The 68,653-nt window shown below is 34.2% G+C and overlaps 3 protein-coding genes across 3 annotated transcripts; 2 read left to right on the top strand and 1 right to left on the bottom strand.

The window, feature by feature from the left end:
- Positions 1 to 11,468: 11,468 nt before the first annotated feature.
- On the top strand, positions 11,469 to 19,465 carry LOC125493554 (protein FAR1-RELATED SEQUENCE 5-like). Its single transcript, XM_048637015.1, has 5 exons — positions 11,469 to 11,661; positions 11,732 to 11,833; positions 16,836 to 17,833; positions 17,918 to 18,593; positions 19,176 to 19,465. Exons 1-5 carry the CDS (start codon positions 11,469 to 11,471, stop codon positions 19,463 to 19,465), a joined length of 2,259 nt encoding a protein of 752 aa, XP_048492972.1.
- Positions 19,466 to 41,296: 21,831 nt separating this feature from the next.
- On the top strand, positions 41,297 to 42,085 carry LOC104903474 (glutaredoxin-C9). Its single transcript, XM_010691512.3, has one exon. It carries the CDS (start codon positions 41,439 to 41,441, stop codon positions 41,883 to 41,885), a length of 447 nt encoding a protein of 148 aa, XP_010689814.2. The 5' UTR covers positions 41,297 to 41,438; the 3' UTR covers positions 41,886 to 42,085.
- Positions 42,086 to 42,332: 247 nt separating this feature from the next.
- On the bottom strand, positions 42,333 to 58,721 carry LOC104903441 (protein ECERIFERUM 16). Its single transcript, XM_010691476.4, has 4 exons — positions 58,187 to 58,721; positions 56,960 to 57,069; positions 54,927 to 55,031; positions 42,333 to 43,485 (listed from the first exon to the last, which is right to left on the bottom strand). The coding sequence occupies exons 1-4, from the start codon at positions 58,590 to 58,592 to the stop codon at positions 42,685 to 42,687; spliced, it is 1,422 nt and encodes a 473-aa protein (XP_010689778.2). The 5' UTR covers positions 58,593 to 58,721; the 3' UTR covers positions 42,333 to 42,684.
- Positions 58,722 to 68,653: the final 9,932 nt, after the last annotated feature.

Here is a 68,653-nt window from a genome sequence, read left to right as displayed (position 1 = left end):
GTGAATGTTGAACAGGATTTTTAGAGATGTTTATGGCACTTGTATTACACATATAATGGGCACATTATCAATCAAACACCAAAATCTCTAAGTTGTTGTCTTACCCATAATACCTGTGCACAACAAGATGCGGCTGCAACATATTCAGCTTCTGCAGTGGAAAGAGCCACGAATTTTGCTTTTTGGAAGCCCATGAGATTAAGCAAGGGCCTAAGAAAGTGGCTGTTCCAGAGGTACTTTTTCTATCTACTAAAAATTCTGCATAATCTGCGTCAGAAAAACCAATCAAGTCAAAGTTTCCTCCTTTAGGATACCATAGATATAAGTTATTAGTGCCTCTTAAGTATCTAAGGATTCGTTTGACAGCTTTGAAGTGAGACTCCTTTGGACATGATTGAAATCTGGCGCAAGACATACACTGTGAAGAATATCTGGTCGACTGGAAGTTAAATAAAGAAGAGAACCTATCATACCTCGGTAGATTGTTTCATCTACTTTCTTACCATTTTCGTCCAGATCTAATTAAGTGCAGTAGGTACAGGTGTAGGATAAGTCTTTGAATCTTCCATACCATACTTCTTCAATAGTTCCTTCACATATTTCTGTTGTGTATCATGATGCCATTATCCAGTTGCTTGATTTGTAAACCTAGGAAGAAACTTAATTCTCCCATCATAGACATTTCAAATTCACTTTTCATTAGTTCAGCAAAATAATGACATAATAATTCTGTAGTTGCTCCAAAAATAATATCATCAACATAAATTTGAACAACTAGCAATTCTTCCCCCACTTTTCAGAAACAATGTCCTATCTACTGAACCTCGTTTAAACCATTTTCCATTAAAAAGATAGATAGCGTTCATACCAAGCTCTAGGAGCTTGCTTTAAACCATAAAGTGCCTTATCTAGTTTAAACATGTTTAGGAAAATTTTGATCAATAAAGCCAGGAGGTTGTTCGACATACACTGTTTCCTTTAAGTACCCGTTTAAGAATGCAGTTTTGACATCCATTTGAAAAAGTTTAATATTTTTGAAAGCTGCAAAGGATATCAAAATGCGAATAGCTTCTACGCGGGCTACAGGGGCAAAGGTCTCATTGTAATCAATTCCCTCTTGTTGGTTAAAGCCTTGGCACACTAGTCTGGCTTTATTTCGAACAATCATCCCACTATCATCCAGTTTGTTTCTAAAAACCCATTTTGTTCCAATTACTGATTGATGAGTGGGACGAGGTTCTAAATGCCAAACTTCTGTTTCTTTTGAATTGATTCAACTCATCCTGCATAGCCAAAATCCAATCAGGGCAGTCAATGCAATTTTATAATTAGAGGTTCAATTTCAGATATAAAAGCATTGAAAGCACAAAAGTTATGAAGAGATGAACGAGTTTGACTCCCTTTGATATGTCTGTGAGTATTAGGTCAGTAGGATGTGATCCTTGGTGTTTCCACTTCTTCGGAGTGAAAATTTCGTTCTGTGGCTCAGTGCCATGCTCTGAGCGTTCATGTTGTTTTCGCTTTCTTCAGCTTCTGTTGGTTCTGCACACTTCTTCTTCGACAGTTTCAGTTACTCTTCTGCATCTTTTTCATTCTCGTCGCAGTTGTTGTTTTTTTTCAGACTGTGCCATGCTCTGAGCCTCAGAACTTGTTTCAGGTTGATTCTCATCATGCTGTTTGTCTCGTGACTCTCTAATCAGTCCAATAGAGAAGTCTTCGTCATCATCTACCTGCACATCTTGTAAGCTTTTATCAGATTCATCAAATATGACATGGACACTCTCCTCCATACGCATTGTTCTTTTGTTGTATACTTTATATGCTTTGCTATGAGGAGAGTAACCAATGAACACTGCTTCATCACTTCTTGGATCAAACTTACCCAAATTATCCTTGCCATTGTTGTGAACATAACAAGTACATCCAAAACATCTTAAGTGAGAGATATTTGGTTTCCTACCTTTGATAGTTCATATGGAGTTTTTTCAAGATGGATCGTACTTTAGTTCTGTTATATATATGCATGCAGTACTTACTGCCTCGGCCCAAAAACTTCTAGGTAAGCCACTTTGTAGAAGCATGGTTCGAGACATGTCTTCTAAAGTACGATTCATCCTTTCTACAACTCCATTCTGTTGTGGTGTTCTTGGTGCAGAGAAATTATGATCAATTCCATTGTCATTGCAAATTTTTCGAAATCTGTATTTTCAAACTCAGTGCCATGATCAGTACGGACAGACAGCAATTTACAATTTGTTTGATTTTGAACTTTTCGAATATGAACAAGAAAAACATCAAATGTTTCATCTTTCCCACCAATGAATAATGTCCAAACAAATCTAGAGAAATCATCAACAAGTACAACACATATTTGCTACCACCTCTACTCCTTACACGCATTGGGCCACAAAGATCCATGTGAATTAGTTCCAAGGGTTTAGAGGTGCTAACAAATGTCTTTGACTTAAAAGATGATCGAACATGTTTGCATCTAGCACATGCATTACAAATTGTTTCCCAATCAAAGTTTATGGATGGTAAACCATCTACTAAATCCATTTTTCTCAATTTGTTAAGCAGTCTAGAGCTAACATGTCCAAGTCTTTTATGCCAAAGTAGTGGATTATCTTGTAGGGCACTCATGCATGAAATTTTCTCATTAGGTAAGGTATCTAGACAGATTATATAGACATTGTTTAATCTTTTACCTTCCAAATTACTTCCCTAGTTTTCTATTCAAGATTTGGCACAAATTTGCCTGAAATTCAACAACATTACCTTTATCACACAGTTGTGATATACTTAACAAGTTGTGTTTCAGTCCATTTACCAACATAACATTCTCGATGGAGTGTGTTAGAGATTGCCGACATTGCCTATTCCAATGATCTCTCCCTTTTTGTTGTCGCCAAATGTAACACACCCTCCATTGTGGGCTACTAGTGAGAGGAATTGTGTTTTGTCACCAGTCATATGTCTTGAGCAACCACTGTCGAGATACCATAGGTTGCTTCCTCTCACGTTTACCTGCACAAGAATCACTTGTTAGTTTTAGGAACCCATACTTGTTTGGGTCCCTTTTTCTTACGTTGAGCATCTAGAATGTCTTTTCTAACCCAGATTTGAGTAACATGTTATAATCTTTGCAATTCGATTTTTCTTTTTGTTACAGTCCTCAATTAGGTGTCCATTATTTCCACAAAAATTGCAAATAGATATTCAGGAAGGCCCATATTTTCTTTTGAAAGTCTCTTTCGAAGGGTCTGGCACTGAGCCTGGCACTGAGTGCTGGTCAGAATATCCTAATCCTTTTTGTTCATGTTGTTTGTGGTCAAGTTATAATTTAGAGCATTCTTCCCATTGGTCCATTTTTCGTGCATCTTTCGAGCAATAGAAAGTTGTGATTCCAAATATTCAACTGAGGTTTCAAATCACTACTTCTTTTTCGGGAAATCTCTAAGTCCTTTTTAACCTTATCCAGTTCTCTCTTTATTTTTATCACTAGGTAGCTGAAGTGGGACAATTTCGATTGTTGTCTTGATTTTAAGTTCATTCAACTCGTGATTTAAATTTTCAATTTTCCTCAAGACTAGACTTTTCAGCTTGAACTCAGTGACTGGCACTGAGTTTTACGAGATTATCAACTAGAGTCTTTTCTTGTTTTAGTGTGTTTATCTCTAAGTCTTTCTCGTCAATCCTTTTATAGAGTTTTTTTTCTTTCAGAATTCCTTATATTCTGTTTCTAATCCAATTTTTAGCCTGGTCAAATTTTTTATTTCCTTTTTCATGTTATCAAAATTATCATTCATGTTTTGACAATCATCAATTACGTTTTCAAGCAATTGACAAGCTTACTTTTGGAAAGAAGATGAATTGAAGGTTTTAAAGAAGTTAGACTTACCTCACTGTCTTCTTCCTCTTCAAGAGGGTTCGAACTTTTAGCCATCAAGCATAGATGTGAGTCGTCAGGGCAGTGCCGTCTTCAGAGTGTCTGTACAGCATTCAGACATAATTTTGCTTCGTGGCCTGTGCCTGCACTGATCTCGTCAGAATCCGAGTCTCCCCAGACTGCTGCGATCATGGCTTTCTTGTTCTTTCTTAGACTGCTCCCGTTTTTCTCTAGGCTTTTCTTCATCCCACAGAGGGCATTCTTTAATCCTGTGATCATACTCACCACACTTGAAACAACCAGAGTTAGTAGCACTTTTCTTAGGGTTGAAAGTAGTGCCTTTACCTTTGGAGTTTCCACCTCTCCTGAAGTTGTTACTCCTATTCTTTTTCAAAAATTTTGAAATTTTCTAGTTAGAAAGCTAGTTCTTCATCACTATCACTATCATCGTTTCTACTTCAGTTTTTAAGGCCAACCCTTTATTCTTTGGTTCACTTGATTTAGAGTCTAAAACAAGTTCGTGAGTCATTAAGGAACCAATGAGTTGTTCTAGTGAGAGTTTTGTAAATCCTTAGCCTCTTGAATAGCAGTTATTTTGGGAAGCCATTTATTAGTCAAACTTCTTAACACTTTTTAACTAAATCTTCAGAAGAATAGATTTTTCCTAAAGATCTTAGTTCATTAGTTATTAGTGTGAATCTAGTAAACATATCTTTAATAGATTCGTCCTTATTCATTGTGAACAGTTCATATTGTTGGACTAGTAAATCTATCCTAGACTGTTTTACCTCGTTTGTACCTTCATGGCAATTCCAGTGTGTCCCAATTTCCTTAGCAGTGTACTCCGAGATCCTTGAATATTCATCAGGTCCAATTCCAGATTGGAGAATACTCATAGCTTTGTAATTCTTTTCGGCTTTTCCATAGTCAACAGAATTGTACTGATTTTCCTCCTTGTCGATCCGCTTTCCTTCAGCATCTTTGACTTGAATAGGTAGATGTCCAGTCTTTATGATTCTCCAGCATTCAAAATCAGAACCTTGAATGTAGATCCTCATCCTTAGTCTTCCACCATCCATAATCCTTCCCGTTAAAACAGGACACTTGGAATACCTGTCACGATAGTCATCTTGCGTGTTCATGATTTCTATTCTCTAGATGTGAGTCTTACGAGAATAGCCTGCTCTGATACCACTTGTTGGAACCAAGGGAACACTCAAGAAGGGGGGGGGGTTGAATTGAGTGGTGAAATCTAATCGTATTTTCGCAAAAATCCTTTTGTGGCTCAGTGCCTGGCATCGTGCAAACACTCGAAATGCTGATTTGAGTTTTGCGAATAATAAACTAAAAGATATTAGATTTGACACGTAAACACAGGATATAACGTGGTTCAATTCCACCTCTGAGATCTACGTCCACAAGAAACAAAACTCTTTATTTCTTTGAATCCTAAAATATCAAACTCTTGATACAATAAGATTCCCCTCACTACTAACCCCTAGTTAATGACTCCCAACACTTAACTCTAAGTGTTGACACTCTCTATAATGATAAAGTTACAAAGAAAGAAACGATCCTCAATGATTTGCTTCTTAGTCAAGCAATTAGAGGACAATTACAATTGTGAAATAGTAACTTAAGTCTGACTCGCTCGGTGCTATGCTCAGTGCCGGAAGAAATAGTTTTCAGCTTTTAATAGACTCGATTTTTCTCTCTGAAAACGTGAGATTTAAAAGTAAATTATGATTCCCTTTTATAGGACTTGGTTTGGACGAAAATCACTTAAAAATATCTTTATCTTTTAATCCTTGATTTAAGGGATAAAACTTTATCTTTTTCTATCTTTATCTTTTAAACTTAAAAAAGATAAGTTTTCTATATTAGATTTTCTTTTTCACCTCAAAGTCTGTTTATATCTAAAAAGTATTTTTCCAAATCCTTTTAGAAAATCTGAAAACATGTTTTAGTAAAACTCTGTTTTATAAAAATCTTTTATTTGAAAACACGTTTTTATCAAAACCCGATTTTTATTAAAATCTTTTCAAAAACTCGTTTTTATCAAATTCTTTTAGAAACTCGGTTTTATAAAATCTTTTTCTAAAAACTCGTTTTCCTTAATCCTTTTTATTTCTGATTTCGAAAACCTATTTCCCTTTTATATAGATATATAATTTCAATATAATTATTTTAACTCCAAGAAAATAATAATTATACTAACTTTATATTTCTATATTTAGCACATAGCATATCACTAAGTTAGAGCATATTACATTTTAATCCAAAGTAACTATTCTAAGAAATTATAAACTAGAACTTCATTCTTGATTCTTCTTTTCTTCAAAGTCTTCGTTTATCAATTTCTTTTCTTCATGCATCTGTTGCAACTGTTACATACTTTCATGCTACAACATATTATATTAATTTCATCATCAAAACATAACATGTGCATAAACCCTAACATGTACATGCACAACAAGTAGGTTTGGTAATCCCAAGGCATGTTTTGTAATTATCTAAAAGCATATGATCAAGTTTTTAATTTGGGTTTTTTGGTACTAAGAGGGACAATGGGGGCCCAAATCTCAAGTCAATAGGCTTTGGTGAGGTATTGGCCCTAATGGACTCAATGGTATGATTGTCCAATCCTTATAGGATTGCTTTAATGAGTAACGGGAATGGATTGTGAATTGGAGAATATCCTCCACTTAGTATGTTGATAATACCCAAAACATGTTTGATAATTACCTAAAAGCTTATAATTTAGGTTTAATTAAATCTTTTAGTACAAGGAGGCACAATGGGGGACTCAAGTTAATGAGGTTTGGTGAGGTATTGGCCTAATAGACCTAGTGGCATGATTGTCAAATCTCCATAGGCCCTAATGGACTCAGTGGTATGAGATACAAATATTATTGCTTCCTTAAATTTAGTAACCACTTACGCAGTAAGCCACAAATGTGATTCAATTCAAAAGTATTTTATTTAATAAAAACGAAATAAAATCCTTTTACCAAAATATTATCTTTAAAAAATAATTTTCTAAAAACTGAAAAGGATTTTTATTATCTTATTAAAATAATATATTTTCCTTAAAAAGATATTCCTTAAAATCAGATATTTACTTAAATAAAACGATTTCCTAGAATCTAGGCATAAATCACTTTAACCGTTGTATTGCTTCATCCTATGTCTAAATTCCTTTTAATAGTTAGCACCTTTAACTTACTATAACAGTGTTAGTTCGTCTGTTCCTTACAAAGGAATATATGCTCATTCTCATTCTAAATTGTCATAGTTCCTTACCAATTCTTACTCGTTCCATTACATTAGAACTAGAAACATAAGGCCTTGCTTTGGTCTTCTTGTTCCAACGCTTCTCCAGTACCAATTCCCTGATCATCTTCACTTAGTCTTCAAAATTCAAACATAATTTCTTCTTTGATTTAGTATTCTCTTTGCTCCTTTCATTGATACCTTGTAAAATCCATCCACTCAACAACTTGTTAGTTCAATACTTAGTTTGTATCTTTATTCCTTTGTCATCATTAAAACTAGGGTTCAACACTTTGGGTTTTCAGTTTCTAAATATAACCGATAAAGAAAAGAAATGGAAAACTGATTTTGGTCTTCCACTTGGCCAAACGCCGCTCAACTAATTGCACGCAAAACCCATAATAATTTTAATAATAATACTAATAAAAATTAAATAAATATATTACAAACCTCCAAACTCAAATAAAATAAGAATTTTCGGATCATAATTACCTTAATAAATATAATGCTTATTTGAATTAATTCTCTTAAAAATAGGACATCTATAAAGTATATATGGTCATATGTTCATTATGTGTTTGGTACAAATTAGTTGTACTAATAACATGAACTCTGACATATGTTCATTGTCCTATTAGCATTTGTTCGTTAAAAATATGTTGGTCAGATATTCATTGCATTTCAGTCATATGTTTGTTGTGTGTTTGTTATATATTCAGTGAAATGATATGAATTTATGATGGATTAATCATATATTTGTCTACAAACGTGTGGTATTTGTTCAAATGTTCTTTTTATGATTATATGATGTTTATTGTATTATTTACAAAATGCACATTTTTGGGTCCATGTTCATTGTATGAGTAACAAGTGCTCACTAAAATCATTTTAGGTAGAAGCTCGTATATTTAGTCATAATTTTATTGTATGTTTGTGACATGTTCATTGTATTATTAAAAGGTGTTCAATGTGTATTTGAAAGATTATGTTCATTGTATTATAAATTTGAACAATTTTGTACTAACCATTTTTTTTATCAATTTAGTTGGACAAGATCAGACAACTAAGGATATGATATGGTATCCACATCTCACATATCCCATCAATTGAAAAAGGGAGGGAGTTCGGAAGCAAGAATATCTTCTAAACGAACTTGATAGTTTTTATTTAAAAATATATTTTCTTTTGTAAGGCTCTGATGTTCATATGTCATATATTGTATTATTTCGATTACATGTCTGCCTTTGGGTACATAATGCATTTTGAATTTACCATCTTTTATAATTATTGTTATTTAGATATTTATACTCCCTCCGTACAAAAAAGTCTCAAGACTGATCTCCTTTTATGTTTGTCCCAAATTAGTGTGAACACTTTCATTTTTAATTGACATGGTCTTACTATTAATATATTATTTCTTTTTACACTAATTTGGCCCACACTTTACCTTTTATCAATATAAAGTTATCCAACTTTCTCTTTTCTATGATAAAAAATACCCCACCAACTCCTATCACATCTACTTTTTACATAAAATAACATTTGATAATTACACTACAACTTATCACCTTAAAATACGTGTCCCAATAAGTGTTCACATCTTTTTGGGATGGAGGGAGTAAAACTATTCAATAAAAATGTTCATTATAAATAGTATGATTGCACTGCAGCATCATATTGGTTCATTGTAAAGAATAATAACGACAACATATATATATTCATCACAACAAGCGTATAAGTAATTTGAAACAACATTTTTCAATAATTTGAATCAACAAACTAACAATTTGAATCAGCATTTAGCTTAATGTGGAACACTCCATCCATTTACACAATTAGGAATAAGGAAATACAAGCAATATTAAGATCGAAAGTGGACGATGGTGCAAATATCACTGAGACAGAAAGTGTCATTCTAAAGTTCAACCAAATATTTTTTTTTTTAAAATTAACATTAATTCATTGATTCAAAGTCATACGACATCTACAATAGAAGTAGAAACTAAACAAATACATATCAAAATGAAATAAATACAATTCTAATATGACAAAACCACGATCGTTGAGTAGATCTAACAATTCTGAAAATCCTCATCTTTCACATCGCTGTCTGATGCAGCCTTCTGCAAGGGGGTCTGTCGATCTTTTGTAGTTTTAAAGTAGAACTGGATTTAATTCAAGTGATTGTAGATGAAGTCTTGACATCTGTTGCAATTCCGCACAAATTTCGTTCAACAAATCAACATCTTAAATTACACAAAAATCCAAAAACAAAGTCTTCAAACTCTCACATAGAGAGAGATAAAACCCAAAATATGGGTAGATATAACCCAATATATGGGTAGGAAAACTCTCCATTAGAGAAAGACTGAAATTTATTATAAACATAAACTTAAAAAAAACTAGTAACAAAAGAAGAAGAAGGGGCTTACCACCGCCCAAAAGGGTGGTGGTATCCCCTAGATTGAAAATTAGGGTTTTGTGGGAGAGGAGAGAGAAGAGAGAAAAAGAAAGGAGAGAGGAGGCGATGCATACGCTAAGTTCAACCAAACATAATCATAAAGAAAATGCCAAAAATATCATACTAAAATATCCTAAAACAAGTTTATACATCCATAAAAAACAACTAGAAATCCCAAAACAAAAACATATCATCAAATATCTCATGTCGCAAAATAACAACTGAAACACTACTATTTTACACCTATAAGGCTAAAAGACTTTCTGTAAACCTCACATATACCGTCTACTAAAACAAATATAAAAAATATAGGAAATCTCCCGAAACGCACTTCTCGTGCCCATACTGTTACAAGTCTAGTCGGAGCCATCTATAATTCTAAAGAAAAAATAAATAATCCACACTCACTGAGGGAAGTAACTAGCAGCTATCCAATAACAACTATAACAAAATAGCATTAGAAATAAGAGTTAACAATCAAGAAAATTGTCACAACATACTCCACTAAACAAATAATCACGCAGAAATTTATACTACTAACTCACATGAAAACAAAGACTTCAAGCATGAGTTTTATAACTAACGAAGAATAGCACCAACATGTTCTAAAAACCACATATCACCATAACACACAATAGAGTGAAGCATAAGAAAGTTTATGAGAAAAAGAGCATAACGTTGTGGATCGCAACCCACTTAATAATGTTTTATCAGATTGCAATCTTCAGATAGTCTATGGACTTAGGTTCCTTGTTGCCTATGTCTAAAAATGACCAAACTTCCTATGCAGGATAGTACCCAACTCTGTACTTCCTTACCAATCGGACGATAACAATTAACTCAAGTTTAACTCGTAGATCGCAACCCGGATGGTTGGCATGTTGTCCACCGGGGACAACATCTATCCCTCCAGATATCTAATATCTAAAAAATAGTACATTCCCGTCCAAAATTCTTCCATCATCAAATCCATAGGGATATCAATGGCCTTAAACCCAAATCAGTAGAAAAACTAAGATCCTAATCCCAGTAATTCAAATATTAAAATCTACATTTGCATAATTCCCATCAAAAACGTAACAATAACCAACATTCTCATGCAACAACCATATTCATAACATAATACAAAAAATGATTAAGATTTTTCACAATAATACTAAAAAAATCATAATACACACAAATAAACCACTAATATCAGAAAAATTCATTGCAAATTTGACAATTTTCAAGCATAAAGAACTTCCAAACTTGACCACAACTCACTAACATAAATTAAGCATCTGAAACATAATAAAATTAGACAAAATGCAAGCACTAACGGATCAGACCTACTAGTCTGCGAAGGTCATGAATGCTCTATGCACAAGAGAGAAAATTAGACAAAATGCAAGCACTAACGGATCAGACCTACTAGTCTGCGAAGGTCATGAATGCTCTATGCACAAGAGAGTGTGTGTGGCACAACGATCGTGCGTTTAACACACAAACATTGCGTCTGACGCATCTCAGCTGTGTCAGACGCGTCTTGGCGAAAAATCCGGTTTCATAAAACGAATACAATCCGACTTGTGTGGACCCGGTTCACACTAAAAATAGTGTGGACCAGGCCCACGCACGTGACCCGTTAAACATTACTAACTTTTAATTACCAAAAATGCGCGATTTTCTTTCTCTTAAATACTTCCAAAATCCGCCACTTTCTCTCTCTTCAATATTTCCAAAAACCATAGATTCTATCGCTATTAAATTTCTGCAAATTATTGTTTCTCTCCATTGAAATTATTCCTACAAACTAAATTGATTCTTCAACAATTTCCTATCGAATTAAACAATTGCGAAAAATTCATGGAAAATTCAGGTTTAATTGATCAAATAGATCTCAATCAGAGTATTGAACCATATAGTATAGACAACCTATATCACTCGACGACGACGAACAACATTGAAGCAATCGACGACGAAAATCATCACAATTCAATCCAAAATGTGCATCAAGATTCACTGATAATAGATCTCAATAATACACCAACTGTTGAAGGTAACAGCATCCAAATCAATAATTTCATTTCTTTCATTAACCAAAAGAGTAACACTATAACTTTATGTAGGTAATGTGGTTCTGTTTCATGATGAGATAGAAAATCAATTTGGCGAGCAATATCCTACTTCATTTGTTTCAAGTAATGAATCTAATTCAGCTGTCATTCCAGGTAACTAGTTACACTATATCAAAAATAGATACACTATATGATACAGAGATACACTATATCATACAGAGTTACACTATATTCTATAGGAACACAATAGGAAATATATAAATTATTTACTTAGATGCATTACAGAAACATACACTATATCAAACATAGATACACTATTGTTGAACCCTAGTTTTGATAATGACAAAGAAACAAAGGAACAAACTAAGTAGTGAACTAATGAGTTATTTAAGTGTATGGTGTTTAAGGTATCAATGAAAGGAACTGGGAGAATACGTAGTCAAGGAAGAAGTCAAGAGAGGATTTCAAAGGCTAAGTAAAGAAGTTTCTATGTTGATACTGGAGCAAGCATTGGATCAAGAAGAATAGAAGCTAGGCGTTTTATTTTCTAGTTCCAATGTAAAGGAACAAAGAAAGAATGGTAAGGAACTGTGGCAGTCTATTTGAGAATGGAGTTTGTTCCTTTGTAAGGAAAAACTAAGTGGCACTAAACGAATATGTTAAAGGAACTTAGTTAATAAAAGGAACTAGACTTAGGCGTGCAACATTATAACGGTTAAAAAGATATTTGAGTAAGTCATGCCTAAATTATAGGAAATTAGTTATATCTAATTTCAAATGATAAAATCAGTTTTAAAAAGAAAATCTGTTTAAGAAAAAGATTTTATTTTTCGAAAAATTAAGAAAATAAATATCCGGTTGTTAGAAAGATTTTGTTTAAAAGATATTATTTTCTTAAAGATTAAAAATTCAGTTTTAAAGATAAAAAGAGTTTTTATAAAAACTGATTTTCGGATAAAGCTCAAGGAACTCCTATTACTTAGGAGTAATGGCTGAAAAATATCCACGTTCATTTATAGTTCATGGGATCATGGGACATGATGTGAAAACGTGTTCCTTAGGGGAAGGAACATCATGGGTTAATGGACTAAACATGTACTCTAGTTTTAATCCCACGTTCTTCATGATTAACACTATAAATATAGAAGTCTAGATAAGTTCCAAATTGTGTCTGACTAAGTAATTAAGTGAGTTTAACTAATTAAGTGTCAGTGCCTTCATTCTCTCATAATAGCCATTTGTTCTTTGCCTTCTTACTCTAATTCCACTAAGCTTATTTCGATCAATTGTATTTTGGTTTTTGGGGTAAGGGAACTTTGAGTGAAGTTCTGTAAGAGAGAGGCTTTGAGTGAAGCTTGTATGTGTGAGAAAACTTCGAGTGAAGTTGAGAGGAACTGCTGTTAAGGGAACAGTGGCTCAGGAACTTGAGTTTAGGAACTCAAGGTGTGGCTCGAGTTAGAATTAGGTTGTAACAAAGTTGTTTGGCCTAATTAGTGAAAGTATTGAGTTTAAAATCCCTAGTGGTCGAGGTTGTTTCTTCTTGTTGGGCCCAAGAAGTTTTTCCTCGTAAAAATCCCTTGTGTTCCTCTAGCTTGTTTATTCGTTTAACTTTTAATTTTCTCAAAAAGTTACGTTTATTTCTACACCTACAATTCACCCCCCCCCCCTCTTGTAGTGTTCCTATGGAAATAACAACTATATCATAACTACGTACACTATATCATAAACTACGTACACTATGCCATATAGGAACATAATAGGAGATATAGAAAATATTTACTTGAACGCATTACAAAAACATACACTATATCATTTTAACATACACTATATCATTTTAACATACACTATATCATTCTAACATACACTATATCATTGTAACATACACTATATCATTTTGTTATACACTATATCATTTTATTATACACTATATCATTGTAACATACACTATATCATTTTAACATATACTATATCAATAAATACACTATATAATCTATACATACACTATATCATTTTAACATACACTATATCATATCAATATACACTATGTCATTTTAACATACACTATATCATCACAAAATACACTATATAACTTAAAATACACTATATCATTTTATTATACACTATATCACTTTCACATACACTATATCATTGTAACATACACTATATCATTTTAACATACAATATATTAGAACAGAAGCACATACACTATATGATTTTATTATACACTATATCATTATAACATACACTATATCATTATAACATACACTATATCATTATAACATACACTATATCACTGAAACATACACTATATCATTATAACATATACTATATCACTGAAACATACACTATATCATTATAACATACACTATATCATTATAACATACACTATATCACTGAAACATACACTATATCACTATAACATAAACTATATCACTATAACATACACTATATCACTGAAACATACACTATATCACTGAAACATACACTATATCACTATAACATACACTATATCACTGAAACATACACTATATCACTATAACATACACTATATCACTATAACATACACTATATCATTATAACATACATTATATCACTATAACATACACTATATCAGAGATAACATACACTATATCAGAGATAACATACACTATATCAGAGATAACATACACTATATCACTGAAACATACACTATATCACTTTCACATACACTATATCATTGTAACATACACTATGTCATTTTAACATACGCTATATCATCACAAAATACAATGTATTTGAACAAAAGCACATACACTATATCATTCAAAACTACACTATATCAAAAATACCAACACTATATCAATCTAAAAAATAATATATGAAATAGAACACAATAATTCATATATACATAACAGAAAAAAACATTAACCAACTTCATATATATATTTAGCATTCATCAATTAATTACAAAAGATTTGTCACTAATATGACATAACAATGTCATTATTTAGTGACAAATAATAATAGTTTAAAGATTCTTCATCATCCAAAAAAGGAGTTGTTTACATTGATAGGGCTCTTTACTTACAGTGCTAGCCAAAAAAAACACAATAAAACCCCTAGCCCTAATCCCCTAACTAACTCTAATTAATGTTTTATTCTTCACTAAATAAAATTGGGAACCCATCACAGTAAGCCCACCATTCACCACTAATGTGAGCCCAAAAATCAACAGCATCATCAAAAATTATGGACTTGAGAGCCCAGGCCTTCATGGAGGTGTCCTCCCTCTCGGGCGTCCAATGAACTGACTCCCTTACTTTCCACATCTTCCTCCATGTTTTACAAACATTCATCACATCTTCAGAATACCAACATGATACTTTAGAGAACACATGAAACGACATAATCTGTTCCATACACAACAGTTCGTGGGCATCTTCTAAACCATACCTTGCAATGGTCCTCGACTCTCTGCACACACTTTCCACACACTCTCTGTCCTTTGGGTCAGAAAGTCGAGGAAAAATATGGAAACGTAGAATCTCATGCATTGAGAGGACTGGGTGAAGTTGATCAAGTGAAGCCATTTAACCTTCGAAAAAATACAAAAAATCAGCATAAAACAAATTTTAATCCACCACTACACTAACCCCTGTTTTACCCTCTGTTTTACACCTTCTTTTAATTTTAACTTGTTGAGTTTAACTTCATCATTTCACAGCAAATGTAAACTATACTTGTTTACTAACAATTAATAACAATTCGCTAAAAAAATTGAAATAATTATCACAAAAACCTAAACTGTATGATAACCCAAAAAAAATTCACATAAAATTTAACATAAACAAAAAAAAAAAGAGAATTATGAATGTACCTTGCTAAAGTAAGAAAATGATGAGTTCAAAAATCTCTTTCAAATCGCTTAAAAATCGCTTTCAAATGCCTTCAAATCGCCTTGCTTAGTATGGTGGGTTTCTTAGTGGAAATAGCTGAGAAGAAATGAAAGGGTGCCATTCTTTTTAAATGAAGTGACTGCAGCTCAGGAAATCATCAGAAGATTATGCGCGGTACCCAACACAAGTAATTATTATTTTTTGTTAATAAACCATAGCTTAACTACAGTTGGCTTAATTTTATTTAACTATGGCCATACTAATAAAACGTTACGTACATAAAGTTCTAAAATACCAAATGTTAAGTCACTATATTATAAATAAAACCTTACGTACACTATATCATACATAAATAAACTATATAAAATATAAATACACTATATCAGATACACTATAACGTTAATACACTATATTAATACATAGTTCCATTATATTTAATACACTATATTATATATACATACACTATATAATATCCATATACACTATATCATTTTAATATACCATGAAGCTCCTGTTAAAAATCATACACTATATGAAAATTCACATTATTGTAATATACACTATATCACATTTACATACACTATATCATTTTAATATACACTATATCATTTTAACATACACTATATGTTTTTTTTTTTTTTGAAGGGGATACACTATGATTTTAATATACACTATATGATTTTTTAACACACACTATATGATTTTAACATATACTATATGATTTTAACATACACTATATGATTTTAACAATACACTATATCACTTTAACATACACTATATCACTTAAACATACACTATATCATTTTAACATACACTATATCACAAATCTTGTCCACCTTGATGATTTTAACATACACTATATCATTATAACATACACTATATCACTTTAACATACACTATATCATTTTAATATACACTATATCATTTTAACAATACACTATATCACTGTAACATACACTATATCATTTTAAGGTACACTATATCACTTTAGCATACACTATAACACTTTAACATACAGTATATCATTTTAACATACACTATATCATTTTAACATACACTATATCATTTTAACATACACTATATCATTTTACCATACACTATATCATTATAACATACACTATATCACTTTAAGATACACTATATCACTTTAACATACACTATATCACTTTAACATACAGTATATCACTTTAACATACACTATATCATAAATTGATACGCTATATCATATATACATACACTATAATAAAAGTGATAAATATATATTCATTCTTTTATAACAGGTTCAATTGGCCAATCACTGAATAAACATGAAATTGGAGGAGTTTTACTTGGTCAAGTAAGATCAACATTGGATGATATACATGAGCTATATTGTCAGCATGCTGCTATAGTAGGATTCGGTGTTAGAAAATCCAAAAACAGAAAAAAAGAATGGACATCAGTTGTGCATCAAAAGTACTATGTCTGCTCTGCTCAAGGGAAAAGAAATACCAAAATCAAAGAAAAACAGGTAGAGAATAATACAGATATAGTAATACAAGACAGTAAATCAAAGAAACAAAGGACACGAAGAGTTATGATCAGAAGAACTGAATGTCCTGCACTGATTAGAGCAAGGATGAACACTGAAGGACATTATGAAATTGTGCAGCATGTTATAAAACACAATCATCCACTTACTAGAGAACCATTAAATTACCTTCATAGATCTGAGCGTCAGATGAGTGATCCAAAGAAACAAACCATACAAGCTATGCAAGAGTGTGGGCTGAGGCCGATAGATTCATTCCGATGTATGAGTACAGAAGCAGGTGGTGAAGATGTATTGGGTCATTCCATGAAGGACCACTTCAACTGCTGTTATAAACTCAAAATAAAACCAATTGAGGGAAAGGATTCACAAAAAGTTGTTGATAACCTTTATGAGCAGATGCAAACAGATAGTAACTTCTTCTTTAGAGTAAGATTGAATGATGAAGGAAAGGTTTGCTGCTTGTTTTGGAGAGACTCTATGATGCTTGAGGACTATACAATCTTTGGAGATGTTATGGTTTTTGATACTACATATAGGACAAACAAGTATAATCTTATTTGTGCACCATTTGTAGGAATTAATAACCATATGAAAAACACAATGTTTGCATGTGCATTTCTTGCAGATGAGACAATACCATCATTTGAATGGCTTTTTGAAACATTCAAGAAGTCAATGAAAGGTAAATGTCCAATAACTATATTCAGCGACCAAGATGCTGCAATTGCAGGAGCAATAAAAAAGGTACTCATGTTTATGTGACATTTGCACAACTTCTGTTATGTACTATTGAAAGAGCCAAGACTAACTAAATAAACTCATTGACAGGCTTTCCCAACATCAAGACACATGCTATGTTTATGGCATTTGAGTCAAAATGCAAATCAACAATTTGGATTGATGAAAGCTGATAAGGAATTCAAGAACATTTTTCACAAGTGTCTCAGTGGTTGCATTACAACAGCAGAATTTGAACAAACTTGGACCACAATGACAACAAAATACAAACTAGAAGATGATCGATGGTTCAAAAGATTGTATAGTTTGAAAGAAAAATGGTGTACAGCATTTAGCAAAGACTTCTTCTCTGCTGGAATACTATCTTCACAGAGAAGTGAAAGCGCAAACCATGCTATTGGGTTTAAGGCAAGCAAAACCACTAGCTTAAGTGACTTCTTTTCAATATTCCAACAGACAGTAATAAGGTGGAGAAGACAGGAAGAAAGGGATGATTTTGACTGTACAAAAGGAATACCAAAATCAGATCTCTGCATGAGTCCACTATTAAAACATGATGCTTTAGTGTACACACATACTCTTTTCAGAGATTTTGAGGATGAATTCAAACATGCAATGGCAAGTGCAATTGAACTAGTTGGTACACAAGGGAACACTCTGACATACAGAGTTTTCCTCAATGGCATTGATGGTTCTTCTCAACAAGTTTCATTCAATTACCCAGAGATGACAATTGAGTGTGGATGCAAAAAATTTCAAGAATCAGGTTGGTTGTGCTTTCATGCCATAAGAGTTCTACACTTACATTCTGTCCAAAAAATTCCAGAGAAATACATATCATCAAGGTGGACAAGATTTGCAAAAAAATAAGTTTGGGAGAAATTTGATAATCAATTGAGAGAAAAAGGAGAAATAATCAGCTTCACACCATGGAGGCTGCACATGATAAGGAGGTATGTAAACACGCTATACAATGTATCATTTTAATATACACTATATCATTTTATTATACACTATATCATTTTAACATACACTATATCATTCTAACATACACTATATCATTTTAACATACATTATATCATTTTAACATACACTATATCATATCAATATACACTATATCATTTTAACATACACTATATCATTTTAACATACACTATATCATTTTAATATACACTATATCATTGTAACATACACTATATGATATCAACATACACTATATCACTATAACATACACTATATCATTTTAACATACACTATATTACATAGAAATACACTATATGTTTCTCTATATACTAACACATTAATTTCATAAGGTACTATAACCTCATATTAAAGAGCCACATAATAGAACCAGCTAGAGCAGTGATAGAGGAAAGTTTCAAGAAAACAAATTCAAGAGTTGAAGAATTAATAAAGATAGAAGAAGCAAAAGCATCAGCAGAAAAAGCTAAAGCTCATGAGAAAGCATTACAAGAAGCAACTGCAGCATTACAAGCTAATGAGAGTCAAGAAAACAACGCACAAGAATCACCACCAATACCAACAGTCTTGGATCCGGATAGAGCAGTCACAAAAGGAAGAGACAACAAGCGAATAAAGGGACACTATGATTTATACACAAGGAGTTTGGAAGTATAACTCCAAAAGAACATCTGTTCTAAAATACTTTACCAAGAGAACTATACAATGTTTTAAATCATTTGATATATTTATGAATTACACTGTAACATACACTATATCATTTTAACATACACTATATGATTATAACACACACTATATCACTTTAACATACACTATATCACTGTAACATACACTATATCACTGTAACATACACTATATCATTTTAATATACACTATATCATTTTAGCATACACTATATGACTTTAACATACACTATATCATTATAAGATACACTATATCATTTTAACACACTGTATCAATTTAACACACACTATATCATTTTAAAATACACTATATCACTCTAACATACACTATATCATATCATTATACACTATATCATTTTAACATACACTATATCATTTTAACATACACTATATCATTTTAACATACACTATATCATTTTAAGATACACTATATCATTTTAAGATACACTATCATTTTAACATACACTAGCACTTCAACATACATTATATCCTTTTAACATACACTATATCATTCTAACATACACTATATCACTTTAACATACACTATCTCATTATACATACACTATATCATTTTAATACACACTGTTCACTTTAACACACACTATATCATTTTAATATACACTATATCACTGTAACATACACTATATCATTTTAACATACATTATATCATTCTAACATACACTATATCATTCTAACATACACTATATTATTCTAACATACACTATATCATTTTAACATACACTATATCATTTTCACACACAGTATCATATAGAATGATATGTATAGAATAACACTGCATATAAAAATATACACTATATCATGTAGAATAACACTATATCATTGAAAACCACACTATATCACTACAAACTACTGTTAGAATACCAACACTATTTCTAAAATCATTCAAGACTACATAATTACATTGTTTGTAAACCTATTATATCAACACCAACCTAGTACTAGATTAGTAACATTGTTTGTAAAATTAGTGAAATACATCAATATAGTTTTACTTTCCTAATTTGACAGTTAACTTTTTCTTTGCTGTTCTTCTTTTTGCATCCTCAAGTTGTTTCTTCTTCTTCTCCTGCTGCATTGCATTTCTCAATCCTGTTCTATCCTCTCACTCTCTTCAGCTTTCTTCCTTCTATTGTTTTCAATTAAAGCAACAGTCTCTGATCTCTTTGATCTGAATGATATCACGTTTTCCACAAGCTGACTTCTATTCTTATTCAAACAGAAAAACATGCAACCACACAAAGAGACTCTTGCTGCTTTCCTAATATTCTCCTGAAAATAAATTAAATAAGTAAGAAACTATATATAAAAAAAGATTAGATAATCACTTAAAAATAATTATATATTAACTTACATCATTCAAATATGGGCATTCAAACTCTTCAGAGCCTTCAAAAAGTAGCATAAGGACAAGTATGTACACACCACAATCCAAATGATATGCACCTTTTTTCCAGCTTCCCTTCACTTCTGTCATTCTCCATAAACCCATATTATCACCTTGGGATTGTGGGATTTCATTACATTGGAAAAGACTTGAAACTCCATCAGCAATGATTGAACTGGGAGTCTCCATCATTTTCTTATATTTCTCATCATCATCCCAAATCTTATTATCAATATAGAAAACAGTCCTTTTCTTTGTGTCTAGCACAAACAGGACAAAATGATTACCTCCTTTCACCAAAACAGGGAAAAAACCTACAAAATTAAAACAAGTATAAACTACACTATATCATATACAAACATACACTATATCTTTTTAATATACACTATATCATATCAATATACACTATATTATTTGAACATACACTATATCATTTAAACATACACTATATCATATCAATATACACTATATCATTTAAACATACACTATATCATATCAATATACACTATATCATTTTAACATACACTATATCATATCAATGACACTATATGATTTTAACATACACTATATCATATCAACATACATATATCATTTTAACATAAACTATATCATAACAATATACACTATATCATTGTAACATACACTATATCATAATTTCAAAAACAGAATTTATCTCACCAATTCAACGGTAGCATCCAATTTTAAAATGTTATTCAATCTTCAATTTGAAACTTCCAGCATGTGATCAAATCATCAATGCGTTTAGCATCATTTTCATCTTCAAACACATTGAATAATGCAGCCTGCAACATAAGAACTCATATTATGATGAATAATGCATGCAAAGATAAAGAAATAAACAACATAAAAATATATTACAATAAAGTTCTTACACTCTGAGAAGAATAAAGTAAAACTTTTTTCGAGGACAAGGGTTCATTAATATTCAACATTCTTGACCAATTATCTAAAACTGATTCAAACATCTCAGTCTCAGTACCAATCGTCCAAATCTCACTCCGAGGTATAGAGAAGAAGAGCTTCATCCAGCTTAAAGATCTCTTCACTGCAACAAGCAACACAAATTGTAAGAATATTTTCAATAAAAACAATACATTAAACAAATTTCAGTCAATAATTTACCTCCCATCTAAAGTGTTGATTTTCAGAACAATAATCAACAGCCTCCCTTAAAAATATTGGAAGATCTTGCATCACATGTTCAAAATCTTTCATCATCTTAGAAAGATGAGTGAATGGACCCCCAACTGCATATTCATCCAGCCTTAGAGTTGACTTGGTTGGACCCCTAGACAAAACATTCTGGAAAGCAGTCCATGTATTTTCCTCAATAATTATATTTTCAGCTGCCTCATTAAAAAGCTATTCACAACATTGTTGATCACATCATTAGTTCTCTGAGTCACCTGAGTGACTACAAAGCTAGGGAATGCAGTATAGAAGGATTAGACACTTCTTCCCAACCAGTTGGCAAATCCTTCACAATTCTGCAATTGATACCATCTCATCAAAGTACTTCTGATAAATTGAACTTGACAAAATTTTGTCAAATCATCTTGGGAAGGATTTTAGAAGGAGGATCGCCAACCACATGAGAGGCCTTCCAACTCTTCAACGAATCTATATGGCAATGAGAGACAGCATCCAAATCCCTCTTCCACAGCAACCACATAGCATGAAGCTCCTGTTAAAATCATAGCCAAAAACACTATATCAAAACGCACATTATTGTAACATACACTATATCATTTTAATATACACTATATCATTTTAATATACACTATATCATTTTAACATACACTATATCACTTTAACATACACTATATCATTTTAACATACACTATATCATTTCAATATACACTATATCATTTCTATATACACTATATCATATCAATATACACTATATCATATCAATATACACTATATCACTTAAACATACACTATATCATTGTAACATACACTATATCATTATAACATACACTATGTCACTTAAAGATACACTATATCAATGTAAAATACACTATATCACTGTAACATACACTATATCATATCAATATACACTATATCATTTTAACATACACTATATCACTTTAACATACACTATATCACTGTAACATACACTATATCACTGTAACATACACTATATAATTGTAGCATACACTATATCATTTGAACATACACTATATCATTGTAACATACACTATATCATTGTAACATACACTATGCCATTTTAACATACAATATATCTTTTTAACATACACTATATCATTTTAACACACACTATATCATTTTAACATATACTATATCATATCAATATACACATATCATTTTAACATACACTATATATATTAACATACACTATATCATACCAATATAACATATCACATATAACCAGGCTATATCAGTCAAAACTCTACTATATCAGAAAATTGAACTTACATCTCTAGCTTGAGCAGTTATTTATTCATCAGTCTGACTTCCTGGCGGAAGCTCAAACTGAATATAAATCTTGCCCTTCACCTTCCTCTTGGGCGCAGCCTTGTTTGTTGCATCACCACCACTACTTCCACCACTTCCTGTATCATCACTCAATACAGGACGTGGTACATACTGAACTTCAATTTTTCCTTTGAACCGGCTTCATCCGGTTGAAATCAATTTGTCCATCTTCAGTGAAGTAAAACTTGGCACTGATTGGATAAGTTTCATCGAGCAAACCACTCCAAACTTATCACAGAGTACTTCACGACGAACTCTCTTTGAAATTGACTCATTATCCCAAAGAGCCAACAGAGGGAGTTGAGTTGGAGGCACCCATCACCAATTTGTAGGTGATGGAAGTAAATCAACTGCAACAATATTATACAACCACTATAATGCGCCCGGCTAGCTTTAGACCACATCGAGTTCTTGAACAGAACATTTGCATACATCAATCTACCCAAAATATATTTACACCAATTGTAATGAGGAATTTTCTGAACCTCGTGTACAGCTAGAACAAGTCGCAAATCAAGCGTGTTATTTAAAAAAGAGGAAAAGGCAAATAAAACATAAAGCTTTTTAAACACCTCCCCACCACCCACTAACTTCTTTAGCTCAGAATATACAACACTCACCAATCTGACCTTTCTCCCGATCAACTTTAAAATACTCCCTCCAACTTGCTTTTAAATCAAAATGCGGATTATCCGCATTAGGTCACCTAGAGACATCCAGCACATCATGTCCTTCAACCATAGGGAACTGAAAGACATCATAAACATCATATTGGTTCACTTTGAACTCTTTCCCATAACCCACCTTAAACATCCCCGAACCACCATCGAACCTATCCACCAACCATGCACTCAAAGCATTGTTAGTCCTCGTAATCTTCAAATGCAACAAAGAACCAAAACCTATTTCAGTAACAGCTTTTTTCTGCTCGAAGATAAAAGCTTCATTCAACTCACAAAGCCTTTTACCACAGCAATTAGTTCTGAAGGGTTTACTGTATTTTCTTGAGCAACACCAGATAATTTCTTCTTCTTCAGAGATAGCAAGGTTTGATTCAGACTTGAATCTCTTACCCTCTTCATGACTTTTGGTACTTCTTTTATTACTACCATTTGACTAACTTTAGTTCCTTCACTAACACCAAGATCACTTTTTCTATCCTGCTGTCCAATGTGCTCTGCAATAAATATTGTAACATACACTATATCATTATAACATACACTATATCATTTTAACATATACTATATCATTATAACATACACTATATCACTTAAACATACACTATATCATTATAACATACACTATATCACTTTAACATACACTATATCACTGAAACATACACTATATCACTGAAACATAAACTATATCACTATAACATACACTATATCATATCAATATACACTATATCATAGAGAGATACACTATATCATATCAATATGCACTATATCACTTAAACATACACTATATCATTGTAACATACACTATATCACTTAAACATACACTATATCACTATAACATACACTATATCACTGAAACATACACTATATCACTATAACATACATTATATCACTGAAACATACACTATATCACTATATCATACACTATATCATTGTAACATACACTATATCAGAGATAACATACACTATGTCATTGTAACATACACTATATCACTATAACATACACTATATCATATCAATATACACTATATATATCAATATACACTATATCACTAAACATACACTAATCATTGTAACATACACTATATTATAACACACTATATCATTATAACTACACTATATCACTTAAACATACACTATATCACTGAAACATACACTATATCACTGAAACATACACTATATCACTATAACATACACTATATCATTGTAACATACACTATATCATTATAACATACACTATATCATTTAACATACACTATATCATTTTGACATACACTATATCATATCAATATACACTATATCATATCAATATACACTTAAACATACACTATGTCACTGAAACATACACTATATCACTGAAACATACACTATATCACTATAACATACACTATATCGTTGTAACATACACTATATCATTATAACATACACTATATCACTTAAACATACACTATATCATTGTAGCATACACTACATCACTTTAACATACACTATATCATTTTGACATTCACTATATCACTTTAACATACACTATATCATATCAAAAACACATAATCTGATGTCAATATACACTGTCAAAGAACTATCACAACAACACTATCATTTCAAAATACACTATACGATGAGAAAATACACTATATCATGAAAATACACTATAATGTCATACTACTATATCATATCATCACAGGTATCACACAACTACAAAATATTAATTTAAAAATAAACCTAAAAAAAAGCAGAACTCCAAAATCGAACAAAAATCAACAGAAATTTATCATCCAAACAATAAAAATCGCACAAAAAATCAATGATGAGTAATTGAACTACAAAACATCAAAACTACAAAAATTATAAGAAATTATAGTAAAAACTAAAATCAACAACATAATTACCATCAGTGTGAGAAGTTCCAGTAACCTCCGGAACTTTTGCACCATCACCAAGACCAAGCGATGAACGCAAACCTCTACGTTTTGCAGCATTTCGGTTACCAATCGTCTTCTTTCCCATCGCTAAATTCAAATTTTACCAGAACTCAAACTGAAAAAATTATGGCAGAGAGAGATTACACAAAACTGAACTTTAAGAGAGAGAAAATGAAGAACTTAGGGCAGAAGTTAGTGGGAGGAGGTTATGACGAGAGAAAAGATGAAACAAGACAGTATCTGAACAAATCTGAGGAGAGAGAAAATATTAGAAGAGATCAAAACCGAACGCGCCAAAAACTGAAAAGGCAATAAACTCACGTGATATGGATCGGGTGCACACTAAGTTAGTGTGCACCGGGTTCATATTATAGGAATAGAAACGAATATTAATCATATTCACGAAAATAATCCAACACTACTAAATACTAATCCTTAAATTTCAATACTCCAACAACTATTTCATCAAATATAATCACAAGAAATCTAAAAGAAAAGGTTCACATGATAAATAATTATAGGAAAAATTATAATAACACAATAATCAACATGCTAAAACATATTTTAATTATTAGAAAATAATAGTATTACTTCTAATAATATGAACAATACATCAACTAATCCAACAACATAAATTCAAAAAATATTCATTTCGCTAAGTATTTTCATCAAATTTCTAACGTTAGCTAAATAACATACAATAGTAAACAAATTTCCTAATAATTAAACCTTTTTCAAAAATTATAACGATTTTGTAAAGTTCTAAGACAACTATTAGTTACCTGGAAGATTAGGTGAAGTGCAGAAGAAACTACTAGGTGTTTTCTCCTTGTGAATGATGCTTGTCCTCCAAATCGTTTCCTAATGCACCACAAAATTCAATCAGTAGGAGAATCAGAGTAATAGAATTAACAAAGATCAAGTGTATAACAAGTTTATGGATTAGGTAAGACAAGAAGTGTCTCACAATTTGGTTCGAAAATGGCGTACAAGTGTATGGCAAAGGTGCTGAATTTTCTTATATAAAAATCAGAGTTTTTAAGAGAAAACAAAGGGTTTTAGAAGAGATTAATGACGGGTTTAAGTGAGGGGTTACAATGATCTTAAAGGGTTGCTTATTGAGCAAGAAACACTTCAACCTCTTTCCACTAATGCTAATTTTCACTCTAGACCCCCATTTGCATCGCACATGGGTCCGACGCTACAGGTTTCTACGTAAATTTGGTAGATATGATCTATGTCGGATAAGGACACAACACATATATTAGTCTATTTGCGTCGGATGGCGTGCTGAGTCTGATGCACATGACCCATGCTCCCAAGCACAAGCAGCGCGCAGCTCCACATGCAAGGCAGTCATCTATGTCGGATGCTCAACAATATTATACGTAGATGATGTGCCCTTTGTATCGCACGTTGATACACATAGCCTCACCAGCACACAAGCATGCATGCGACGCGATAAGTAGCATTTGCATCACTTATTGCCTAATATTCAACACAAATAATGCGCTTTGTTTTTTTTCTACCATTTTTTTTTTTTTTGCATATTAAACGTCAAACATCAAAACTAAACGAACATATATTAATTATTATGAGTAGAAATTTAGGCAGAGTCTCCTTTCTATTTTGGATAACCCAAGAAATCATTGGAAAATTTTTCATAAATAACCAAAACTTGTTCCGGTACATATCAATCAAGCAACCAATATTGAAATCAAGCCACAAAGAAGGTAATCAACAAAATAATTGTTAAACCTACAAATACATATACTAACTAGCTAGTTTCTTCGACGACCCGTACAAAGTGTACTGCACAAAGATCTTTGCATTCGATGATCTCCTCTAAGAAGCATGGCTTGATACTTGGTGGAAAATCCTAGAAATATATTAAATTAGTTAATATACTTAATGTTTCTATGTAAGTATCAAACTTTATTACAAATAACAAAACTACAACATATATATACATCAGGTAAATTATCTAAAGTATAGTAGTAGTAGGCTATGTCAAGCATGTATTTCATCACGAAGTAGCAACATTCGATTCTTTTCGATTGTTGAGTACACTACACCAAATTTAAGATATATATTTGAATCGAAAATAAAATCCTCAATATAATTAGAAAATGTGTATCAAATACAAAACCATGAGAGTTTTACCAGCATAGTTATCCAAGAAAATTTAGTTCCAGTATTGGATCCTTGAAGGCGCTTGAAACTTTTATATGCATTAAGTATAGAGATTTTGTAACCATTAGTAACCATACACTAATGGTTTATTTAAATATCATAAAGCGCATGTAAACTAATTAATATGTCTAATAATTATGAACTCACATATTTACCAGTAACTTGATAACTAATGATCTTTCTTATGTAGAGAAATGACAAGAAGAATTCAACGTTCCCTAAAGGCATAAAACAACATGTGATTTCCATATAACCACATGTTGATAACGCATGTGCCCTTTGCCAGTTGATGCCCAACAGTGTGGGTAAAATGGTGCCATGAGTACCTCCCACATTGTTGGTCGAGCGGATAAGTCCTCTGCTGAGATAGCCATTCTTGATAACGCATCTACTCGTTATTTTATGTACAAAGGATGAGAGTGATGATGAAACTTGACATATTTGATACCTCGTCCTTTATCTTTTTGAGGTAATAGTCATGTTGTCTTCCTTAGCCTCGAACTCCCCCGTCACTTGTCCCATAATGAGCAGCTGGGAGCCTGATTACACTCTGATAATTTTTGTGCCCCGACCATCTTACATGGTTGAATACTGAGTAGCAAGGGCTCGTACTTGGCTCCATTATTCGATGCGGTAAATTCGAATTTCATAGCATATTTTGTTCTACCCTTGTCAGGCCGATGACCAGTAGTCCAGCGCCGAACCCAACCTTTAATGATGATCAATCAACAAATAACTCCAAAGAAACTTCCTCTTTTTACTCAAGTCTCGAGGTATATTCAGCTATTAAGTTTGTTAGGGCTTGTGCTTTGATGGCTCGACGGGGCTCGAATTCAATTTCGTAGTCAGATAGCTAGTTGGCCCAATCTATAACTCGACTCGGTTGATTTTTTTTCCTACTATAACCTTCAGAGGGGTTGACTTGTTAGAAATTTGATTGGATGGGCGTGGAAATAAGGTTTGAGCTTCCGTTGTTTGCCATTACTATGCGAAGATCATCTTTCCGGCACGAGGATATTTGGCCTCTACACCTCGAAAGGCGTGGCTCACAAAATATACTGGGTGTTGATTCTTTTCTCACTCAGCAAGGAGGAAAACACTAAGAGCATTCTCTAAAACGACTAGGTAGCCGAAGAATGTCTCCCCCTCAAGGGAGAAACGATCATTATGAGGTTGGCCAGATGCTCTTTTAGTCGATGGAAGGCGTCCTCTACCCTGTCATCCTGGCTAAAAGTCGATTGCTTTAATTTTTTGAAGAATTGTATACTCTTATCTGCATACCTCGACGGTGTCATACAACCGGTTAGGCATTGCACTTCTTTAATGGTTCGAGGGATTTTCATTTAAATGATATCCCGAATCTTGTCTAGGTTGGCTTCGATTCCCCTCTGTCCACAAGCAAGCCGAGGCATTTACCTCCACGAACCCCAAAGACGCATTTCTTTGTGTCAAGCTTCATGTTATAAGCACATTTGTGGATAGGTTCTCTCGTAGGTCTGAAGCGTGATCATGCTCCTTCTTACTTTTAACTATCATGTCATCGACATAAAATTGACGTTCCTTCCAATTTATTGCTCGAAAATCTTATTTTCAAAGCGTTGATAGGTGGCTTCAGCATTTTTCAAGCCAAATGGCATAACTTTGTAACAGTACACTCCTGAGCTTGTGGTGAAGGCGGTGTGGACTTGGTCCTCCTCGACCATGGGAATCTGATGGTACCCGACATTATTGTTCATGAAGTTAAAGAGTGTGTGCCCAACCGTCGAATCTACCAATCTGTCGATCTTGAGTAGAAGGAAGTCATCCATCGAACTTGCCTTGTTTAAGTCTGTGAAGTCGACACACATATTGCATACCAACACTACATTGGCTAGCCATTCAGTGTATTGGCATTCCTTCATGAACCCTGCTTCGAGCAACTTTTTCACTCCTTTTGTCGCGACTTTTCTTCTTTAGACCCCCTAATGCCGGACTGGGTGATTGCCCTTTCTGATATAGAGCTGGTGGACTATGGTGGGGGTCGATGCCCGACATTTCGTCGATAGTATAGGCAAAGACATCTCGATGATTTGAGATCTGATATCATCGGATACCTGCTTCCCAATGCGTACTGTTTTGGCTTTTTCTTCATTGATGCATACTTATTCATCTGGTTCGGGTTGCTTCCTTTTCTTTGACACTTCCTCTGTCTTATTTTTCAGGTTGTGCACATAACATTCTCAAGTAGACCTTTGGTCTCCGTATAGTTGCGCGACCATCACATCGTCTGCCTCCAATTGAAGGAGTAGGTTGTAAGTAGATATTGCTGCATTTACTTGGTTAAGCGTTGGTCGTCCGACAATCACCCTTTAAGGGAGATCGACGTCAACGATTAGGAAATCAATGAGGGTACGTCTAGCCTTCCCTTATTCCTCATCCGAACCTGCAGTTTTACAGACCCCAGCGGGTGCTGTCCACCGAATTCGACGAGCGACTGACTGATGGGTGTTAGGTCGTTGGCTTGGTATTTCAGCTTTTTGCACAATCCATGGTCATGATATCGGCGGAACTTCCACAATCAATCAGGACTCGCCCGACACGCGGATTGAAAAACTTGAGCTCGACAACTAACAGGTCTTCGTGAGGAGTTTGGATAGGTCGATGGTTGTAATGGATTGTCATTATAGGGCATGTTGTTGTTTCCATCATATTCAATGACTCGTGTTTCAGGGTGTAGTCGTTTCTTCCGAGAGCGACTGGTTAGGCCACTCGAAATGTACCCTCTAGTGATGACGTTAATGAATCCTTTTTATTTCGTTGCTCCTTGACTTTTATCCCTGCGAGGTTCTTTTTTCTTCTCCATTAGATTAAATACCGATTAAAGTTTCCTTCATCGCCCAATTTTTCCAGGCTCTTTTGAGGTCTAGAAAATCGTGGGTGGTGTGACTGCAATCGTGGTGGTATTCACACTAGAGGTAAACATCTCTTCTATTGATGTTAAATCAAGGGTTATACCCATTGCCATCCGTATGGGACCTCTTATCTCCTTCCCTTCGGGGGACATCCCTTGATGTGTCTGCTCGAGTGGGATGGTCATTATTCCTCTTGTTCGGCTCTTCATGAGTTTTACATATGTTTGATGCTTGAATAGAATTTTGAGCAAGACCCATAGCCTTGTAGAAGGTAGACACATCACCTTCATCCAACTTTAGTTTGAATTTGCTCGAGGCATAAAGTGCTCACATTAGGGTGTTGAAAGCCACACTGTCTTTAAGGTCCACAACCTTCAAGGATTCTTCATAAACCCTATTGATGTAGTAAGACAAATCTTCGTTCCTTTGTTGTCTTATAGACATCAGACGATGGATGCTTGTTTTCCAATGCCTCTTTCCTACTATGAAGTTCTTCTTAGATGCTGCTTCGAGGGACGCAAAGTCCAAAATATTTCTCGTGGGAAGTTCAATGAACCAAATGAGGGCAAGTCCCTTCAGTGTTGTAGGGAAAAACTTGCACCATGCGGCTTCACTTTCGGTACACTCATTTGTGCTTTTAAAGTCGTGAGATGAAAGATAGGATTAGTGTTCCCTCCGTAGTGCTCGATTTGCGGAACCTTCACTCTCTGGAGATTTGGGGTTCACATGATTTTCTCACTGAAGGGAGTACCAAAGTCGACCGTTGGAGCGCTGTCTAGACCCCAATGTGCTTGATTCCTCCTCCAATGCCTCCTGCTATCATACTCGTGTTCACGAGCATCATCCCGTCTCTGGGTAGGGTGTGGTATTAGCCCTCCTTCTTTTCTCGAACAGGCCCTTCGCTCGTTTAACAACTTCGAGTATCATGGGTGTCATTACTCATGGCTCGATCGTTTATGATGTGTCGAGCGTCTCCTCTACCTCAGGGAGTTCGAGCGGAGTTCAGCTGTGCTCAAGTTTCTTCTTGGGAGACTTGGGCCTTGATTTGAGGTGCTCGAGTATCAACTTGGGGACTCAGACCACCTTGCCCTATTGCGGGATTGCCATTTGCGCCTCCTAGGGGGATTAGAGGCCGGTTCGAGGTCCCTTCTCCTCCATTCTATACGAGGGCTTGAATACTAAGCTCGAGGGTGTATTGAACTGCTCTGCTAGCTGTTGGAGGTCTTGTTGTGCGAAAGGGTTGGAGTTTGGTTGTTTGTATCGAGGGGCCTCTATCCGAGGAAGGACAACCCATTCTTGAGGCCCTCGTTCATTAACAGCACTTACCGCCTCTCAAGGCACAATTTCCTCAAGAATGTGATCGTTTCTCTCTAACAATATCGGGGGCCCTTGTAATACTCCACATTTTTCATAAGTTATTAATTATAATTTTTAAAAGGGTTCTATTTATTAAAGAGGTTTATTATTAATTATAAATGTTTTAAATAAGCTTTTATGATATATTATGGGGTTTTCAAATAAATTCTAGCTCAAATTATATAGTGGGCCTAAGTTCACAAATTATAATCCATGTAGTTAGTTTAGTAGTTGAAGGTATTTCTTAAAAGAAAATCTAAAAAGAACTACAAAAAAAAAAGAGAAAAAAAATATTTAAAGAAATTTCAAAAAAAAAAAAAAGAAAAAAAAAAAAAAAGATTTCCGCCTCATCATATCTCACGGCATTGTTTGATAATGTTTGGTTACTTTTTGTTTTTTTCTTCTTATCTTTTAGTTATTTTATCTTAGAAAATTATGTATTATAGGATAATTTATATCTTTTCCTAATCTTAGTTGGATAAGCGTAAATATTAGTTATAGCTTAGCTAGATTAGTTTATACTTTTCCCTATACTTATCTTTTAGTTTCCTAGTCCTATTCCTATTCTACTCATCCAACTAGCTAGTATAAATAGGGGTCTCCACCTATCATATTTTTCACACCAAATTTGAGAAATAAATCTCTTTTCTCGAGTTTAAACTCTCTCTCTTTTAGCCTACCTTTCTCTTCTCCCTTAGTAATTATTAATTTTCAAGGTCCGTGTATTTGTAGATCTTTAATATATAATTGTTTTGCAAGTGTAGTACCATATTTTTAGGAAAATATTTTGGATTGAAATACATGTTTTTATGAGTTTTATTATGAACTGCATTTGTTTTATATGAACATTTTTGAATGTTTACAAATTTATTTATGAACATTGAATTATGTCTTTCGTTTAATATATTTATAAAGTTTGATCTTTGAATTTATATTCAAATATTTTAGAACGAGTTTGATCTTTTGATTCATGTTTAAATATTTAAAAGGGAGTGTTTTTCAACTATTATTATTTTTCAAATGTTAACCCTTGAGCAAGTTATTTTATTTATGCCTTTATATGGCTAAGTTTTGAGAATTATTATTCTTTTTAAAGGAGAATTATTTCAGAACGATTGTTATTAGATATATGATCTTTTATGATCACAATTATAAAGAGGCAACGACTTGTTTTTTATTAACAAAAACGGTAACTATTATTATTTACCCAGGAAACGTCTTATTATTTATTAGCAAGAACGGTAGCCATTATATTATTTACCCATGTACTTTTCGTATAAGTCATGTGGACAAGGTAGTAACCCCTCGTAATAGACTCAGTTTGGAATACTAAACTTGGGGGATGTGCACACTTTAGGCAAGGTACCTAGGCTATTAAAGTTATATACTTTATGTTATACAAGTATTTTCAAGTATCCATAAAGGTTTTTAAAAAAAATTAAATATTTAAAAAGTTTACTTAAATAGAGTGTTTAATATTTTGCATATACATGTGCTCAGTATTTTTTACTGCACGCTTTTGTTTTGTTTTATGGCTTTGTCCCTGTGATGACCCTATTTTGGCGAGCAAAATTTACAGGTTGTTATGATGCATACTTCATATGGGGGAGCTAGTGAGGAATCATAATTAGTCAAGGAGTTGTTATTTTATTTTCTTTATTTCTATTGTTATATATTTGTGCAATAAAGTTATTTCAATAAAGAGAAGTTAGTTCAGTTATTTCGCTGCATTAGTTTAAGTTCAGTTAGTAGTTAGTATTAAAGCCTTTAACGTTATCACGTGGCGGTAATACTCTCAGGTTTCTCAAGGAGTTTTATATTAAAATGAGTTTTCCAAAAAAGAGAAATTTGGGGGTGTTACAAAGTGGTATCAGTTTTCTAGGCTCTTTTTGAAAATAAAAAAAAAAAACAGTCAATGATAGTATGGGTAGATTTAGGAAGGGCATATAAGATATAGTTTCGCATTGTATTTGCATATTTTTGACATTTTATATTATGTGAAAAAAATATACTTCTTTCTTTTTAGCAAATACTTATATTTTCAAGTATAGATATTTTCTAATTTATATTTTGAAGAACGGAATAAGTATGTGGATTTATTTTTCTGAGGAAAGTTTTCGCTAAGGAAAGACTTGGTACTTAAGTTGGTAGTTTGTGCCGCACCTCTCTTTCCTGGGAACTCACTCGACTAATTATTCATACACTAAGCCTAGTACTCAAATAAATAACTCTTTTGGTCATAGAAATATATATGTATTTTTCAAGAATATCAAACTTTTTTTATAGGAATTTCAAATATATTTTTTATTCATTTCGAATTATAGTTCAAATGATATTTTTATTTTGACTATTATTTTAACATGCAATCCATATTTATCTTATAAATCTATATATATTTATTCGAATTATAAAGCTGGAACTTTTTTATAAAGTATTGAATTTTTTTTTAAGAATTATTTAGTGTTCATTGTTTTATTTGTAATATGATTATTTTGAATATATTCTAAGGAAGTTTGACTTATTGTCAAGTTAATATGAAAAATCTTCGTATTTTTCATAAGCAAAAGAAAGATTTTACTGTTTATTATAAGAATTGAGTTATTGTTTTGTCTTTCATGACATGTTATTAAGAAGCTACTTGTAAGTTGTAATATTAATTACTATCTCTTATGATATTTTTTTTGACATGTATATATTCTATGAGATGAACTTGGTTATTTAATGTCTTAAATGACATGTATGCATGTGATCTAATTCATGCAAAGTGATTTATATACATAATGTAAAGCATTAATATGTTTATTTTGTTGATTTATAAGTGTTGGGAGAACCTATGAGTTCAAAGTAAGCCTAATTGACTATTTCTAAATTCATTAAGGGTGAAAATTATTCTATTACGTTTATTCCTTTGAAGGAAAGAAGTTTAGTAGTTATTTTTTTTTAGTAGGAGTGAAGAAGGCAATACATTATGTTATGTGCTAAGAATTGTGAAATTAGTCATTTGAAGTTTTATGTGGTTGGATGATCTTTATTGTTTAGTGACATGAGTAAGGAAGAGAAATTTCATAATTTGTGAAAACAAGTAGGAGGTCAATGGTTTATACCAACTTGGAGGAATTATTAAGATTTAGATAAGTTATATCTTTTGTTTATGGATATGGTCAACACCATCTTAGCAATGATTTAGAGATAATCTTTGAAAGGTGCCAAAATAAGGAATATAATGAGGACCTTATAGGTATATGAGATACCATATATGAAGCGGGATTTAGCTAAGGAATTTTCCTCTATGTTGAATCGCAAATATTTTAAAAGGTGTTATCGTTGTTATAGTTAAGCATAAAAAGTACGAAGTAAAACCATATTTGAAACTTTAGCAAGTTCATTTAGATCATTTTTGTTTTAACAGGTGAAGTAAGATACTAGAAATTCTAAATGTATTCTAAGTTGCTTTTGGGATTATTGAGTGTCAAGAGGAGTATTATTTTTTGGAGTAGTCTTAAACTATTGCTGAAGTGATAGAGTATTCACAATAATTGTTGTGTTTTATAAGATGTTTGTTACCACGAGTTATAAGGATTGGGTATATCACTTATTGAAATAAATAAGCGACTCTAAGAGTAGAAGAAATACATTATTTTGGGAGAAATCTGGAGCTTAATAAAAGAGAAAAAGGGAAGAAAGTAGTCAATCAAGGTAATTGATTTTGGAAAGAATAGTCGTATTTTTATATTATGGATTTAAGCATTGAGTTTATATTATGTGAAGGAATTAATTTTATTGAAGTGATGATTGTATGAGTTTTCAGGAAAAGATTATTTAGTTACAATCTCAAGTCCTAGTTGACGACTATCTATTTTTGAGATAATATTAATTATGGTACTTTAAGGAAAATTTGAAGATGAAGTTCGAGGAGTTTTAGTTTTGAGGACCTAAGTAAGGAAGTCTATTTTTTTCTTCAAGTATATGTTATTGTGTTAGTATATACTCCCTCCGTTTCATATTAATCTACACACTTTGACATTTTACACTATTCACAAATTGCACTTTGACCCTCGTTTGTGATTTATACGTGAATAAAAACATAGTCATGTGGGATCTTGTTAGATTCGTATTAGTATGTATTTTATTAATATGTACTTTTTATAATTTTTACAAATGCAAAACTAAAGATATATGTCCTCAAAGTTTTATATTGGCATGCGTGAAAAGTGTAAGTGTGTAGATTAAAATGAAAAGGAGGGAGTATATACTAACAAGTTTTGCTTGTGAATAATATTAAAATAATTTGATTTTAATTTGTAATAAAGTAGGATAAAGGGTAATCCTTTTTATGATATTCATTGTGAGATCGACCTTCATGAGTTATATGAAGCTGATTAAATTTTGAGGAGAAAACAAACATATTTTACAAACAAAAGGAAAAAGCTCTTTGAATATTGTATTTTCGAGTAAAGCTTATGAAAGGTTTTATAAAGTTCTTTTGTTCTCATTATATTATAGCATTTTGATAATATATTAGTATTTTCTCAAATAGTTTTCCTACAAAACTTGTCTTTATTATCAGTATGTAATTCTTTATTATTTCAAGAATTTGGAAAATTTTCCTACTCAAATTGTATAAATTTTTTAGTTTGTCATAAACTACCTTTTGTACTTATTCAAATACTTTCTTTATTATGTTGATGTATTATTGAAAATAATTATTTCTATTATTAATATCTTGGAATAGAGATTTTTTTTTTAGAAAAAAAATCTTAAAAGTTATTTTTGAAAGTGTTATCTCCCTAGTGATTTTATTATTACATTTCCAGCAACGATTTCGTATATTGTTTGTATTCCAAAGTTGGTAAATAAATTTAAGTCAAGTTTTAAGCCTTAGTGAGTTAAGGGGGTGTAACTCATTTTAAGGGGTTAGAATACGATAGAGTTTCGCGTTTTTAACTTAAAACCCTATTTTTGACCTAATTTTTACTTATTTTATGAGTTATTATGTGAGCTAACTTATTTTTATAGAGAGTTTGTGGTATATGTGAATTACATGCTTTACTTCTTATAGGGGGATAGTCTGTAATACTATAATTTTTAAAAGGGTTCTATTTATTAATTATAATTTTTAAAAGGGTTCTATTTATTACATGTTTCATAAGTTATTAATTATAATTTTTAAAAGGGTTCTATTTATTAAAGAGGTTTATTATTAATTATAAAGGTTTTAAATAGGCTTTTATGATATATTATGGGATTTTCAAATAAATTATAGCCCAAATTATATAGTGGGCCTTAGTTCACAAATTAAAATCCATGTATTTAGTTTAGTAGTTGAAAGTATTTCTTAAAAGAAAATCTAAAAAGAATTACAAAAAAAAAAGAGAAAAAAAAAATTTAAAGAAATTTTCGAAAAAAAAAAGAAAAAAAACAACAAGATTTCCGCCTCATCATATCTCACGGCATTGTTTGATGAAGTTTGGTTACTTTTTGTTTTTTTTTTCTTATCTTTTAGTTATTTTATCTTAGATAATTATGTATTATAGGATAATTTATATCTTTTCCTAATCTTAGTTGGATAAGCGTAAATATTAGTTATAGCTTAGCTAGATTAGTTTATCCTTTTCCCTATACTTATCTTTTAGTTTCCTAGTCCTATTCCTATTATACTTATCCAACTAGCTAGTATAAATAGGGGTCTCCACCCATCATAATTTTCACACCAAATTTGAGAAATAAATCTCTTTTCTCGAGTTTAAACTCTCTCTCTTTTAGCCTCCCTTTCTCTTCTCCCTTAGTAGTTATTAATTTTCAAGGTGCGTGTATTTGTAGATCTTTAATATATAATTGTTTTGCAAGTGTAGTACCATGTTTTTAGAACGAGTTTGATCTTTTGATTCATGTTTAAATATTTAAATGGGAGTGTTTTTTGAACTATTATTATTTTTCAAATATTAACCCTTGAGCAAGTTATTTTATTTATGCCTTTATATGGCTAAGTTTTAAGAATTATTATTCTTTTTAAAGGAGGATTATTTCAGAACGATTGTTATTAGATATATGATCTTTTATGATCACAATTACAAAGAGGCAACGACTTGTTTCTTATTAATAAGAACGGTAACTATTATTACCCAGGAAACGTCTTATTATTTATTAGCAAGAACGGTAGCCATTATATTATTTACCCATGTACTTTTCGTATAAGTCATGTGGACAAGGTAGTAACCCCTCGTAATAGACTCAGTAAGGAATACTAAACTCAGGGGGTGTGCACACTTTAGGCAATGTACTTAGGCAAGGAAAATGAGTTTTTATTAAAGTTATATACTTTATATTATACAAGTACTTTCAAGTATCCATAAAGGTTTTTTTAAAAAATTAAATATTTCAAAAGTTTAATTAAATAAAGTGTTTAATATTTCGCATATACATGTACTCAGTATTTTTTAAACACGTTTTTGTTTTGTTTTATGGCTTTGTCCCTGTGATGACCCTATTTTGGCGAGCAGAATTTACATGTTGATATGATGCATACTTCATATGGGGGAGCTAGTGAGGAATCATAATTAGTCAAGGAGTTGTTATTTTATTTTCTTTATTTCTATTGTTATATATTTGTACAATAAAGTTATTTTAATAAAGAGAAGTTAGTTCAGTTATTCCGCTGCATTAGTTTAAGTTCAGTTAGTAGTTAGTATTAAATCCTTTAACTGTTATCACGTGGCGGTAATAATCTCATGTTTTTCAAGGAGTTTTATATTAAAATGAGTTTTCCAAAAGAGAGAAATTTGGGGGTATTACACCCCTCGAGGGTCTCCCGTCGTTTCGTCGGCCACTTCAGGGGAGGCGGCCCACCTCAATGAGGTGAGTTGGTCTGAGTTCGCCTCGTTCGGCGAATTCTCCGAGCATGGCCATGAATTTTTTGATGTTTGATTGTCACAGACGACGCCAACCTACTTTGGGTAAAAACTTAAAAGGTGGGAGGATCTGGTCAAAAGTGTATGTTGTAAGATTCGAGAGGAGTCCAAGTGTCCTCGTGAGACCTACGAAACAAGGATAAGACTACCACGGGGGTGATTTCGGAATCCCTACTCCGATACTCAAGTTAGTATTGAAACTTCAAGTCTAGATAAAGAAGTTAAATAGAGAAGTGGTGGTTGTGCTATTAATTACCTTAATAAATTGAGATTTTTGCATTCGACCCAACTGGTTCGGCCTTACTGATGGACCAGCCTCCTAAATACCTTGGGGTGATATGGTAATTTACCTTAGGCTCTAGGCTCAGAGATATATTGGGCCTAAACAATATAATATCTGACTTAACCTATTCGGCCCATGTAGTTTTTTCAATATTATTAATTTTGTTATTCTTGGTCTATTATCCTCAATGGCCTAAAACATTTTTTTTTATGTTTATCAAGCAGGGAAGACACATAATTTTGTGCCTTTAAAACAAAAGAAAAAAGGCATTTTTTAAAGGTGAGAATAACCAAATTGATATCACATCTACATGTCATGTTTTATGTAGTTTTGAAATTGCATCATCATTGTCTTCGTCATCTTCATACTCATGATCGTCATGCAAAACAACTAAATTTGTTATGTATGTGTCATGTCATGGTGTTTTTATCATAAAAGAAATACAATTTTGAAGTCAGCAACTTTTAGATGTAAGCTAGGCAACATCCAAATATCATAATCACTTTTGGTCCGACCCTATCTCCCCCTTTGTCCCTTCAATTGTTCAAACTTCATACAATGTGACATCACATTTTCCTAGATAATACTAACAAGTGGAAATGAATACTGGGTCTCGGTAAGTATTTTTGGAACAATTGTTTCGGGTCAATCTTGTTCTAAGGCCTTAAAAAATTGGCTTGATTTGAGGTTATCATTTTAGCTGAACTTTACAATTAATTTATTTAATATCTCTATTACATTGTAATCGGATTTTCTTTAGACTGTTTCAATTAAACTAAAAGGGGATATAAAAAAGGTACTTCATTCAAACTGAACCCTTTTTGAAAAAGAAAATGCCAACATAGTCCACACAAATTGATTACCTACTCTCTCTGTTTTATTACTTGTTATATTGTTCTTTTCATTAGTTTTTTTTGGAGATGTCCCTTTTAATATTTTTTGGTGTATTTTTTTTTATCCCATTGGCATTAAATGAGGCAGGAGAGTCTTACTTTTTGAAGGAAAAAGTAGTAAAATAATCTTTAATTGCTAGGAAAAGTATAAAACATAATAAAAAATTATTACTTTTTGGTAGACCAAGTCTCCTACTAATGAAAGTTGAAACAATATAACAAGTAAAAGAAAACAACCATTTACAAAAAATTTAGAAAGTAAAAAAAAAAAAAAAAAGCAAAGGGAATATAAGGCTAGTAATAAAATAACGGAACTCAATTTGTTTACAATACAGATGACAAAATCTAGTCTAATTAAGAAGAGGTGAGTACCTAAATACTACAAGTGAAAGAACAAGGCCAGCAACTTAGATAAAATAACTGGTGACTGAATTGCCAGTTGCCACGGCTTTCCTAGCAACATCATAATCTGTGTGACCTGCTAAGAAAACCCAATCAGGGAAATTATGTATGCAAACTGTAGAAATTGGTTTCATATTTTCCCAAAATAAGATATGTCATAATTATTTCAGACGTAAATCAATGGGCCGCCGATAAAAAAGAAAACACAAAACCCAGAAAAAAATACAAAAGAGTGATGAAATAACACATCAGCGATCCCATAATGACGTAATGTAGCGCGTAATACAGAAAATATGCTTAACTGCCGTTGACACAAAACTCTTTACTTCTCCCTTGTTTGTTATATTCCATTGTTCCAATTATTTTACCCATCTTATTATATATATCATATATGTATGTAGAGTCTCCCATCCAAAGTAGAAACTAGAAGCTACAAAACCAAGAATACATCCCTTTTTTCTCTCTCAAAATATCTTTCTGAAGAAGGCATAGCAACAATGTACCAAGCACTTCCCTACAAGACATGGCACGCAACAAATTTATTCCCTGCATCACCACCCTTGAACAACCTTTTTACAAGCTCATCGAATCGAACTGTGGCAAAGAGAAGAGATAATACCAACATGAAAAATTTAGTTGATGAGAATGCAGTGATAATATTTGGAAGACGTGGTTGTTGCATGAGCCATGTAGTCAGGCGTTTGCTCCTTGGCCTTGGAGTCAACCCTACTGTATATGATGTTGATGAGCAAGACGAGCAATCGGTCTTCGATGAACTCAATAAAATGAGCCCCACAGGTAACGGCGTCAACAACTGTCCGGTGACTTTTCCGACGGTGTTTATTGGTGGCCGGTGGTTTGGGGATTTGGATAGGATTATAGCTACACATATTACCGGCGAGCTGACTCCAATTCTTAAAGATGCAGGTGCCTTGTGGCTCTGAATAAGAATCCCTTTTTTTTTGTCTTTTTTTCATTTTCGGTGTTCTCAACATAAATTTTTAGGGTCTATCTTCTACTTCTCTTCTAATTAGAGTTTATTATAGAAATCTATCTCGGAAATCTCAATTAGGGACAATCCAAAGAGATTACAAAAGTAAACCTTTGATAAATACTGATGTAATCTTATAATTCTGGTCTCACAGCAAGATATGTTGCATGAAGATGGACATAAATTCCGCCTATCAAACGGGTTCATTAGGTTAAATAGTTTTGGGTTCATTTCAATTTTTAAGTCAAATAGACGCAACAAAAAAAAGGGGAAATTTCAAGCTAAAATTGCTGATAATAAACGTATCTGCGTGTGACCATAACGGGTCGATAACCCAACAAATGAACTCATAAATAAGCTACTAATATGAAATTTGATACTACTTAACCCTGGATTGTAATTCTTGCTATAAATCGCGATTTGCTTTAATATATTTGATTATTCAAATCTTCGAGAAGAGGATTTAGACAAAAGTAAACATCCATAATATAGCTCATGGGATGTCAGAATAGTCATTGTCTTCTTCTGTGGAAAACAGATGCACATGATGTAGAAACTACGTGAGCAAAAGCAAACACATGACGCAGGCATGTAGCAACTACGTGAGTCAAAAACAGTGCTTGTATGTTTTGATTGATTACTTGTTTAGCTATGGAGGAGTGTTGATTAGTTAAGACAAGTTTACTTTAACAAATATTAATAGAAATATACGACACACATCTAGAATACAGAAAGGGGTTCAGAAGTTACAATCATATAGTATCCAGCCACAAACTAAAATCTTCCAGAACCTTGGACTTGGAACTCGGTTGGGACAAAGAGGATGACTGAACCTGAGTAAATTGGGAAAGACCATCTTTGTTGTCTGCTTTAGTTGTTTCCGCAAGGAGGTCATCAAGCTCATCGTCGAGAGTACTGGTTAAGGGACATAAAGATGCAGATTGACCCGATGAATGTTTTGACAGAGCTCCATCGACTGCAATATCTTCCATCTTATATGCTGATGTTCCTGGTTGATTAATTGGTGTATCAAAAAGCTTCGTATCGTTCAATGATCCAAGAAGCATGTCAAGTTCTGTTTCTGCAGAAGCTGCCTCGAATCTAGACGTAGGTCTTCTATCTGGCTCAGCAACATCAGTAATCTGAGGCTTTTCTCTCTCATCTACAAAGTCCAAGTCTACCAATTTGCTCTTTGTAACTTGTTCAGTAACATGACTAACTTGCCCCGCATAATCTAAATTGCTCTTTGCTTCTTTCTTGCTATCATATTTGATCTGTACTGTTTCTCTGGCATCAATATATCCAAAGGCATTCAGTTTGCTCTGTTTTAAATCCACACTGGATTCTGATTCTTGATCTGGATCATAGTGGTCCTGGGCAATTGATGTAGTTATCATACCGTCTCTATCTATATCTTCCTGCCTTTTCGCCATTTGTTCCTCATGTAAATAAAGAGCAAGTAACTCACCGAAACTATCAACTCTTTCCATCTTTCGTCTCTCGTCTATCTGAAAAGGCACCTGATTATCAGCTTCATTTGATTCTTGGCCACGCTGCAGCATTGAAGCATGAAAAAAGTAAAAGTGAGAATATTTCCATAGCTCTAGAAAGACATCTATGCAATTGTCATCTCAATTAACCTGGAGACTCAAAGGCTCAAAAGTTACAAACCAATTTCTTCCGTTGTTCCTTATACTCCTAGGGAAAGTCAGCATTTTGCTTACCAAAGTTTATACTTCCTCTGTTCAAATACGTGAAACACTTCTCTCTTTTATTTCAAAACTTTTTGAAAGAAGTGTTTCACATATTTTAGAAGAAAATAAGTATTACAAAACACAAAGGAGTGTGGTATGGAGGTTTTCACAAAAGGCTAAGCGAATAAATAGGGCTGATTCCCTTTGTTGTTTTGTGTAATGTCATTTCAATCATTCCTCACCCCCCAAACTCCTTTACTTTGATCACCCACCCCTCAAGGTATTTCAATTCCCTTTCCCCAAGCCACCGATACACCATCACACACCCACCAACCACCCTCACTGGCACCACCGCTCCACCACTCTCTCTCCATCACCGCTATCCTCATCAGCAACTGAAAAACACCGCTTACACCGCCCCCAACTTACCAAACCACTACCAAAATCCCACCCCCTTTAAACCCCCTAAACTCTAAAGCCACAGGAAACACCCCCAAAAGACCCCACTACAGCCACTTAAAACCACCCACGAAAACCCATCCCTCACCAACGAAAACCCACCCCCTACCCACGAAAACCCCACAGCATTAGTTTAGAAGACGCAAGGCACACCGAAGCGCAAAGCGAAGGAGTACGCATCCTAGTCCTAAGTCAAAGTACAATAAATATGGATTCAAGAAAAAAAACATATTAATGTAATATAAAAAGTGACACCTTTCCATAAAGAAAAGGAAGAAACTTTCCACACATGTGGAGCAATGGGGTTAAGGGAGTGGGTAGCCTTTCATTTTACTTCAATAATATACCACTCAACATAAAAAGAATAGGAAAAAAAAAAAAGTTGAGCTAAAAGCTTACCTCAAGATCGAGGAAGAGAAGATTATCTATAAATTGATAGAAGCTCAAGAAACATGAGCAAAAGCAGAAAAGAAGATCGAAAAAAGAGAAAGGGGGACTGAACTCAAGGTTGCTTGTCGGCACCACTCACCAGACATATGGTGCCCGAAATAATGGTGGTTGGCTCGCCGACATCCTTTGTAACTTCCGGCGAGTGGGCGGCCATGAATTGCCACCAATTCGTGAATTAGGGTTTTTCTCTCAAATTAGAGTTTAATTAATGAACTTTACTACAATTAACAAAGGGCTTTGTTCAAAGTTACTAGATTAAAACCAAGGTAAGTCTTAATTTGAAAGTTTTTGGGGTTTCTTTTTTTTTTTTTCAACTCAGATCTACTCTCATCCTCTCCCTTCTGTGCCTCTTCACTAAAAGAGGCAAGGCGGCAAGGTGGTGCCTTTTAGGTGCACTTTTGAAAACTAAGCCCACAACAACCATCAAGAAGCTACCTCCACCGATAAAACCCGACCCCGCCATTAAAAACCAACCCAAGAACAAAGATATCTCCACCAAGAAATATCCAAATCTAAGCTAGAGTAACAACAGCAACGACAGAGGAGGGTAGTAGCACTAGCGAAAAAAAGATTAGAAGGGAAACAACAACGACGATGAAGGGAGGAGAGGCAATGGGGGGTAGGGGTATGGTTCTGGTGTTTGTTTAGCGAAGGACGTGGTGGTTGTTAAATGCGATTTTTTTTCTTGTTTCTAAACAAACAACCGAGTAAATCTCAACATTTAGCTTTCTATGCTCTTTCTTAAAAAAATCTCCTTTTCCCTTTTCTAAACCGAACGTGCCCTTAAAATTGAAATGATTCAATACTTCCTTCGTCCCAAAATAATATGAACACTTTCCTTTTATGTTTGTCCCGAATTAGTTTGAACACTTCTATTTTTGACATGCTCCCACTATTAATATATTATTGCTTTTACACTCTTTTGGCCCACACTCTACCTTTTATCAATAAAAATTTACGCAACTTTCTTTCTCCTCTATTAATAAATACCCCACCAACTTCTCTCTTATCTACTTTTCAAATAGAATAACATTTGATAACCACATCTTAGTTTTAAAAGGAGCATGGCAAAAGAAGGTGCAAGGCGAAGGCACGCGCATCTCGTAAGGCAGGTGCACTTTTAATTTTATTACCCCCTACGTCCCATAATACTTTTGACACTTATCAAGGCACATAGTTTTAGATGATAAGTTGTTGTTTGGTTATAAATTGTTATTTAATTGAAAAGTAGATGTAATAGGAGTTAGTAGTTAGGAAAAAGTAGTATTATTTTATTTTAAGGAGAGAGAATGTGGGCCATGGTTAGAGTTGGTAGGTAATAAGAGTGGTATAATTTTATTTCGAGGAGAGGCAGTGTGGGCTAATAATTAAAAGGTAGAATGATTAAAATAATAATGGGTCATATCTCAAAAAAAATTTGTAAAGATTATTATGAGACACATAAAAAAAGAAAGTGTAAAGAGTATTATGGGATGGAGGGAGTATTATTTAGCTTTTGTGAGACTAAATTTTCAATACATGAGTCCCATTTCAAAGTAAAATAAATATACTTGTATAAAAAAAGGTAAATTATATATACTTGCAAAAAAGGTAAAAATATATATAGCTTTAAGAGAAAAATAATATAATGTAAAAAGTGACATTTCTATTAGAAAAGGAAAAAAAATTGCACATAAAGCACCGTAGTGCAATGTGGGTCAGGTCAAGGGAGTGGGAAACCGCGCATTTTACTTCAATAATAAAAAGAAAGGAAAAAAATGTTCATTTCAAAGCTTAGATCAAAGAATAGAAGTTACAAATAGAAGCTCAAGAAAAATGAGGAGAAGAAGAAAATACCATCGAAGAAGAGAAGAGAGAAGATCGAAGAAGAGAAGTCAAAAAAGAGAGAAGATTGAAAAAAAAAAAAAAGAAAAGAAGATAGAAGATCAAAGAAGTTTGAAGAAAGATAAAAAAGGACGTACCTTGCCTGGTGACATTAATTGCAACCAATTCGTGAGTTAGGGTTCTCTCCCAAATCACGAATTTTAACAAGGGTTTAATTTAATGAAATTTACTACAATTGACAAGGGGCTTTTTGCTCGAAATTGCTAAATACAAACCAAGTTAGGTCTAAATTTGAATGTTTTGGGGTTTTGTTCAACTTTATAGCCGAGATCTACTCTCACCCCCCTCTCTTCCGCGCCTTCTCGCTAAAAGCGGCAAAGCGGTGCGCCTTGTGTCTCCGTCAAAGGCGGCAAAAAGTGCACGCCTGAGGTCGCCTGTCGTACTGCGCTTCGCCTGGCTTGTCGAATGCGGTTTAACCAATGCCTCTACTTCACAGACCCGCTTTTTAAAAACTAAGAACAACCGTACAACTTATCACTTATTTAATGTATCCCAACAAGTGTTCAAATCTTTCTGGGACGGACGAAGTATAAGATTGGTCCCCCCTATGTATTTAAACTTTTCATTTTACCTGTAAGTTACCATGCGTGCCCTAACAAGCAAGCATAAGTGTGAACACTTCACCACTTCATTTTTGGCCAAAACATTAAGAATTTTTTTGCAAAAATTTGGACACTTGGACGTCTACAATACATGGCACGAGTTACATAGATTTACCTATACCCAACTATCATAATAAAATTACCTAAAGTGTACCCCACCTGAGCCTTGTTAGAAGTGAGCACCAGGTGTTAGACATGACTACCATATCAAATTTTTGCGAAATTATGGTCCGAAATAAAGTGTTCTATATCAGTTGATGTGGATTTGAATAGCTTAGTCTCTCTTAGAAATAAAGGTTGTAAAGTATTCCTAGTTCTGTTAGGAATATTGGAAGCTTTCCTAATTCTAGCATATAATCCAAATAATTGTTTTTGAAAAAGGTGTGCCTCGCCTACAAGATGAGTGCGCCTTCGCCTTGCGCCTTTTAAACTAAGCTTGAAAGCATATTTCATGGCTCGATTTTCTAAAATGAATCGGTGCGACTAAGTTGATGAGCATCACTTATGTAGCTTTAGGAAATTAAAGCCGACATATAGACGATGAAGAACGAGAGCTCCAAAAAGTAAGACGAGACAAGCGAGGGGGGGGGGGAGAGAAAAGCATGATGAAAAGAATCAATGGTCAAAATATTCAATTTTTTGTTGAAATCCAAGGTAAGGTACCACGAAACAAAGGTGCTTATACAACACCAAAGCTTTAGTCCCAAGATGATTTTGGAACGCCTAAAACATATTGTCACATAGAACTTCCCGTGAAAAGTGAAACAAGGAAAAAAAAGAGAATCTCATAAGACTTATTTGACTAACAGTATTAGATTCGCTTTTTGGGTATGGCCTTCCTTATTCTAATTCATACGAACATAATTATTCAGCAAACTAAGATCTAAGAACATAATCTCGGAACCCTCTTATGGTAAACTTATTTTGACTTATTTCAACAAAAATATGTTCAAAAAGTTCTAACACCTTCTAAAATAAGTTCCAACCAATACATTAAGATAACCCCCAATAAGTTTTTATAGATTCCAATAAATTATGTTCAAATAAGTGAAAATGAATTCAAGTATGAATATGTGATCCCGGCCGCATCACAACCATGACATTAGGACAAAGAACCACAAAACCATCCACAATGGCTGCGAAAGTGGGGCTGTGACCATTATTCCAATCATAACTACATTTAAGACTTCGTGCGAACCTTTGATGGAGCCTATCATGAATAGAGGCTAGATATACATGGACAAATCTGAGATGGTGCAACAAAGACAACCTCATAGGGCTATTATTGGGGTCAAAACTTAATCTAATAGATATTTTTGGCTAGTGGTAAGCCCATGTATTATAATGGGAAAGATCAGGATTTGAGCTCATGAGAAGTCATTTAGCTAACTAGAGCTCATGTTCTCATCCAAGATTCATTTCCCATGATAATTTGTCATCTTTAAGAAGCCAAAGGCAACTAAAGTCAAATTCGAACGGCCTCACCTAAACTAATCTTCATTTCCGAAATTTGTTTAGTATTTTAGTCCTTCATTTAACGTTTACTCTACAATTGTAAACAAAATATGTTGGATATTTTGTCGTATATCCCAGAACAATCATGTAATTTAACATCTTTACCGATTCAAGTATAGGTACTTTTTTTTAGTCTTATACTTGGATCGCCCAATATATTTGAACCACCCTTGTGGACATGGGATTCTTTTATGCAAAATAATGAGATTTGCCAAATCACTTTGGATAAGGATGTAGTTGAATTCGATAAAGATAGTTTGGGAATATTGGATTCACTAATTTATGTCATATACTTCCTCCGTTTCTAAATAAGTGCAACAATTGCATAGTGTTTACTATTCACAGTTTAAACTTTAATTAGCTTTGGTGATTTACATTTTAGGAAAAACATAGTCATGTGGGATGTTAGATTCGTCTGAGTGTGAATTTTTTCAATATCAACTTTTTATAATTTTTACTTATTGATAATTGAAGATATTAATGGTTAAAATAATGCATTGGCAAACGTGAAAACAAGAAGTGTTGCACTTATTTAGAAACGGAGGAAGTATATGTTTCAGACTCCAAATAATATTTCAATTTTGATTATAACTAGGAGGAAACTGTTATGCATTGGGTTTAGGGAGAGGGGTAATAAAGGGAGTACAAAATAACTAGGCTAGCTTGGAGAGTGAGTAAGCTCTTTAAATACAATAGTTAGTAGGAGGAAGAGATATGAAGAAAATTGTTGAGAGTTTTAGTGTTAGCTTTTACCAAGTCATTCGAATACTTGGCAAACTACCTTTATTTTGTGTAATTCCCATTTTTACCAATCAAGTTCATCTTCAATATCTCTTATTCGATAGTCCAAGATTTAGGTTCATTACAACTTGGAACCACAGCATACGATTATGGAGATTTAATTGCTCCAAGAATATCGTATGACCATATAAAAAATGCACCAGATAAGAAATCTAATTAGTGAGGGTTCATAGAAATCATGAAGAACTTGAATCCATAGTGTCCACATCTAAAGAAGCTGAAGCTCAGGAGCTTCTAACTCCCTCTATTTGATGGAAGGAATCTGGATGAATGGATTTGGGAGATGGAAGATTACTTCCAGCTTTTGTGGTTTAGCGAAGAGGAGAATTTGGAGGTTGCATGTGTTGGTCTCGAGAGCGACGCGCTGATATGGTTTCAAGCGGCGCACAAGCAACAACGATCGTTCTTCTGGTGGGAGGATTTGAAGGAACGGGTGATGTGGTGTTTCCCTTGAGGAGTCTTTTCGCCAACTGATATGGAAATAGTAATAATTATATGGAATTCTAGTTCTGTTAGGATTCTATGTAATTTAGGGTTTTTAATTTCAGTTTATTTTAATTAAGTGTGTAAATGATAAAGGAATCCTATTATATTTAGGAGTCTAATTCCTTATCATTTGAGTCAAAGTAGGCGTGTGAAGTAGTATAGTTAAAGATAGGATAATTATTTATCTTGATCCTTAAGATAAAGATAAATAAGTTTAGTTGTTTTTTTAATTCAATTAGGTTTAGGAAAATCTAGTACTATATAAAGGATTTTCGGCCATATGGAATAAAGTAGATGAGTTTGAGTTATTTTGAGTTTCAGGAGAGAATCCAAAACCCTTGTTTTACGAGTGAATCTAAAACCCTAGTTGAACTGTGAGCTAAAATACACCTGGGTTCATCATATCCTATTACTAAATAAATAAAAACTACAAAAAAAAAATACAAACTTGCATAAACCAAATCCACTAAACTACGTTAAAGAGCCTAGCTAAGTGAAATCTTCAATAAGATTCACATCAATTGGTGTGGCTGCTGCTACTTCACCCCCCATATCCGTCGCTGCTGATCAAACCACCCACGCACACCCTCGGTAAATCTGTTCGTGTGGCTCCGTTACACGTCGGAATTTTGCTTTTCTTGGTTCGTTGGAAAGCTAACAAAGAGATCTATATCGTGTTAAAATTTGAGCATATTTGGACCAGTGACGAAGTCGCAGCAATCGAATACATTTGCGTAAAATTTCTGTCGCCCAGATTGACACGACTATCTTGCGACGGCGCGTGACAGAGCGTCCCGTATCGGAATTCGATGATTTTTGGCTCGTTGGACTCGTAACATCTTGAAGTTTGTTGTGTCAAAATTTCATACTGTTTGGACATGTATTGAGTTCTGTGCAGCGTTAAACGTCCAGCCGTGCTGCTGTCCTTCGATCACCTCGCCTGTTACCATGCCCGATACCCAAGCCGCGATGTACGCTGACATCCAGGCTACGAACGCTGCCATCCAAGCTACGAACAACAAGCTCGATGCACTCATTGCCCAGATGGCTGCTATGTCCACGCAATTCACCACCTTGCGACGTGCTACAAAGGTACGTTGTTTGAAGTGCCAAGGACTAGGTCATGAAGAATATCAATGCCCCAACGAAGAATATGTGACTAAGGAAGAATATATCGTGTTCGTCAAGCAAATGCTGGCCGACGAGAAGGTACATTCGGATGCTTTGGTTACTATTGTTCCTTCGTCCGATCCACCACCCATCCAGCAAGACACTTTGCCTTGCTCCCCTCCCCATGCTCCATCCTTGGATGTTCACCGTGATGTCCCGATGACTTCTTTGGTTTGCCCCACGCCCAACGTACTGATAGCTGCCCCATGTTCGCCCAAGCCTCCAAAGACATGTTGGGTACCACCATATGGAACTACTCGTAGTGATTTTGGTTGTCATGTGGTTAGTCTTTGTCGCACATATCAAACAGTATCGTCTCTTCTACTGCTGTTTGCCAGTCATGCTCTCATTTTGATGGATCACGGATTTCGCGCATGGATGATTCCTTGGCTACAACAAAACTTGAGGTCAAGTTTTTTTTCTAGAGGGGGAGTTTGATATGGAAATAGTAATAATTATATGGAATTCTAGTTCTGTTAGGATTTTATGTAATTTAGGGTTTTTAATTTCATTTTATTTTAATTAAGTGTGTAAATGATAAAGGAATCCTATTATATTTAGGAGTCTAATTCCTTATCATTTGAGTCAAAGTAGGCGTGTGAAGTAGTATAGTTAAAGATAGGATAATTATTTATCTTGATCCTTAAGATAAAGATAAATAAGTTTAGTTGTTTTTCTAATTCCATTAGGTTTAGGAAAATCTTGTACTATATAAAGGATTTTCGGCCATATGGAATAAAGTAGATGAGTTTGAGTTATTTTGAGTTTCAGGAGAGAATCCAAAACCCTTGTTTTACAAGTGAATCTAAAACCCTAGTTGAACCGTGAGCTGAAATACACCTGGGTTCATCATATCCTATTACTAAATAAATAAAAACTACAAAAAAAAATACAAACTTGCATAAACCAAATCCACTAAACTACGTTAAAGAGCCTAGCTAAGTGAAATCTTCAATAAGATTCACATCACCAACATTTGGCAAAATTTACAAAATATCAAACTCATCTTCAAGCAAGGTTTAGGGATGACTTTTTCACAGCGAGTACTTATCTCGAAGAGCACCAACAATCCCTACCATAAGGATTCGGGAAGTTGTGAATGGAAGCAGAGCAAACCGAATGGAAGAAGAGGAAAGGACGGCCAACTCCAGTGGAGGAATAGAAAGTGGTGGATGAATTTAAGGAAATTCAAACCACCATTATTGCTTTTCAAGCTTTCGGTAAGGAAGAAGTTGAACCACAAGAAGATGATTCTTCAAATTTGAAGAAAAGTAGATCTCTAGAGAATCCATCCTTCATTGCTGACGAAAATAAGGTGGCACTCAATAATGGAAGATCGGAAAAAAGTGCTTCCAATTGTGGTTCGGCTATGTTTTAAAAGCAAAAGACCCACCAAGGCGCAAAGCGCAAGGCCAAGGGAGGAGCAAGGCGAAGGGCGAAGGCGCACACATCCCGTAAGCGAGGCGCACACATCCCGTAAGCGAGGCGCACCTTTGTTGCCAAAATGCTTAACTATCAATTGTAGAACATAATTTGTACTCGAAACAACATAAAAATACTAAAAAAGATTATATAAGCTGCTGTAACTTAAATTATAAGCTGCTGCTTATCTATATGGTAAAATTAGCTACTCTGATTTCCTGTTTTTTTAGTCTGCAACATTAAAAAGTTAACTGCAAACTTCATTATTTTTGGGAAAAAATCTGACCAGAGGCTAAAAAGAACTGACGAAGAAAAAGAGAGGAGAAGGAAAAAGACAAAAACAGCGAAAATAGATAAATTATATTAAAAAAAAGAGAAAGAAAAAAGAAAAACACGTGACTACAACTTATTGTTTTTTAAGAGACATGTGACTACAGCTCACAAGTCACAACTGGCAATAAAGCAAAAGGCATAAAGTTGTAGAATAAATTACACAAAAACAAATAAAGGAAAGAAAGAAAAAGTATCAGCTTACAGGAGGACCGAGGAGAAGACCGAAGAGAGAAGAGAGTAAGTGGAAATTTGAGGAGAGAAATTTAGCTGAGATGCATAACCAGCGAAGACCACCGATCATTGCTCACCGGCAATCTCTGCCACAACTGGAAAGCTTTTGCCCACAAAAAACAGTTATTTATGAGATTCAAAAATTAGGGTTTTTTTTTCCAGATTAGGATTTTGATTTGGGGATGAAACCAAAACAAATTCATGCAATTAATTGAGGGCTTTTGTTCGAATTTGAGTTTTAAATCTTGGTTAAGTTTTAATTTTAAGAAATTTCTCCTTTTTTAGAGTTTTTAGCTCAGATCTTCTTCCCTTCTCGGTTCTCACGCATCTAGCCGGAAAGCGACCAAGGCGGTCGCCTAGTGCCTCCCCAAAAAGCGGCATGAGGCACGCGCTTGCCTACGCCCATCGTAGCTCGCCTCACCTAGGACTTCTGAGGCGATTTTCTATGCGCATGAGATCGCCTAGCGCCTAGGTGCGCCTTGGGCGCATTTTTATAACTAAGGTGGTTCCAAAAGTTTCCAAGGTGGTTACACCGTCGAAGGGTGGTGAGGCTTCACCGGCGACAGTATGACGAATCAAAGAGAGTTGCAAGTAGAGATGGCGGTGGATAATGGACCCTACCCGTATCCGTGGATCCAGATTCATTTTTTACGGATTTGGATCCTCATATTTTGGACCCTATAGATCCAGGTAGGATCTGGATCCTCCTTGGAAAAAACGGATGTGGGTCGGGTCCTAAATTATTACCCGGATCGAGTCCGTTTACCCGTTTTTATAATAATAATTAATATTATAATATTAGTTATTACATGTAATAACGGATTTTTGCTTGAATTTCGAATTATTGTTCTAATTAATGTGCGAATTTACTGGATAATTTCAGAAATAGTCGATTAATCTACAGTTTGATAATTAAATAGTTGCAATGGTTATTTTTCAGAAATTAAATGTAATTTATGGTTGATATTAGATGACTTTATCGTTTAAAATCTTTAATTATTATTGTGAAAATTAGGGTAGTTTGAACAAAACAGACAAGGATCCATTTTGGATCCATTTAGGACCCAGATCCGTAAGATCTATACGGATCTGGATCCTCATTCATATTACCCAATGGATCGCAGTAGGATATGAATCCTTGCCTAAAAAACGGATTTGGATCTGGATGCTAGATGACCCTGTCCAAATCCTACCCATTGCCATCTCTAGTTGCAAGTGAACGACATGGAGGAGAATTCGAATGTGGTGGGACAACAAAAGTGGATGCGATGGTGATCCTAGCTAAGAAGCACCTCAGTTGTTCTCTTGTAAATAAGGTGAAGTGGAATCTCACCTATTGTTGCCGACGTCGGGAAGATGAAGCCGATTACTACCCACCTTGAGGACAAGGTGGAAGTTCATTGGGTTTAGGGAGAGGGGTAATATAGGGAGTACAAAATAACTAGGCTAGCTTGGAGAGTAAGTAAGTTAGCTCTATAAATAAAGCCGTTAGTGGGAGGGAAAGATATGAAGAAAATCATTGAGAGTTCATTTTAGTGTTAGTTTTGGGAGTTTGACCAAGTCACTCGAATACTTGGCAACTATCTTTATTTTGTGTAATTCCCATTTCTATCAATCAAGTTCATCTTCATTGTCTCTTATTCTGTAGTCCAGGATTTCACAAACCCAAACTATATAATCAAACTTAATCGTACTTGTTCTACCAATCTGAGTTCAAAACTGCTATCCTGTGATTGATGTGGAATTGAAACTAAGCAACTGTCCGATTCCAAAAAAAAAAAATTTTGCAGGAAAGTCAAGGTTTTACTTCAACTACATAAAAGGATGACATGGAACTCAGGCAAGCATTCAACCATGTTAATGTGATGAACTGATGATAAACAAGTACAAGCATGCAAAACAGAGAAGAGAGGCAAATATCATAAGATTGCAGATAAGAACACAGACCAATTCAGGAGGAAAAAGATCTGGTTCGATGAAGAGTCTTTTAGCTATATCAACGTTTGACAACCGCTCTGCAATATCCTCTAGATCTAGGGTCAAAAAAGGTACCTGCACCAGAATACAAACAATAAAATAACAAGAAAATATAGAAGGCATTTAACCATAATTTTAAATAAATACTGAGGACTTCTGGACAAAAACGAAAGAGAATAAAAATGAATAACTAACATGAAAGTACCTAAGAAACGAATGTAAATGATCTAACCTAATGGAGAGAGGTAGAGTAGGTAATCCATAGTTACTTGGTCACGATTAGTTTGAACGGGATGATAAGATAGATAGTTAAAGTGAGAAAGAGGAAAGAGAATTAGATTCTCTATAAATACAGGAGATCAAAGAGAGAAAACTTGTCACTAATACCATTGAGTTTCTTTTAGTTTCTTATAGAATTTGAGAAAGAAAAACCTCTCAAAAGCTTGTATATCATTGATGGATGTTGTTTACCACAAATTCATCTAATTCTACTAGCTATGTCAGTTCACAGTAAACAGTATCAGAGCCATATGGTTTCGCGGCCCTGGTACTGCTGGAAGTCAGGTAGCAGCAAGCTTCAAATTTACCAGAGCTCCGGTTATTACAACAAACGTTTGAGGGGAAAACGTAAGAGACCTGATTCTGTTACAAAACACTAAGAACAAGGCCTATGCAATCTTCCTTCTGTCAAAAACCCACATCCACTTCAATTAATGAGGCAAAGTATGATAGTTTTGGGCCAAGTCATTTGAGTCGCTTATATCAGACAACAAATATGACCACTACATTAGATGACAGATTAAAAATCAGATCTCAAAAATATAAATGAGATATGGAATGAGTTTGCGCCTGCCAAGTCTAAATCCATATATTCTCTTCTTAGGTATTACGGGCCAACTCGAATACTCGATACAAACCTATTCTTTCTTTAATACCTTTTGATGAACTTACAAACTTAAGGCCCATTTCCCCATAGTCAATCCTCAATTCCATATACTCTACTCTTCACTTCACACCCTGCAGCCCACGCGCCTACCACTCTCCTCTCCAATTACCCCATATTATAAATCACAAGCACCCCACCCAGTTCATGTATCAACTCAACAAACTTCTTCTTCACCCCACCCAGCCTCCAGAATTCATAATAATTATCCCCCAAAAACACAGCGCATAGCACCAAATCAAAATTCCAACACAACTTGACATTTTTTTCCCTGAGACAAGCCAATGCAATATTCACCCAAGTTTAAGCCACATCTGGGCACGCCACGTCACCAATTGGGAGCTGCAAGCCTGCAGCTATCCACCTTGAGGATAAAATTGCAGATGCCGGAAAAAAGAAGCCTATAATTGTCCACCTTGAGGATAGGGTGGAAGTTTGAAAGGCTGGCAAATTAGTGAACTAACCTAAGGGTGAAGAGTAGAGCAGCGTATTAAAAAGCATGCCTGAGGCACTGGCACAAATCGGTTGCTGTCAAGCGCTTTTTTTGTGCTAGGCGAGGCGATTTCAAGAGGAGCACAAAATCGACCGATGCGCAAAAAACCACACCTAGGCGCACAAAATCAGCTTGAACGGGAAGGTAAGAGAGTTAGTTTGAGTATAGAGAGGGAAAGGCGAATAATTCCTTATAAATAGAGAAGATCAAAGAGAGATATTAACATGAATATCATTGAGATTTTTTATTACTCCCTCACTTCCTATTTGTTCTTCCTATTTAGATTCTTCTTGAGAGAAAAAAAAAAAAAAAAAAAAAAAAACAAAGTAGGAAAACAAATAGGACAGGCAAAGTGATTTCTTATATTTCACCATGGTTGTGTAGGGTTATGTAAAATTATAGTTACTTAAAGGTGTCGTGAACTGTCAAAAATGGAAATATTATACATAAATAACCGTGCGTATAAAATATAACCTGCTTGAATATATGAGATATCATATACTTGATCCTAATGCAGCAAATGCAAGTGAGCACTAGAAATAAAATGCATAACAATTTTTTTGATACCTCTTCAGTGCCACTCACTTCACACTCCATAAGAAAATCATCATCCCTATCCTGTAAAATAATCTTTTCCCCCCGAACAGCAAACATTGGTGCCGCTCCCTGGTAGAACTCTAGAAATAATTCAAGTTACAGTATTAAAAGAATAACATCAAGCCATCAAGATTTATAGATTCAAGTATTAGACTAACCATGGACAACATTTACAATCAAAATATTAAATTCCAACTATCACAAAATTCTCAAAGATGATAGAACATACGAGAAGTAGTTATATAGCCAAAACGCTAGTTGGAGAATAAGAAAACAATATAACATCCTTGTACAAATATTTCAAAGGCAACAAATACTCTGAAACTAAAATCTAGCGTTTCAACTTCCTTTCCTTTCCATCTGCTTCAATGTCACAGGAAATGATTAACTGGCACATGTAACAATTTTAACAGGCAACACTATACATAATTAAGTACAACATTGGCAACCACGAAAGTCTACCATCCAAGCATGAAAAAATTCAAAGCAACAACATGCCAAAGTTGCAAAGACAAACTGTGGCTTCAACAACTTGCAAGTACCATTGGTGATGCTGAGTCATCTTATGAGTGATGCAGAACCTTGTACTTCCATACGGTATTTTAAGGCCTACATGAACTCCAAGCTTATAAGGAATTCAGCAAGAGAAAAACTTCAACATCTATTCCAGTCTTCTTGAACTGCCAGAGCTCATCCCCGCTAGAAGCCTTCTGACATTTCTCATGTTTGAAGTAAGCTTACACCATCATAAACTCCACTACAAGTATCCAACACAAAACATGTATCAAGATGCTTCGACTTTACTAATCTTTCAGAGGATATGCAGTTTTCAGAGGTACATCAACTTGCCCAGATTCTAAGGACATGTATCAAGTGTCGAGTTACAACATTTATGTCACAATTGTCAAATTCACAACAATCATCAAACGGAAATCACCTAGTAATCCGTAGGTAAAACATCAGCAGATATCTTACTTTCTGCCTTCATTTTAAATCATCACTACAAAAATACATACTTAAAAGCTTAAATACAATGTAGAACGCGAAATTCAATCATGCACAAAAATGGAAGCAGTCAAAAAAATTCCATCACGTTGAAACAAAAATGAAATTGAAACGCAATGAACAACATTGCAATCAAAATATAATAAATTTCACATATAACAAAAATCGAATAAGAAAAGGGTGAGAAATTACCAGGCAACTTATCATCAAAAGAAGGCGAATAATAAGAGCGAGACTCTTTCGCTTGAGCAATCAAATCTCTGAAATCAGCACCTTTACTCTTCGGCTTAAACACATCAATATCAACATCAACCGCTGATTTAGACTCAGAATCGGCGAGTGGACTCGGTTGATAAGAATCCGAGTGGAATCGTACTACTTCAATTTCATCTTCTAGATTTTCATCTTCATATCGATCCCAATTTGAAGGAAGTGAAGGGGTTGGTAAAGAAGCCTTCTTTCTCTCTCTACCATCTTTCTTCGCCGCAGTAGAAGTGGAAGTAGCAGAAGAACTGGAAGAAGTTGTTTTGGGAGGTTTTTTGGGCTGGTGATGTTGGGTGTGAGATCTCTTCGATTTCGCCATTGATTTTATGTCCATTTTTTGTCGTTTACTGTCTACTTCTCTCTGATTTCTCGGTTCTCAGCAAAAGTGGAGTTCGCCGAGAGTGATTGTGTTCCTGATATTTGGGGGCTACAGCAATGTTAGATCACACATTCTCATATACGCCGGCCAGTACTGTTCATGGGTGGTTAATCGTACCGAAACAATCTTTTTAGTTCGGTAATCGGAAGTTTCGGTTCAGTTTAGACCGGTTATCGCCTAAGTGGTTAACCGTTTTTTCGGTACGATTTTTCAGTTAACTATTAACCGTTATTTAAGTTATAGTATTATATTTTACTTAATGTACGTATATATTTTCAATCATTTTGTGCATATATTTAATATTATATATACTCTAATATAAAATGTATTATAAAGTGGATAATAAATCAATTGAAAAATATAACAAACACTAAAAATTCACTTCATTTCCTAATTATAGTGTTTATATTAGTATTAGAGTTTCCAAATAATTACATGCTTCCTCTAATTGTTGCAACTTAGCAATAAATATTAGAATTAATGTAATTGTTTGAAAATGTTTTACAACAATTAAATAGAGAAAAAATATTTCGGTATTTCAGTTAACCGTTCACTCAAAAATCATAACCGTAACCGTACCGTTTAACCGCTAATTTTATCAATTCAGTAACTATACCGTCAAAACTTTTTTTGTCGGTACAGTAACCACCCATTTAGACCGATTTTTCGATATTGTGGTACAGTATTTCGGTTTCGTTTTTTTATGAACACCCCTACCGGCCACATCTATAATTTCACGTATGGCATGCCCATATATAAAGCACACACAAAAAAAAAAGTATAGAGAGTAAAAGTAAACCCAAATACGAGTAAGTCCCACCCACAAATACGAGTAACACCAATCTTGTGAATAATCTAGTACGCTATCATCATTCACCAAGATGCCTAGCACAGTAGATATGAAGAACGCGGCCAACAAACGTGATGGCAAGCGAATGACTCCATGGCGAGCAATAACAATGAAGGGCTAATTTCGTTAATTTCGTTAAATAAGATGGCGAGCAATAACGATGAAGGAGCCGAAGATTGTAGAGGAGTGAAGGAGATGCTGGAGATCTGTTAATGGTGGTCGATGATGAGGAGTGAGCACTAGTGGATATGGTGAGCAATAATGATGAAGGAGCCGAAGATTGTAGAGGAGTGAAGGAGGTGCTGGAGATCTGTTAATGGTGGTCGATGACGAGGAGTGAGCACTACTAGTGGAAAAAAACCTTATATGTCACTTAGTAATAGATGCGATTTTTGTAAAACCACATCCAAAAATCAAGATAAAAAATGGGAGGGAAAGTTCGTAGAACAATCTGATGCGGTCCACAATAAGACCGCATCAGATTGTAAAACAGATGCGGTTTTTCACGAACCTGATGCCGTTCTTGGGACCGCATCCGAAAATCGATTACTAATTCCCCCCCCCCCCCAAAAAAAAAATTACAGCATTCAGTTCAGCTCTTATTTTCCCTTCCCTCAAAACTCACTACAATTACTCCGTAGCTAGTTGAGCTCCACACCACTGCCTCAGCTCCACGCACCACCACACCACACCGGCAACCATACCACCGCCAACGCACCTGAAGCTTCCACCATCAGCTGAGCGTGCCACCACTACTGCCCTAGCTTTGGGCCACCACTGCTTCCCTAGCTAGCTTGCACGCCCTAACAACTACATTCCTCCTCCCCTACCTAAACAACTACATTATTCCTCCTCCACCTTTTCCTAGCTAGGTAACTAAAAGTTCATAACTTTTATTGTAATATCATAAATTTATTATTCATTGTAATTTTATGAATAATTGTTAGTGAAATTAGGTTGTATAATAGTTAAAGGGTTTAAATTTGATTGATTTGAGTTAATTTAATTTTAGTTTAAATAGTTCCTTTGTTTTATAGGTTAAAAAACTAGGGATTTGGTGGGGTTGTTGTAGTTGTGGTTGTTATTTTTGTGGTGGTTGTTGTTGTGTTATTGTTGTTGTTGTTGTTGTTGTTGTTGTTGTTGTTGTTGTTGTTGTTGTTGTTGTTGTTGTTGTTGTTGTTGTTGTTGTTGTTGTACTTCATTAGTAACTAGTTTACTTTAGTTTAGTTTAGTTTAGTTTAGCTTAGTTTAGTTTAGTTTAGTTTAGTTTAGTTTAATTTAGTTTAGCTTAGTTTTGTTTAGTTTTGTTGAGTTTAGTTTTGTTTTGTTTTGTTTTGTTTGAATTTGCTAATTTATACTAATTTTAACCTTAAACTTTGTTGTTGATTATTGAAGCTAGCTAGTGACGGAGTGTTGAGTTCAATTTCCCCTATTTTCAACCTTGATATTGGTATGCTATCGCTCATATTTAACTTTCTTTCATAGTAAATTGGTTTATATGTGCAAATATGTATATATGTATCGTTGAATTAAAATAAGATGTAAAATGCTTTGTTGTTTAAATTCCTATGTATGCATCATCATATCATATGCCTAGATACCCGTTCGAGACTTACTCATTAGGAGTAAGTCTTGAATAGTCCCTGGTTTGGGACTGTTCTTAGATGTTTAATCTCACTTAGGTGGTGAATGTATGTCTTTATTTCGATTCTATAGAGAAAAAATCTTGGCTCGTCGTTTCCCTACTTTTGTTCTCTAGGTACATATGTAGATATAAGTAACTATATATCTACATCGTGTACTTGGAGAACTATAGGGAAATGCTGCCGAATTTTCCGTAGAATCGAAAAGAAGACATGCATTCACTAGTGAGATTAGACATCTAAGGATGGGTTAGGTTGGAGTGATAAGGACCCTTGGAAAGCATGCCAAATTTCATTAAATGTATATCGTTCATAAACTCTAATCATGTAATGAAGTTCGTTATTGACATGAAGTACTTGTTTGTGTTTGATTAGAGGTCTGATTGAAATGAATCGTGCATGGATGTATGGTAGTCATGACACGTGTGAATTTGTGGATGGGGTCTTTGAATTTTGTGATGCTGCATTAAGTCATTAGGCTACAACGGGAACTGAGGGGTTTTATTGTCCTTGTGTTGATTGTGGTAATGTGGGCATGGTTAGTAACATTGGGTCGCTGAGGGAGCATATCTTTCGTTGCGGGTTCAGGCAAGACTACCATGTATGGGTTTGGCATGGGGAGGAGGGTATATACGATGGTGGGAATGTCGTTGTTAACGATGTGCATAAAAGAGGCACTAGTAGAATAAATGCTTATGGTTGCGGTCATTAAGTGGCCTATTGCGGCGATTATGACCGCGCAGCATTTAAGGGCGTAGCAATAGGTAATTAATATATTGTTGCGGTTAATATTGCTACGGTTTCTGGAAAAAACCGCAGCAATATTAGCATTTTATATCAGAATAATATAGCATATTGCTGCGGTTTCTAGGGAAAACCGCAGCAATATGCTATATTTAATAATAAAAAATACACATATTGCTGCGGTTTCTTCCTAAAACCGCAGCAATACATGTTGGGCGGGTAAAAACAAAATTTAAAAAAAAAATTCTCAAGGCGTCAATTTTTTGTAGTTATAGTACCCTTATAATATGTTACATAGCTACAACAATATACTGTTACAAATAACCAATACACATTAAATTCATATATTCAATAAAATGATAATCTTACAATAACTACCAAAAATATAACACATAAACTGAAAAAAAATCAGCTATACTAAAAAACCAAAAATACAAAAACTTGAAAAAAAAAGAAAAATAACAAGGGTTAAGAGATCTGAAAAACAAAACAAAACTAAGAAATGCAAGAAATCTCTAACAAAAAACAAAAATCCAAGAGGAGAGAGAAATCTGAAAACTGAAAATTACTGCTCGTCAACATATCAAAACTGAAAATCATCAAAACTTCTAATTACAACATATCAAAACTGAAAATCATCAAAATGCACGGCAATTAAAGCTCGTTGCACAAAGAGGAGAGAAAATCTCGAAATCTCTACGAGCACAGGCGGATGCAAAGTGGTGGTTGGCGAAATCTCAAAATCTTGAAATCTTGACGAGCGCAGGTGGATGCGAAGTGGTGATTGGCGAAATCTCGAAATCGCGCAAGCGGATGCGAACGGCTGACACACTCGTTGGTCGAAGATGGTGGTTGACGAAATCTCGACGAGCACAGGCGGATGCGAAGTGGTGGCTGACGACTCGTTGGACTGAGGAGGGTGAAGGGTAAGCCGTGAGAGTGAGGGACTGAGGGTGAGCCGTGAGAGTGAAGGACTGAAGGGTGAGGAGTGAGAGAATGAAAGTGAAACAGCGGTGAGGAGTGAGAGAATGAAAGTGAGGAAAAAAAAACCTTAACTCACACGTGTTTTATACATTTTTTTAATGATATTGTTGCGGTTTTTGCCAGCAGCAATATATTAAAATATTATTTTTTAATATTATTTTAATATATTACTGCTGTTTTTGACAAAAACCGCAGCAATATGTCTGGTTAGATAATCAACTTTTTTTCAAAATTTTTTATTTGTTGACACCATATTGTTGCGATTTTAGGCCGAAACCGCACCAATATCTTTGTTTTATATTTTATTTTTTCTTTTTACGTGATATATTGCTGTGTATGGGTAAAACTGCAACAATACCAGCGCAACAATAAGCAATTATTCTACTAGTGAGGTGAGTTTGATGTCATTGAGAATGACAAGAACATCGAGGACGAATATGAGAATATTGAAGTAGAGGATGATGATGATGTAGGGCACCATATCGAGGAGATGATGGAGGGGGTGGATGATCATGCTTTTTGAGTGCATGGTCGAGGCGTCTCGGAAACCGTTGTATCCCGGTTGTACGAGGTACACCAAGCTGACGGTCGTGATAACACTCTTTAATATCAAGACGAACGCCGGTATGAGTGATTCTGCTTTCAATTCCTTGTTGCAAGCATTTGGTGATATGTTGTCGGACCACCATGAACTACCCAAGTCGAACTACTATGCTAATAAACCAATGTGTCCCTTCGGTTTGGAGTACCAGAGGATACATGCTTGTCCAAAGGATTGTGTGCTATATCGAAATGAATATGCGAATATGGATGATTGTCCTCGATGTGGGAAGTCGCGTTATAGGCGCGCAGGGGTTGGTGTAAGAAAGGGCCTCCAGCAAAGGTGATGTGGTATCTTTCTATTATACCACGATTCAAGCGCATATTTTCAATCAAAAAAGATGCTAAGAACTTGAGATGGCATGCAGAACGAAGGAAAAGGACGGTTTATCAAACATCTGGATGATGCTTCTGAGTGGAGAGGTCACTACTACAAATATGTGCAAAAGTATCACCTATGAGAGACCTCCTTAATGACATAAGTGATTATTCAGCAAAAAAAAACTAATTTTTCGAAAGGTGGTTTGTTATAACATGATAAATGAGACCTGTTCTTTAAACAGGTGGTTTGTTTGAACCTTATCAAAAGTTTCCAATATTAAAGAAACCACTTTTTCCTATTAAGTGGTGATTTTGATTTTTTTTTTTTTTATAAAAATTCCATATATACATATACGTGTTTTCAGGTAGTCAATAATAATTGTATTACTAATTATTAAATTAAAAAAATCAACACACACATCTATAATCCACTAGTAGTTAATTACCTCTTATATCTCTATTCTGAAAAGGTAAAACCCTAAATATACTATTCTTTAATTACTTAATTTTAGTTTTAATTTACTTACTCGATCATTAACAAATTGCCAATGAAACCGTATAGTAGTTCTTGACTTCTTCCATCTTCCCTCAAACACGCACTACCCGAGCAAAAAGAAAAACCGCATATACACCCAAAAAATCTTTTTTGCAGTTCAGGTAAAGTTGCAAATTCTTGATTTTTTCTTCTCTTATCTGCACTATTTATCATGCTCTTGAAAGCTATGTGTTGCGTTGGGGCGGTAAGATGATAATGAAAACATGCAAGACAGATGTATTATAGACTTTACATGATGAAATTAATGGGTGTTGGACAATTTAAGGAATGGGTTTTTCATTTTAACAACAAATTGGGGTTTTGGGTTTATTGTAAATGTTGGGTTATTGATATTAGTATGAGTAATTAAGTATGGTATAAGTATTTCGCTTGAATATCAATGTTCATGCAATCATGCCATTAAGGGAGTACCAGATTGTTCTTGATAGATTATAAGATGTACACGAGAAGCAAGTACATAATTGGCTTCAGTAAGAGCGGAGGATTGATACTGGTTGGCTACTTATGAGGCTGTAAAAAGGTTGTGGAATTTTGGTTGCAGGATTTGCAGGTGCAGGCATGAAGTAGAGGCGAAGGTGAATGCGAATGAGAATGGGAGATTCTCTTTCATTCAGTGGTACGTTACTTCAACTGAACTTTAGTTTTCTGAGCTTTTAACTAAGATAAATTTATGTGAAATTGTCTATGATTTATTATGTGTTCATTACAAGATTCCATGTGTGTGTGTGTAGAATCTTACATATCCGTAGGTTTCTTTAAAAGATTCATCAAGGTTTTGTTGTTTTTAAAGTAGTTTCTAAATTTGGGTTTACAGGAAATCTTTTCCTTAGCCACTTTTGTCTTGATAACATGCAGAGTTGAGTGGTTAGTTACTGCCTCTATCCCATATAAGTGTCCTTCATTGTCTACTCATGCAGATTAAGAATTGAAAACCTAGTTGATTAAATATATGGATATCTAACGTTAAATTGTACTTAATTGAAGGGTATTGTGGCAAAATGGTAGAATATTCATGGGTTTGTTATATCTTGGAACAATAATTTGGCATCTCAAATGGAAATTAAGAACATGTATACCGACGAAGGCAACTTTTATTTCATCCTTTTATTCACGTATACTTGAAATGTCGTGCTAGTTATTGTTAATGTCTGGCTGATATCTTTCACTAATATATTGATAACTTTGAAGACAAATTTTCATAAAATTGTCTCCGTTGTTTTTGCATTTTTTACTGTCATGTTTTGTATTCTCCTTATCATGTGAATTTTCGTCTGTTTGGTATGAGTATTTTTCTTGAATATGTAAGTTCTACATGAGATTATCATATCTCTAAGCTTCAGCTAGCTCTAATATTCAGTAGATCAACTGTGTACTTAGGTGCTTTTATAATGATTTGTTGCATTCTGAGCTTAATGAAGAGAAACTTTACTTTGAAATAGGTATGATCGTGGGTGAACCCAACTGGTCAATTTACAGGTAAATGTGGTCAATTCAGTGTCAAATTAGGTCATATATAGCTTTCGGCTACTGGATTACACTGAAAGTCTCAATAAAGGTAATAAATTCTAAAAATAATTGAAAGGTAGTTGCCGAGGACTAAAGGCGAGTGTTTATTATTGTGTCTTCTCCTTAACTAAAGTAAAGAATATATAATATGTACATAAGGTATCCAAGTTATCTAGAACTATCGACAAGGTAGTACCCATATCACATACTATCTTGTTTCCTAACTAATAAAGTTGTTGACAGCTTCCCCTAACTAATAGACTATGATGCCACCAAGGGGAAGAGTGTAATGAATAAGGGAGGAGAAGAAACGAAATCAGACCTAGATGGTAGATAAATTATTTTGTTGTAGCATATTTTGCAGCTTGTATGTTTATTTTTTAATGTGTTATACTTTGCAGTACTTTGGCGGAGTTACAACTGAATTTTCTCAAAATAAGCTTGATGAGCTCAGAGACTTTTGGATCAAATATGTGGATGAATATAACAAGTGGATGAACAAGAATCGGAAGATAATGACCATTTTAATTAGGATGTGTGTATTTTCTTTTTGAGCGGGATTAGAGAGTTGCTTCTATTTTTGTGTACATAAATTGGAAGAAACAGACCTAGGTGCTCTATTATTTTTTTATAACTTAGTTGAATTTTTGGAATCTTCTAACATTATATTGATATGCATGTGATTTTGTAGTGAATGATATTGAATGAATGAAAAGGTATTCCTATTTTAAAGTCATCTGAATTATGTCAATAAAAGTGCCTAAATGTTCTATATATATGTAAATTACTTGTAGATTATGAAAGACACGCATGGAGCGGGTGAAACAGATTGGAGAAGCGTATAATAATATTGAAATATTTTTATTGTCGTTTTTTTTTATGAAAAAAATGTTAAAGAGACCACCTTTTCCTTTCAGGTGGTGTTTTAAGGAATGATTAAAAGACCACCTACATATAAAAAATGATTTCTTTGTAAGATAAAAAAGACCACCTATCTGTAAAATGTGGCGCCTTATCCTTTTTTTTCTCCCTATTTAAATTCATAAATAACCACTTATTTTAAGGAAGTTGTCTCTTCTATCAAATTAAGAAATCACCCGCAATATGTGGTTATTTGTCCTGAGAGACCTATGAGCTGAAGACCACCTCTCATGTGGTCTCTAAATGATATTTTAGGGGGTCTCTTTAGGCTTTATTGTAGTAGTGGGTATCAATCGTCTACATAAGACCTTCGGTGTCAAGGATAGAAATTTTAGGCTTGGCCTATGTATGGATGGGATGAATCAATTTGGCACTCTTAGTTCTCAACATAGTACATGGCCGGTTCTTCTAGTTATATACAACTTGCCTCCTTGGTTGTGCATGAAACGCAAGTACATCATGTTGTCGATTCCTATTTTAGGGCCGAAACAGCCTGGAAATGACATAAATGTCTACCTCCAACTACTTGTTAATGATTTGAGAAAATGTGGGATGAAGGAGTATCTGTGTATGATGCACATGCTGATGAGGTATTCACATTGCATGCCATGCTTTTATACACTCTTAATAATTTTCCTGCTTATGGGAACTTATTCGGGTACAAGAACAAAGGGAAGAAAGCATGCCCGATTTGCATCAACGCCACAAAATATAAATACATTTCTACTTGTAACAAAGAAGTTTATATGCGGACTCGAAGGTTCCTTCGACGCGACCATCCTTATCGTAATAAGAAGAAGGCATTCGATGGAACAATTGAGGAAGCGGCTGCTCGTAGGCCATTGACTGGTATTGAGGTTTTTGATCAGGTCAAGGGTATTGAAAGGATATTCGGCAAAGCAGCGGGTGATGGTGCTAAAGGACTTTGGTAAAAGGAGCCTATTATGTGGAAACTTCCATATTGGAGGAATCTAGAGGTTAGACATTGTCTCGACGTCATGTACATAGAGAAAAATGTATGTGACGCCATTCTGGGGACACTTATGAATATTCCACATAAGATAAAGGATATCAAATTAAAGGAGTGCGATTGCATCTGGAAAGTGAGGGGCTTCGACCAGAGCTATGGGATCAAAAGAGGGACACTAAAAAAAGAAAGAAAAAAGAGAAAGTGTCTGGTAAAGGAAAAGGAAAGGGGAAAAAAGAGGAAATTGAAGAAGGATCGGCTGCAAGAATTGAAGGAAAAGGAAAGAAAAAGTTGATTGATGATGATATGAACTATTTGCCTCCGGCTTGCTACACCCTATGTAGAGCTGAGAAACGACTTTTTTGCGAGTCTTTGTACATCATTAAGGCTCCATCAGGGTACTCATCAAACATGAAAATATTTGTTACCTTAGACGGTGAGTTGAAGATATCGAGTATGAAGTCTCACGATTGTCATGTAATGATGCAAGTATTCTTACCGATTGCAATTCAAGGAATATTGCCGAAACACGTGAGACATACCATAACATAGTTGTGTTCTTTTTTCAATACTATATGTAGCAAAACATTACAACCGTCGAAGCTTGATGCTCTCCAGGCTGGCGTGATTTAGACTTTAAGCAAGTTTGAGATGTATTTCCCACCTGCTTTCTTCGACATTATAGTCCGTTTGGTTGTACATCTAGTTTGAGAGATTAAGCTATGTGGTCCGGTGTTTTTGAGTGGTGCTATCCCTTTGAGAGACATATGGGCTCTTTGAAAGATAAAGTAAGGAATCCAGCAACCAGAAGGAAGTATAATTCAGGGGATTGTGAGTGAAGAGTTCGGTAATTTTGTGGCCGAGTTCTTAACTAATGTTGATCATATCGGACTTCCTACATCTCAACACGAGGGCAGCCTCGAG

This window comes from Beta vulgaris, chromosome 9, assembly GCF_026745355.1.
Source record: "Beta vulgaris subsp. vulgaris cultivar EL10 chromosome 9, EL10.2, whole genome shotgun sequence".
Classification (NCBI taxonomy): Eukaryota; Viridiplantae; Streptophyta; class Magnoliopsida; order Caryophyllales; family Amaranthaceae; genus Beta; species Beta vulgaris.
The sequence above is the reverse complement of the archived record's forward strand: the minus strand, read 5'-3'. Positions and strand labels throughout refer to the sequence as shown.

Excerpts from the sequence above, each read along its gene's own strand:
- LOC104903441 (XM_010691476.4), bottom strand. The coding sequence starts at position 58,592 with ATGGACATAAAATCAATGGCGAAATCGAAGAGATCTCACACCCAACAT. Across the intron at positions 57,070-58,186 it reads TTTTGATGATAAGTTGCCTG|AGTTCTACCAGGGAGCGGCA; the intron begins GTAATTTCTCAC and ends AATTATTTCTAG. Across the intron at positions 43,486-54,926 it reads ATCTTTTTCCTCCTGAATTG|CGTGGCCAAGAATCAAATGA; the intron begins GTCTGTGTTCTT and ends TCAATGCTGCAG.
- LOC104903474 (XM_010691512.3), top strand. The coding sequence starts at position 41,439 with ATGTACCAAGCACTTCCCTACAAGACATGGCACGCAACAAATTTATTC.
- LOC125493554 (XM_048637015.1), top strand. The coding sequence starts at position 11,469 with ATGGAAAATTCAGGTTTAATTGATCAAATAGATCTCAATCAGAGTATT. Across the intron at positions 11,834-16,835 it reads TAATTCAGCTGTCATTCCAG|GTTCAATTGGCCAATCACTG; the intron begins GTAACTAGTTAC and ends CTTTTATAACAG. Across the intron at positions 18,594-19,175 it reads CAAAAAATTTCAAGAATCAG|AACCAGCTAGAGCAGTGATA; the intron begins GTTGGTTGTGCT and ends GCCACATAATAG.